This window comes from Muscardinus avellanarius (assembly GCF_963383645.1).
Source record: "Muscardinus avellanarius genome assembly, chromosome: 5".
Classification (NCBI taxonomy): Eukaryota; Metazoa; Chordata; class Mammalia; order Rodentia; family Gliridae; genus Muscardinus; species Muscardinus avellanarius.
Genome location: NC_137790.1, coordinates 130,383,209 through 130,454,278, shown reverse-complemented (window position 1 = coordinate 130,454,278; position 71,070 = coordinate 130,383,209). Strand labels below are relative to the sequence as shown.

Below are 71,070 nucleotides of genomic sequence, written 5' to 3'. Positions count from 1 at the left end.
CTAACCTATATAGAGAGAAGTGTGAGCCAAGAGCTAGAGACGGTAGTGCAGGACAATCAGGAGGAGGAGACTGGAGAGGGAAGGAGGAGAGAGTGCTGGGTACCATGGGTACCATGGCTGGAGAGGCCTTAAGAGCCAGGTGGGAGTTTGGGGTGATGCTTAAAGGAGCTCTGAGAACATTTTTGTAGTCATGGACTGGAGCAGGCTGTCAGTATTCAAGGTAGCAAGACTGAGGACAGCATTGCACCTGGAAATAAATGGGGTGGGAGGGCCGGTACAATTTGGTGTGGGAAGTGCTGATTCCAGGTGGAAAGTTCTAGCAGAAAATTAGAAGTAGAGGGAAGGCCGGGCGTGGTGGCGCACGCTTGTAATCCCAGCATTTGGGAGGCTGAGACCAGAGGATGGCAGTTCAGGGACAGCCTCAGCTACTTAGTGAGGCCCTCTGCAACTCAGTGAGGCCCGGTTTCAAAATAAAGAATAAAAAATAGGGCAGGGGGTGTGGCTTGGAGGTCGAATGTCCCTGGGTTCCATCCCCAGACCCGCAAAAAAAAAAAAAAAAAAAAAAAAAAAAAATGAAGTAGAGGGAAATGTGGGTCAAATATCAGACACAGGCACCATCAATAAGGAAGGAGCGGGTCAGGCCTGGTGGTGCACGATTGTAATCCCAGTTTTCGGGAGGCTGAGATGATTGTGGGTTTTCGGACAGCCTCAGCTACTTAGCGAGGCTCTTCGCAATTCAGTGGGACCCTGTTTCAAAAAATAAAAAGACTGAATAGGGTTGGGGTGTAGCTCGGGGGTGCAATGTCCTTGGTTTCCAGCCCCAGTACCGCAAAATAAATAAATAAATAAACAGACTAAAATATAGGGCTAGGGAAGTAGCTTGGAAATACAAATTCCGTCCTCAATAACGCAAACAAACAAACAAGAAAGGGGCAAAAGAGGTCCAATGATGAGCTATTTCTGAAAGCCACCTTTGGCTTAGGGCCAGCTGTACCGGGTGCTGGGGGGGGGGGTCACTGTAGACCTCACACTTAACAACAAAGGCGGACAAGCAGCTCATCTCCCACTCAGAAATCTTGTAGAAAATCCCCCCAGGGAGAGCCCAACATGGGCAAGAAATGCCCCACAAATACAGATCGAATCAAGTACAACGGTTCGCCTCTGGCGTGTCCAACCCGGCAGCACCGAAACTAGCAAGCGCTTTGCAGCTCCCTGAGCTGTCTCTGCTGGGCTGGGAGGGGAGGGGACCAGAGCGGGCTGCTCGGGCCCGGGCGACCTCTCCAGGGTGCAGGCTAGCCCTTGGAGACCTCCAGGGTGCAGGCTAGCCCTTGGAGACCGCGCAGCGGCGAGCTCTAGAATTGACCCAGGCCGGATGTGGTCGGCGCCGGAAGAGAAGCCCGCGGAGAGGACGGGTAAGGATCCTGACGGTTTGAATCTACGCGGCATCCAAGGACCCCAACAATGCATGCTCTCCCTTGCAATGGGATCGGCGACGCCAGACCAGGCGCACGGTCCCCAAGCGCCCACGGGAGGGCCCGAGGAGGGCAAGTCTGTCCCCAGGCCCGGGCGCCTGCGGATCCCAGATCCAGCGCGGCGAGCCCGCGGCGCGCGGCCGGCAGGGGGCGCTGCACGGCGGCCGGGGGCGCGGGCCTCGCTGGGGTCCGCGGGAGGAGCTGGCGGCGGAGCGGGCCGGGGCGGAGCGCGGTGAGTGCGCGGGCCGGGGGCTGCGGTTGGCGCCGGGCGGTCCCGGGGTGGGAGGCGGAGGGGGCGCCCCCGGCGCGCGGGCGGGGAGGACGGGGGAGGCTGGCGCCGGCTGCAAGCATCAGATCTCAGCCCAGCCACCGAGCCCCTTCCCCGTCCCTGCGCCCTCCCACACGGCAGCCCCCTCCCCCAGCCACTCCCCCGCGCGCCCGGGGTCCCCGCCGTCCAACCTGCCGGCGAGCTCCCGCCCCTCCCGAGCCTCGCCCCCGCCGGTCCTCCCCGGAGCCTCCAGCTTCTGCAGCCCAGCCCCCGGCCCAGCCCCCGGCCCAGCCCCCGGCCCGACCCCGCTGGGCGCCCGCACTCCCGGCGCCCGATTCCAGCTAGAAATCGAGCTCCAGGGATCCCCTGGCCCGGGCAGTCGGGATCCCGCTGGTCTCCAGGTAAGAAGGCGGAGGCAACTTCGCGGCCTTTCCCAGGGCCGGGACCGGCTCCCCCAGGCACCGCCCCGCGGTCCCGGAGCCCGGGCCGCGCAGGTGAACCTCCCCAAAGGCGCAGGTGCGGACCCTGGTCTAGACCCCGCGGCGTTGCGTTTGCCGGCGAACTTGTCTAAGTCGCTATTTTCCAAAAGAAGCCGGCTTTGTCGCCTGCCCCCCTAAAATAATAATAATAATAATAATAATAATAATAATAATAATAATAATAATAAATGAATAAGGATTTGGGTTAAGCAGGTTGCTTTTCTTTGGCCGCGGCGGCCGGGTTTCAAGTTGTACCTGTGTGGGGTAAAGGATTAGCGGCGCAGAAGGACGCGGAGCTGTGTTTTCCTCCCTTGGGCTGCGGAGCAGCGAAGGGGCGCGGTGGGGAACGAGGCGGGCCCCCCTCCTGGGTGGCCAGTGTCTTCCTGGAGAGACAGGGATGGTTTCTAAGCCCGCAACAGGTACACAGTCGGGAGCGATGTGGGATGGGATGCGGGTGTGAAAGGGCAGGTGTGAGGCGGGTGGCCCTGGCGGCCCAGGGAGAGTCCCACAACTTGGGGGCGTCTGTTTGCAATTTGCACAAAGCCCCGGAGTGGACCCCTGAATGTGGCAGTGGGGAGCCCAGCCCACCCTTTCAGAGAGGACGTGACTGCAGTCGGCTCAGAGCGGCTCCTGGCGCTCCGGGGTGTGCCTGCCCACCCAGTCCCACATCTGTGGGAAGAGGGTTTGAAGCAGATGGCTTGGAAAGCTTCCTGGTCCCTAGAGAGAGGCAGAAATGATGGTGACAGCCATGTGTGTGCCTCCGCTCCGTCCCTGCTGGAGGCTTTCATTAAGTCTTGGATTAAATTAATTGCCTATTTCAAAGAAAGGACGTATAGGGGCTACTTCTCTTTTAGGGGCTGGCTCCTGGCCAGTCCACCCTCACTGATACCTTGGGTGTCAGGGACAGGGGCTGCTTGGCCTTGGGAACACAGCACTGCTGAGCATTTGTGAAACTGCCTTATCTCTAATTCTGTTTTCTATTGATCAGCCTGCATAGCAATGAGGTCAATATTCCTTTACCATGGAATAATTAGCCAAGGACACACTGGGGCTCATTAGGGTCTCCCCCGAGTGTGTGCAGATTCCTGTGGACATTGTCTTATCCCTCTCACTGATGATCTGCTGGCTGTCTGGAGCCCCACCGGGCCATTAGGGCCTTTACGGGTGGGAGGGGACCATCACTATGGCCCCAGGGCCCAGCCTGGCACCCCTACCTGCTATTTGACTCAGTGTTGTTGAGAAAGGGAGTGAATTCCCCTCTTGAATCCACACCCCATGTCTGTCCAGTGTGATGCACTGTCTTCAACGTGTTATCCTTAAGTTCAACAGATTTAAATCCACCCGTGCACATATACACGTACACACTATAACCTCCCTATACACAAACATGGGGGCGGAGGACAAGCGCCCCATCTCCATGTCCGGCTCTGATAGCGGGATCTGTGGCCTCGATGGAGACCCCAGAATTTCCAGGAAGGAAATCAGCTGGACCTCTTTCCAGAAGTCAGGGCTGAGAGGGTCATGGGTGCCCCAGGGAGGTAATCAGGCTGCCTGCCTGGAGGCCAGTCTGCCAAGCTTGACCTGCAGGGCCCTGAGCTGTGGCATCAGCCCTCATGGGCCTCCCTCATCCCTGTCTCGTGATGGAGAAAGCTCTCAGGGAGACAGGGTCACTTGCGGGGAGCCCCGCTGGCCACAGGAGGCTGCAGTGCCCTCCACCCATGGGTTGCCCACCTCAAAGTGGCCCCCGGTGGAGGGCTGGGAGTGCCCCTCCCCCCAGTTCTGGCAGAGTTGCTGCTCTGTGCAGGGGTGAGGGGTGCGGGGAGGCTGGTGTTTGGGGACATGCTTTGGTCTGCCAGAGGTGGCTGTGCCCCACTAGTCCGTGGAGCAAAGTCCAGCCCTTCTGCCCATGTGAAAGGCCAGCCAGGGCCTGGAGCTGGGGTGCGCCTGCCCCCTTTGTCCAGGAATCTGGGAAGGCCTGGAATTCAGGGTGCCACTTGGCCATGGAAACCTGTACTGCCTGGCTGCCACGGGCTTATCTTCCTTACCCAGACTGTCTCTGTGTTTAGGTTGGGCTCTTACCCAGAATTCCTGCAGCTGGCGAAAATCTGTTTTCTAGGAGAGGTTTAATTAATGCCTGCAGTTTTACAAGGGAGAGAAAGGGAGGGGGAGGGGAAATGCAAGGGAGTGAATGGGAGAAGAGTTGAGGTCTTTTTAAACATCCTGATTTCAGCCCCAGGACCTTCCTGGGGACAGGGACCCTTGACTGGGGTGTATACCCACTTGCTAGTGTAGGACCCCAGTCATTAAGAAACAGCTCCATGGTGACCTGAAAGAAGATTTGCTGCCCCCCGGGGAGCGGGGAGGGGGCTAGAAAGCCAGCTGAGAGCCGGGCTGGGTAGGATGGGAGTGCCGAGCTGCTTTAGGTTTCTGGATAAGGAGTGTGCCCTTGGGGAAGGTGTGTGTCCCTGCGCTTTGTGGGCAAGGAAGAAGAAATAGCTTTCTAGTTGGACAGAGAGCTTTTGCAAGACACAGGACCCTTGTTCCACCTGCCAGGCAGCCTGGTCCTCCAACCTGGATCTACTTCAAGGCAGCCATGAGGAGGCACCCACATGCCCTGAAGGAATCGCAGAGTCTGCTCTGTGTCCAAAAGGCGGGAGAGCCGCGGTCACCCATCTGAACTGCGGTCACCATCTGTTTTCCTCCACCCTTGAATCTGCGGTTTCTTGGCCCTTCTCTGACTTTGTTTCGGGAAGCCACTGGTTTGGGTAAAACAATCAATCTAACTAAGGGAGGAGCTGTCCCGGGACCATGGCGGAAGTTAATGATTGACAGGCGTGAAAAGAGCACTTGGACAAGCTGATGGAGCGGCTCCGGCCTGCAGTGCTCACCGGGCGGCCATCGTGCGTGCGCCATCCACCTGTCCATCCCTCCCCACCCGTCCACACGTAGGTCTCCAACCAACAAAGCCACTTCCGCTGGGCACTCTGGGCTGCAGGAGAATTTGGGGGAACTCAGGCTTGTAATGAAGACAGTAGAAACTTAAAAATTCTCTTTGGTTCCAGAGTCACCTCCCAACATCCCCATTCCTGGCTCTGTTGGCAAGGTGTCCTTTCTGGGTGCCCCTCCCTTTACCTCTGGAGGCGCCGACTTCCTTGTGGAGAGGTAGGCAATAGCCTAGAAAGCTTTAAAAAACAGACTAAGATTTTTAAAATGATTGCATCTGGCTTCGCCCCGTGGATCCCCTCCCCTCCTCTCCTCCCCTTCTCTGGGTGGAGAGAGCCATCATTTATACCAACTGTACTAATAGTTTGAACACTCTCCTTCCCCGCAATTATTTGGAGACTCGTGTCTTTCCAATTAACAGAACCACAGCTTGCTTTTCTAAGCCCCGCACATTCGTGCATCTAGCACCAACCCGCAGGCCTTTGGAGATACAGCAGTATCATTTCGAGCATGCAGTGCTCGCTAATTATTTTATTTTAAACCATAAAATAAAATCAAACCGTTGCTTGTTAAATTTGTCCTTAGCAAACACAGGAAACCCTGAATTTAAAATAAAAAATTAACTATCTTGTTTAACTCTTTATGCTTCTAAAATGAAAGAGGCGGTTAGATTACAGTAGAGAAAAGGTACCAAGTTATAGCAGAAATGCTGAAAAGCTCAAGTAACAACAGAAGGGCACAGTCTTACAGAAATAAACTACTATGCTTTAAATATCACTGCTAAAGCATGGAGATATATATCTGAACTTCCTTAAAAATACAGACATACAGAAATTTTGACAAATGTAGATTAGCGTAAGTATAGGATAACTTTTGGTATAGTATAGAAATTTGGGTCTCTGTTTTGTTTTGTTTTGTAGTACGAGGGATGGAACCCAGGGACAGTCTACCTCCAAGCTGCACCCCTAGCCCTATTTTTATTCTTTATTTCAAAACAGGGTCTCATTAAGTTGCAGAGGACCTCACTCAGTAGCTGAGGCTGTCTGTGAACCCGAGATCTTCCTGTCTCAGCCTCCCAAGTACTGGGTTTACAGGCGTGTGCCACCACGCCTGGCCCAGTTATTTTACTGAAATCTATTATCATCACGTATTATGTGTATACAGTACTTTACCTCATAAATAGACAACTCTGTTCATCATCTCATTTAACCCTTCTGGCAAGACTGGATCTACCTAGAAACGAGGAAGTGGGCCTTCAGGTGGTTAAAAGGCTTCCCCTAGGCCAGGGCAGGGGGGTGGCGCACGCTTGTAATCCCCGCGCTTGGGAGGCAGAGACAGGAGGATCGCGCAGGTTCGAAGCCAGCCGCGGCTGGCTTAGGAGACCCTGTTTCCAAATAAAAATGTAAAAATAGGTGTGGGAGTGTAGCCCGGAGGTAGAAGGGCTTCCAGGAACCCCAGTACCACCAAAAATAAAAATAATAATAAATAAATAAAAAATAAAAGGCTTCCCCTAGAACTTGACTCTCTCCAGCAGAGGATGATTAAGTAAACTTGACTATTCTCACTCCAATTGCTTGATAACCAAGAGTGGTTACATAGTTATTTGAAAATTACAGGTAGTCCACTCGGGCTAAGTAGGGCTTGGTGTTTGTTAGAATATTCTGCAAGTCAAACAAACAGCGACAGTGTGTGCGGTACAGAAGCTTCCCGAAAGGATTCCTCAGGGTTGACGGATGCCCCAAGTTCTCTGTTGATGAGTTTCTAATACGAGGGTACCAAGGTTTGCTTGCGTATCCGGCACGGTGCCGTGGTTAAGAGGACAGGCTCAGAAGTTGAACTGGCTTTGAATCCTGGACCTATCACCACAGGCCTTGTGCCCGTGAGCAAGTTACCTTCTTGTGCCTCTTCCTTATTTGCAAAAGTGGGGTGATGGTCATACCTACTTCGTGGCATTGTGAAGCTGCAATGGGATCTTATGTGACAGCTTAGGACAGCGCCTGGCACACGGTACATGCTATAAACATATTAGCTGCTCTTATGCACATTCAGTCCCTTAAAGTGCATTTTAGATGCCAGCCAATTGCACTGAGATGATGAAAATGTGATCATGGACAAGAGATACACAAAGGACGTCACACTCGCGCTCACAGTGAGGGGAGGGACGCGTGGGACCCAGCAGAGGGGTTTCCAGGCACACACCTGGCTCTGGGCCACCTGTTATGGCCATGAGCGTCTGGGTGTAGCCTGGAGGGTGTGGGGAGGGGGCTGCTGATCTTCAGCTGGTGCCATGTGACCTCACCAGCTGTCTGAGACAGGTACGCATGCTGATTGGTCCCTGTCTCACACAGGCTGGTAGCTAATGCTTTAAATGTCACTCTTGGCCACAGTGTTCGTAACGCGTGACAGGAGACTATAGAACTCACTGTTTACTCAGCTGGTATATGTACCGGCACTGTTGTTGGTCTTGATTAGCAGAATATTGCCCTGGCCATTGTTTAGACGGGCTCTTTGGTAGCCCGAGAAGCCGCCAATCCATCGGAGACCTGGCTCTCAGAGCCAGGAGTGGCTGCTCCTTGGGGCTGTGGGGGCTAGCCTGCAGCAGGAAGCGGACCTCCAGGTTTCTGCATCGGCCACAGGCAGAACCTTCTTGACCTGGGTGGCTGTACCGAAAGGCTCGCATTTGCTGAGTGGGGCTGGTAAGGGAGGTCCCGCCCCAGCATCTCACAGAGAGGCTGTGGCGTGGCGGCCTGCCCAGCGGGCACCTGCCGTGGCAGAGTTGGCGCAGCGCCTGTAGCATGGGCTGTGGACTCGGGAACCCTTGTGTGGCGGCTGCTTCAAGAACTGGAGCTTCTCTGCCTCTCCTGAGCATCCTTAGCACACCCTCTGCTCTGCACCGGGCACTGCTAATCATTTTTTTATTTTTTTTATTTTTAATGGGCAGCCTACTTATTTTTCTTCAAGGTTCTCTTTTGCCACCGATCTGTCTGTCTCCATCCCAGTTCCTGGTGGAACGCAGAGCTGGAGCCTCTGTGACCAAAGGTCATGGCAGAGGCGGTTGATTTTTTTTGGCTCCTATCTTCTTGAGCAAGAAAGTATATTTTAGGGGATGACTGACATCAGAAGCAGGCAGGAAGAACTAAGTGAGACCAGCTCATCCTGTTCACATCACCTCCAGCACTTCTAAGTTAGCGGGATATGTTTTCTTCTTCAGTACTGGGGATGGAACCCAGGGGCATTCTACACCCCCAGCCCTATTTTTTTTTTATCCTTTATTTTGAAACAGGGTCTCACCGAGTTGCAAAGGGCCTCACTGAATAGCTGAGGCTGTCCACGAACCTGGATCCTCCTGTCTCAGCCTCCCGAATGCTGGGATTGCAAGCGTGCGCCACCACGCCCGGCTGTGGTTTTTGGTTTCTCTCCTTTTGCGCATCTTGCTCTGATGGCTGCTGATTGTCTTGAGCAGTGGCATTTATTGGTGGCGTTTAACTACTCACACTAAGTAGTACTCAGTCGGAATGGCTGAGGAGAGCACCTTCTCTCCGGTTCTCTGTAGCTTGAATGTCTGCTGGGGGTGTGGAATGCTAGACAGGGAGTTGGGAACTCCTCCCCTTGGTGCTGGCCCTGGGACATCGCATGTCAGCTTAGCAGGGGTTCCTGCTACCTTCTCCTCGTCTGCTCAATAACCTGTCTTCCCAGCTGGACTGGGCATCCCTGGAGGGCAGGGACCACACCCAGCGCCCCTCAGAAGCATCAGCCCTTCTTTAGAACGAGAACTGGCTGAAACACTCTCAATCAGGGTTAAGTGAATGGACAGTAATGGGGCAAAGCCTGTGTCAGCTCTGAGTGTGTTTGGCTGCAAGTAACAGGAGGCGCGGCCTCAGAGGCCAGGAGGCAGGCGTATGCTTTTCTCCCGTGACAACATATCTGAAGATAGGAGGTTGCTGGCGTTGGTTTCAGCGGCTGAGTTCCGTATGGACTGACACTTTTGCTATTATCTTGGTCCTTCTTTTGTGACAGCAAAATGTCTGCTCCGGAAAAGAGGTGGTGCTGGCTTTGTCGGTACCTTTTGTCAAGAAAGTAGATATTTTCTCTCAAGACACCCAGAAGATCCCCCCCCAATGCCCCCAACATTTTATGGCTAGAACTATCCACCTTAATGCTCCCAGTTTTAAAAGGGCCAGGTGAATATTTAGCAGGTACATTGAGGGAGGCTCACTGCTGGAACAAATCAAATCGAATGTGGCAGGCATTTACTTTTTGCTCACACAAATTCCAAAATAGCTATCTATGATTGGGGGGGGGGCTCCCTTCCAAGAGTCCAAAAGGTGATTCGGGGACCCAGGCTCCTCAGGTTGCCATACTGGTTTAGACTAATCAGCAGAAGAGGCGGGAAGGCGGAGGTGGATGAGTGGCAAGGCCTAATGGGCCAGGCACAGGTGGCGGACACTGCCCCTGACATTCCATTGGCCAGGGCTCAGCCAATGGAATGTCAGTGCAAGGGAAGCTGGGAAATGTGGTCCAGCCACATGCCTGGGAGGAAAAGGAGCTGGTTTCGTGATTAGCCACTGTCTCTGCTACACTGTCCTCTCAGAATCAGGATCCTCTGCGGAAGGAAGAAGGGATGGATATTGAGAGGCAACTGGGGGCATCTTCCTTAGAAGGAGCACTTATGCTAAGAAGGCTCTAGCCAAAAGAAACGTTATCTCCTGGAGGTCATCAGCCCTGCATCTCTGCTTCTGTCCCTACCTTTAGGAACTGCCCAGAACACTCAGGAGCAAAGAGGGAGGTCTCATGATGCCTCTTTCTTGACCCAGGCCTTGCTTCTTAGTGTCTTTGGGAAAACAAGTCCTAGTGGATTCAGCCCAACAGTTGGAGGTTGACCCCGGGTAACCGAGGCCAGGGGTGCCTGTGACAGCTCCTTTCCTACGAGCCCATCAAGCGCCCCCAGCATTTCATTGTCCCCCTTCCTCTCCAGCCATCACCCCAGCTGACCTCTGGGGAGAGGAGGGGACGCACCAAGAGTGTCTCTGCCTCTCCCTTCAAGTCACGGAGACGTGTCTTTCCACCACTCCTCCTGATGTTCTCAGTTAACGTCGATGAGAAAGCCGTCGATCTACCGAGTTTTAGTGCATTGTTGTTCTTCAGTTGGCTGTAGGTAACCGTGACAGGTACTTCTCCGCCCACAATGTCCTCCTTGGCTTCCTCCCCTTGCGCGCACACACCTGCTGAACTCTGCAGCTCCTCTGCTCTGTGTCCTGGCTGGGCAGGCAAAGTTTCTTGAGCCTGCTGTGTAGATACTGCTGTGGGAGGGCAGGCTGGGGGACCCAGGATTGGAGGACGCCACCCAGCCTTGGGTTCCGGGAAGGCTTCCGAGGAAAATGGCACTTGAGCTGTTTAAGGCTAAGCAGGAATGAAACAGGTCAAGAGACAAACGGGCAGACACGGGGCATGCAGGTGTCTCCTAGCCCAGAGTTCTAGAGTCAGGTGGGCAGTGTGGCCACTCCTCCTGTACCCTAGTGCTAGGGGGCCCTGAGGCTGAGGCCGCAGCAGAGGACAAGAGGATGAGGACCCAGCCCCAGGGAAGCTGAGGTCTGGGCTGGAAGGGCGTGGCTCCTAGGGGGCGTGGCTTCGGGCGGGCCCACTGGGGGCGGGGCCAGTCTGATGAGGGCGGGGCTGCTGTCTGGACCCTGCTCTGAAGGCTGTGACCTGGGGAGCCCGAGTAGGATTCGGGCCAGTCACCTCCGGTGCCCCGGCCCTCGTCTCCTCCGGTTCTTGTCTGGTCTTTTGCCCAGGCATTACTCAGGCTGTAAAAATAGAGCCTGGCACCGGAGCAGCCCGGAGTTCGTGAGGAAAGCTGGAACTGTCATCACGAAGCAGGACGCCTGCCAGGGAGAGTCTAGATGGAGAGCTTTCTTAGAGCCCCCGGGAGCAGGTTGTAAAATGAACTTACGATTTTATTATTTTCTCCCATGGACTCCTACTAGTACTTCCGGCCACTCAGAATGTGTCCTGGAGGGCCTTTGACCCACCAGGCGCGTTCTCTCTCTCTCTCTCTCTCTCTCTCTCTCTCTCTCTCTCTCTCTCTCTCTCTCTCGCTCTTTCTCTCTCTCTCTCTCTCTCTCTCTCTCTCTCTCACACACACACACACACACACACACACACACACACACACACACGGGCACACTTGGCCCCAAAACCCACCATATAGGGCTGGCCTTGCCACAGAGGCAGGGTCCTCTCCCGGGGGCCCATTAGACGCAGCTGCAGCCCCAGCTGCTCAGGTCCTGAGACGGCAGTAGACTGGCCGGGCCTCGGGAGTTAGCGCGTCTCAGGAGCGCTGGGCAGCATGGCTCTGCCTCCCTCTCCCTGGGGGGCCGGCTGAGGGGGGGGTGTAGCAGAGCTGTCAGCTGCCCTCATTGTGATGGATGGTCCCCAGGGTGGTTTCCTTCATCCTCCCTCCCAGTCCTGTTTATTTCAGTGGACTTGACAGTGTGTGTGTGTGTGTGTGTGTGTGTGTGTGTGTGTGTACGCGCGCGCGCACGCACCCGCTATGCTACTCTCAGCCGAGGGCTGAGTAAGCGCTCTTTGCTTCAGGATAGCTTAACCCAAACTAGTCCGCTGTAGGGAACATGAATAATGATGAGGAAGAACACCGCTGCTGTCCTGGTGCTTTCCAGGATTTATGCCGTCGGTCCCCCTCCACACAACCCCACAAGGCAGGTGAGCTCACGTCCACCAGAGCGCCAGGATGCAAGCATTGGGGGCTGTTTGGTCCATTCATCCCCAGCTTCTCTAAGTACTCAAGTACTTAGCTTGGAGCAGATACTCAGTAAATATTTGTCAAGTGAATAAACAAAATTGCCATTGACAGGTGAGGCATCCCATCGCAAGTTACTTTGAGGAAGGCACTAGAAGAGGCCCACGGCCTGCCTGGCCTCCCGGCTTGACTAAACACAGCACAGCCCTGCCAGTTGCATAGCGATGAGCTGTGCGCCCCCAAATGTCAGGGCCCGGCAGGTTGAGGGTGTGTGTCTGTCTTGCTATGACTCAAGGTGAAAAGAAAGAGTATGTGGGGGTGTATCCGTCAGCCCCTGGAGAACAGCATGCACAAAAAAGGGTTGGTGCTCCCTGCTCCTCCTCCACCCTGTTTCTTGATGAATCCTGCCTCTGTGGCACCCTGCCTGCACATCATCCTGGGCACTGCGCACCTAGGCCCACCAATGGCCCCTGGCCTGAGCCCTCAGTCTCTGCCTCTTTCTTTCTTTCTTTCTTTCTTTCTTTCTTTCTTTCTTTCTTTCTTTCTTTTTTTTTTTTCAGGTCTGGGGATGGAACCCAGGGGCATTCGACCTTCAAGCTACACCCCCGTCTCATTTTTTTCCTTTACTTTGAAACAGGGTCTCACTGAGGTGCAAAAGCCTCACTGAGTAGCCGAGGCTGTCTGCAAACCACAAGCGTCCTGTCTCAGGCTCCCAAGCGCAGGGATTACAAGCATGCGCCACCTTGCCCAGCTTATTCTTTATTTTGAAACAGGGTCTCATTGAGTTGCAAAGGGCCTCACTAAGTAGCTGAGGCCATCTCCTGTCTCAGCCTCCCAAGCGCAGGGATTACAAGCGTGCGCCACCACGCCCGGCTCTCCAGCCCTATTTTTTAATTCTTTATTTTGAAACTGGGTCTTACTGAGTTGCAAAGCTGCGCAATCCTCCTGTCTCTGCCTCCCAAGCACCGGGATTACAAGCGTAGGCCACCATGCCTGGCTCAATTGTTACTTTTTAAAGTAACAATTGTTTAAGTTCATTTTTTAAAAGATGGAACCAGATTCAAAGTGCTGTAGAGGATACAAAGTCTGGCTCCCACTTGCTTCAAACGGCTAGCCTGTTCTTTGTAACATATTTTCTTTATAACAAAGTGGTATAGGGATGGGAGAAACCCTTTTTGCTTGAGATCAAGTTGAATCATTGTATTGTCCCTTGCCTTGTTGACTTAGTGTAACATTTCTCCTTGTTACTGCTAAATCTGTTTTTTGTTAGTTGTATACAAGGTATCACACAAGTAAAACATTGAAAATAGTAAACACTGAAAAGCCCTTCCCCTCTCATGATAGCCATGACCACTGTCATTTGGAGGCTGTGTCCTGCCAGACCTTCTTCTGGAAGCTCACCTAGCTCCTGAAAACTTACATAAAACATGTCAAGATACAGAAATGTTAAGCTTTACCCAAGTGAGATGCTACTGTAGTTCTTATTATGCTGATTTTACTCTCTCTCCCTTTGCTCTGACTCTCTTTCACGCTAGCTCTCTCTTTTTTTTTTTTTTTTTTTTTTTTTTTTGGTGGTACTGGGGTTCCTGGAAGCCCTCTACCTCCGGGCTACTCTCCCAGACCTATTTTTCCATTTTTTTTTTTAAATTTGGAAACAGGGTCTCCTTAGCCAGCGCGCGAGGCTGGCTTCGAACCTGCGCAATCCTCCTGTCTCCGCCTCCCAAGCGCGGGGATGACAAGCGTGCCCACCACGCCCGGCTTAGCTCTCATTTTTAACTTTGTCATACTTTTTGGAACACCGTTCATATCCATGCCGGAGCCCACCTCTTTCTTCTTTAAGGCTGAATCGTGTCCATTGCGTAGACAAACTGTGCTTTTCCAACCGTTCCCCAGACGTGAACATTTCAGTTCTTTTCCGAACTTTACAGTGACTCCTAATGTTTTCTGTGCATGAAGGAGCATCTCTGTAGCACAGACACCCCAATTATCAATCCCTGGGGCAAACGGTGTGTGTCCATTGTTATAATGGAGTCTGCCGTTCCTCTCCATAAATGCTGTTTCAGTTAACCTCTCTCAGCAGCAGCAGGTGAAAGAATCCATCCCCCTAGAGACTGGCATTTTTTACTAGAGATGAATGACTTTTTATCACTCTGAAGGGTAAGAAATGCAGTCTCATTTTGAAATGTTTATTTCTCTTTATCCTTTTTTTCCCCAAGCATGGGTATAACATACACACACACACTGGAGAAAAATTTATAGCCATATAGTACTGGGTTCCATATCTTTTCTTCTGTTCAGTTTAGGTCAAGATGGCCAAGCATGGAGGGTCACACCTGTAATCCTAATACCCGGGAGGCTGAAACAGGAGGATCGTAAGTTTGAGGCCAGCCTTCGCAGCTTCAACCCTCAACAACTTAGTGCAACCCTGTTTCAAAACAAAAAATAAACTAGGGCTGGGGGTGTATCTCAGAGGTAGAATGCCCCTGGGTTGTATCCCCAGTATCACATAAAGTAAATATTTTATAACATACTATTTTTTAATTTTGTAACTAAATATTTACGTATTTTTTTTATAAACATGTGTATGTCAGGGTAGGTTTTCCCTAGTCACCATGGTTTTCAATAGCTCAGGTGCTTGGGGTCATCATCCCGCTTACTAGTACAGGTCACCTGGAATATTCTTGGTCTTTGTTTCTGTCCTTATCTCCAAAGATACTGGGAATAACAAGTCACAGAAAAGGGGAGTCCCAGAGCACCCTCAGCAGAGAACTGGCGCAGGGACTGTCCAGTAAATAGCAACCAAAATAAAACCAGAAGTAGGTGTTTGTCGGGCGCGGTGGCGCACGCTTGTCATCCCAGCACTCAGGAGGCTGAGACTGGAAGATCACGGTTTGCAGACAGCCTCAGCTCCTTAGTGAGGCCCTTTGCGACTCAGTGAGACCCGGTTTCAAAATAAGGAATAAATAATAGGGCGGGGGTGTGGCTCGGAGGTCAAATGCCCCTGGGTTCCATCCCCAGACCCGCAAAAAAAAAAAAAAAAAGTAACTGGGTTCCATCCCCAGACCCGCAAAAAAAAAAAAAAAAAAAAAAAAAAAAGTAAGTGTTTGCTGGGGTGGGGAGAGGGCTCACTTACCCAATTGTCAGGGGTATCCCTGAACTGTCACCCTGAGCTCCTAGCATCTTCAGACGTTCTACTCTGGGCTAAATGCTAGGAAGCTGGACCTGTTTCACATGGAGAGGGCCTGGCTCCATTGGCTTTTGTCAGGATGGAGGGATGTGGGCGCGTCGAGGGCATTTAACATTGGTGGGACGTGCAGGAGGCAGTGCCGTGCCTCGGACGCGCCTTAGCCTGGCAAGGTGGAAGAGTTCACACCGTCGCTCTTCCCCTGACTGGCTTCTTGGGTCCCCTGGTGTCTGGGTGGTGCAAAGGTCCTCGGTGTAAGTGGGTCTAGATGGTGTGATGGTCCAGATAGGTGGGCTCATCGTTGGTCAGTTGCAGTTCAGTGGAAGAATTAGTATTTTTTTGTACTGGGTATTGAACCCAGAGCCATTCTACCTCTGAGCTACACTCCCAGCCCTATTTTAGTTTTTACTGGGAAATAGGGTCTTGCTAAGTTGCTGAAAGCCTCACTAAGTTGCTGAGGCTGGCTTTGAACCTGCAAGCCTCCTGTCTCGGCCTCCTAAGGACTGGGATTAGAGGCCTGCTCCACTACACTCAGCTGAAGCACTTTTATTTATTTATTTATTTATTTATTTATTTATTTATTTATTTATTTATTTTCGTGGTATTGGGGATGGAACCCAGGGCGTTCTTCCTTTGAGCTACACCCCTAGCCTATATCTTTTTTTTTTTTTTTTTTTTGGTGGTACTGGGGTTCCTGGAAGCCCTTCTACCTCTGGAATACACTCCCATGGGCTACACTCCCAGACCTATTTTTTTAACTTCTTTTTTTATGTGGAAACAGGGTCTCTTAAGCCAGCGAGGCTGGCTCCGAACCAGCGCGATCCTCCTGTGTCCGCCTCCCAAGCGCGGGGATTACAAGCGTGCACCATCACGCCCGGTTTATTCTTTATTTTTGAAACAAGGTCTCACTACATTGCAAAGGGCCTCACTAAGCAGCTGAGGTTGACAGTGAACCCAGATGCTCCTGTCTCAGCCTCCCATATGCTGGGATTACAAAAGCACTCAAGCACTTTTTAATAAGGAGACTGATGACATGCTAACAGTTTTCAGAAACGCTCTCACCTGCAGTCCGCCAGCTCTGGGCCGGGGGTTGTGCAGCAGTGGAGACAGGCGTGTAAACAGACTGGGACGGTCCCTGCTGCTGCGTGGCTTTGGGTCAGTCCCCAGGCACAGCCTGGCAGTCAGGATTTGCAGAGTGATCATTTGGCCACACTTGAAGTGTGACAGGACGTTGCTCTAGTTCAGGCCAGCTGCCCTGGGAAAGTGACCTTTGAGCTGAGGCTCAGGGAGGATCAGGAGTCAGGAAGGTGGGCAAGATGGAGTCTGGACGAGGGGCAGCCCACTGGCGGAGGGAGGGAGAGCTGGTGGTTGTGGTGAGCCTCTCCTCTGCTGTCAATCACTTCAGTGTTCATTCATTCATTCATTCATTCATTCAACAAATGTTTGTTTGTTTTGTATTGGGGATTGAACCCAGGGGCCCTCTACCTACTCTGTTGATTACATCTGAACTCCCAATTCACCTTTCCTTCATAGGCCTGAGTATATTACTATTATATTCATGTTTATTTAATCCCTGTGTATATGTATGTGTTTGTGTGCATGTGTGTGTGTGTGCAGTACCAGGGACTGAAGCCAGGGATGTTTTACCTCTTGGCTACACCTACAGGCCTATTTTATTTTTTCTTTGAAACAGGGTCTCTTGAGAATGCTGAGTCTTGCTGAATTGCTGAGGCTGGTCTGGAACCTGAGATCCTCCTGTCTTACCCTCGCAAGTATTAGGATCACGGGCATGTGTCACCGCGTCTGGCATTTAACAAATACTGGTCGAGCACCTGCTCTGGGCCATGCACTCTTCTTGGCCCTGGGGACACAAATCTAGAGTGTAAGAATGACAGAGTCCCTGGCCTCCTGGAGCTCGCTATTATGATACAATAAATCATCTCCAAGTGCGACGACTTAAAATAACCATCATTTTACTATTATCCTCATGGTCACAAGGTCAACTGGGTCCCCAGCTGGTTCCTGTCTCACACAGCTATTCAGGCCCTAACTGGCCTGGAGTCATCACTCACATGTGGGTCAGGAAAACTCAAACAGCTGGGGAGAGAACAGCTGGGGGAGAGAACGAGGGCCTCTTGGGCATCCCTGTGTCTAGGTGGCTTCACATATGGTGCTCCAGCATGGTAGCCTCAGAGCTCTAAAGCACATGATGAGAGAGAGAGAGAGAGAGAGAGAGAGAGAGAGAGAGAGAGAGAGAGAGAGAGAGGGAGAGAGAGAGAGAAAAGAAGAAGAAGAAGAAGAAGAAGAAGAAGAAGAAGAAGAAGAAGAAGAGGAAGAAGAAGAAGGAGGAAGAGGAGGAGGAGGAGGAGGAGGAGGAGGAGGAGGGAGGAGAAAGAGGAAGAGGAGGAGGAGAAGGAGAAGGAGAAGGAGGAGGAGGAGGAGGAGAACCAGCCAGGGGTTCCTAAATCCTCAGCGGGCTTAGGAACTACTCCTGCAGGGAGAGGTGACAGTGGATAGACCTGCCTCGATACCACCACGTTCTCATTCTCCTCTGCTCTCTGAGCATGTCCACCCAGGCTCCACACCTGTCCAGAGCCCTCCCGAGAAGGGCATGTAATGGTCTGCATGGTGGCTCCAGCATGGCCCTTGGGGGGATCTCCCCTCCATCCCCTGTCCTCAGCTGCTCCAGAGAGCCACAGGCTTCTCCATCGCAGGCTCTTTCTCCCAAGGGCTGCTGCCCTTAGGTTCTGGCATCCCAGGCACCTGCCCTGAGAACCCACTACCCTCATTGGACATGGATGGATGCAGGGGCTGGACCAGAAGGTGAAGCTCCGGTCAGCGGTTGGTTGCCATCCCTGAAGCATTACAGGAAATGACTACGGGGCCAGGAAAGGTTGTAGAAGACAATTCTTATAGGAAGACTAAGCTTTTGTGCTGTGTTTTTAAATTAATCTGTTAGAATGATTTGTCTTATAAAAGAAGCCTTTTAGGTTTGTTCTTAGCACAAAGAGAAAGCCCAGACCTCCATCCTAATTGAATCACTCACCCTAAGATGGGTGATAAGGCCTGTGGTTGATTATCACTAAGTTAGTGAGCAGAGTCGACTTTTTGTTACCAGCTGGGCACAGTGGCACACACTTGGGAGGCTGAGACAGGCAGGTCATAGGTTCAATGTCAGCCTCAGCAACTTAGTGAGACCCTGTTTCAAAATAAAAAAATAAAAAGGGTTCAGGGGTCGCTTGGAGGTAGATTGCCCCTGGGTTCAGTTGCCAGTGTGGGAAGGAAGAAAAGAGGAAAGTCAGGCAGGAGGAGAAAGAAGAAAGAATGAATAAAAGAAAAACAAGGAAGGAAGGAAGGAAGATGGATGGCCAACAGAGTTCACAGCATTAAGATACAAACACAACTGACACCAAACACTCTTCCTTCAGTAGTTTTATTTGCCACGCAGAGCTCTCTGTCCTCTTTAGTATGAATGCCAAGGAACTCGATGTATATTCATAGCCTAGAATAGATACTTGCTCACTTCGCTGAAGTCTGGGAATCAGCAGGTGCCCAGGGATCAGAGCTGTCTCATCATGTCACACTCTCAAATACTTGTGTCCAGCCAGGCGTGGTGACATACGCTTGAAATCTCAGCCTTTGGGAGGCTGAGACTGGAGGATCGCAGTTCGCAGACAGCCTCAGCTGCTTAGTGAGGCCCTTCGCAACTCAGTGTGACCCTGTTTCAAAATAAAGAATAAAAAAATAGGGCTGGGGGTGTAGCTTGGAGTTAGAATGCCTGCCCCCGGGTTCCATGCCCAGTATCGCAAAAGTGAAAAAATACGAGTGCCCACAGCTCCTTCTCCCAAGTTCGACTGGAGCCTCCTACTTCTCTACAGCTCTAACCTAGGCTGAATCAAGGTGCTGGGGCTTCCAACAGGGTCATTTGCTACTTTAGGACTAGGTAACAATTCAGATTCCTTCCCACAGTAAACGCCCTTGGGGGTCCCTGTCACAGCCCTGGGCTACATCTTAACTCTAGCTGCCCTTTACAAGGGCAAAGTAGCCAAGAGCTTGTTTGGGAAGCTGCATCAGGGATTCTGAGTCCTGGTGCAGGGAGGGCAGCTGGCGGGCCCCAGGCCAGCCCCTCGGCAACCTCTTGCAGGTGGCTCCCCATGCTTGATGGCCTCCGTGGGCAAGAGGGCACATTCCGTCCAACAAAACAGGGCCTCTCTCCCACTGAGCGAGACGGCACTTTGCCAAATGCATTGGAAGGGCGCAGGGTTCCTGCCCGTGGGCACTGCCAGTGATAACGATCGTACGGTGCCCTGGGCTGCTTTCTTCATTGTGATCCAGTGTGGCACAGTCCAGCAGTAAGAAAATGTTTTGCCAGAGTGTGTGCAAAGCCTGAACCCCCTGCCATGGCCAGTTTAAGTGCTCCCATTCATTGTCTGTCTCCAAGCAGGACCCGCCTCTGTCCTATAGGAGCTAACATGGAAAGGGAGGTGTCAGAAAAAGTAGCCTGTAGGCTGGACATGGTGGCACACGCTTATAATCCCAGCATTTGGGAGGCTGAGACAGGAGGATCCCGGTTCGAGGACAGCCTCAGCTACTTAGTGAGGCCCTTTGCAACTCAGTGAGACCCTGTTTCAAAATAAAGAATAAGCCGGGCGTGGTGGTGCACACTTGTAATCCCAGCGCTTGGGAGGCGGTGACAGGAGGATCGCGCAGGTTCAAAGCCAGCCCGGTGCGCTGGTTTAGGAGACCCTGTTTCTAAATTTAAAAAAAAAAAAAAGTATAAAGAATAGGTCTGGGAGTGTAGCCCGGAGGTAGAAGGGCTTCCAGGAACCCCAGTACCACCAAAAAATAAGAAATAAAATAGAATAAAAAATAGGGCTGGGCGTGGTGGCGCATGCCTGTAATCCCCACGCTTGGAAGGCGGAGACAGGAGGATCGCGCAGGTTTGAAGCCAGCCTCGCTGGCTTAAGAGACCCTGTTTCCAAATAAAAATATAAAGATAGGTCTGGGAGGGTAGCCTGGAGGTAGAAGGGCTTCCAGGAACCCCAGTATCACCGAAAATAAAAATAAAAATGGGGTTGGATGTGTAGCTCAGCGCCGCGGGGGTGTGGGGGAGGAGAAAAGGAAAGAAAGAAAAAAGAAAGAAAGAAAAAAGAAAAGAAAAAGTAGCCTGTCATTCCAGTGCTTGGGAGGCAGAGACAGGAAGATCACAGGTTCAGGGCCGGACTCAGCAACTTACAGAGATCCTGTCTCAAAATAAAAAATACAGAGGGATGGGGTGTAGCTAAGTGGTAGAGAGCCCCTGGGTTCCATCTGAAAGAAGGAAAAAGGAAGAGAGAAGGAGGAAAACGTAAGTGGCCCCAGCTACCCGCTTTGGTGTGTATTTCACCCTGTGTGTCTGTGATTCTCGGAATGTTGTGAGCTTTTTTTGTTTTGTTTTTCCCTTGAAGAATGTATCTTTTATCACTCAGACCTTCCTTCTATACAGTTACATTTCCAATTTTACAGCCTGCCTGTTTATTCCTCCTGTGCTTTCCTGATATTTGAAGACACTTTTAATTGACACCGCTTACTTGCAAAATAAATTTAAGAAAGAAACAGCTATATTTTTACAGTGTCTCCGCGGGGACTAGCTCGTGCCAAGTACATGTTCTCTGATTTTGCTGAGGTACTTAGAGTTGCTCCTGACGTTCTAAAATAAGAATGTCAGTTTCAGAGGCAGCTACATGTAAGACAAGAAAGAGTAAAGCGGCAAAGTTGAGTGTAACTCAGATTTCTTCCAAACTGTCAGAAAAAAAAAAATACTGAAGAGTACATAAAACTGCAAATTTCAGCCTGATGGATTAGTTGTTTCAATCGGTTTTGGTCCTGAGAAATTCTCAGCCACCTTGACTGACAAGCTTCTCCTGAAAAAACAAAAAAAGAGTTGTTGGAATGTGTAATTAATTCACAAATGAAGGGGAAAAAATCTTTAATATTTCATGGATTTAAAAATGCTAAATATGTAGATTATCGGCCTCAAATCCTCTTGGGGACAAAATCATAGCTAAATAATTCATGCTGTTTTTTTATTTTTTTATTTTTTGGTGGTACTGGGGTTCCTGGAAGCCCTTCTACCTCCAGGCTACACTCCCAGACCTATTTTTACATTTTTATTTGGAAACAGGGTCTCCTAAGCCATCGCGCACGGCTGGCTTCGAACCTGCGCGATCCTCCTGTCTCTGCCTCCCAAGCACGGGGATCACAAGCATGCGCCACCACACCCGGCTTGCTGTATATTTTTAAAAGGTGTAAAATGTGGAATCGAAAAGTCTCGGTGCTAGAACAGGCGCCAGTTGCAGGGTGCCGCTCGCTGGGTTGCCGCTGCTGAATCACACGTGCGCGAACCTGCACTGCTGTTCTTCAGACGTATCGTTATGACGGCGTGAGCTCTGATTGCTGGATCTGAAGAGGGCTGGTGCCGTCACCCGATGACTGAGTTTCAAAATCATCTTTTAGAATAATTTGTAGCTGGGCGTGGTGGTGCACGCTTCTAATCCCAGCATTCAGGAGGCTGAGACAGGAGGATCACGGTTTGCTGACAGCCTCAGCTACTTAGTGAGGCCCTTTGCAACTCAGTGAGACCGTTTCAAAAATAAAGAATAAAAAAAAAAAATAAGGTTGGGGGTGTAGCTTGGAGGGAGAATGTCCCTGGATTCCATCCCAGTACTGCAAAAAAAGAAAGGAAGAGAGAGAGAGAGAGAGTTGGAGGGAGGGAGGGAGGGAAGGAAGGAAGGAAGGAAGGAAGGAAGGAAGGAAGGAAGGAAAAGAAAAGAAATAGGGCCAGGGGTGTCACTTGGAGCTAAATCCTGGGTTCAGTCCCCAGCATAAACCCCTCCTCGCCCAGTGAAGTTCAAAAAGAACCAAGGTTGTCACGATCACGCCTCATTTGTATCATATCTAGAAGTGACCTCAGCCTGCGGTGACGAGGTTTCTGTTCACACCGTGCATCACACGTGTGTGTACTTATTCACCGTACTGGAGGAAGCCGCTTCAGAGGGGACCAGGGTGCCGTAGTACAGGTACTTTTTTTTTTTTTTTCTGTACTGGGGATTGAACCCAGGAGCACTCTACCTTCAAGCTACATCCCCAGCCCTATTTTATTTTATTCTTTATTTTGAAACAGGTGCTCACTAAGTGGCAGAGGGCCTCACTAAGTAGCTGTCCACCTGATATCGGCCCCTCCTCTTGCTCCAGCCTGTACATCAGTGTCCGGGGGGCTCCTGAGAGGCGAGGCCAAGCAAGAAGAGCAATGGCAGGGCTCTTTGGAGTCAGTAGGTCAGGCGGCCTGGGTTGAGGGGCAGGACCCAGGCAGCCCACCCGTCTCTGGGCACTGGGCACTGGGTCATAGGCAGGCCTTGGCCTTGGAGGAACAGACCTAGATAAGACAGGCTCCCCAAACCAACCTGCAGAGGCCTCTGGACAGCCACTCTCCCCCGGCCAACATGCTTGCCGTTGGGTGGCCCCTGGACTCAATAGTCTTGGTCTCTGACTCTTCTCAACAGCCCAATAGTCCACTGTCATCAGCAATAAATATAGTCTGACTTACTGCTACTCTGCTTCTCTGGCTCATTCCATTTTCCTAAAACACAATCACAGCCAGGCGTAATGACTCATGCTTGTAATCCTAGGACTTGGGAGGCTGAGACAGGAGGATGGCTGGAGGATGGCAGGCCAGCCTTGGCAACTCAGCCAGGCTCTCCGCAACTCAGCCAGACCCTGTTTCCAAATTAGAAATATGTAGACCAGCCGGGTGTGGTGGCGCACACTTGTAATTCCCGCGCTTGGGAGGCTGAGACAGGAGGATCGCACAGGTTCGAAGCCAGCCTCAGCTACTGAGGGAGGCTCTCAGTGACTTAGTGAGACCCTGTTTCCAAATAAAATAGAAAATAGGTCTGGTCTGGGAGTGCAGCTCAGAGGTAGGAAGCCCCTGGGTTCCATTTAAAAAAAAAAAAAGTACCCCCAGTACCATTTTTTTTTTAAAAGCCTTCTAGCCCAGACATGCATAGAAGCAGAGAGGATGACGGACTAATCCTGGTGCTTTCACCACCCAGCTTTAGTAGCTGACAGCACTCTGCTCAATCTTTTTATGCCTTCTAAGCCCTTACCGCCAGACAAGTTTGTTTGTTTGTTTGTTTGTTTATATTTGGCCACACTGAGGATTGAGTCCAGGGCCATTCTACCTCTGAGTTATATTCCCATCCCTGCTTTTTTTTTTTTTTTTCCTTTTTTTTTTTTTTTTTTTTGCAGTACTGGGTATAGAACCCAGGGGGCATTCTATCTCTGAGTGACATCCTCAGCCCTATTTTTTTATTCTTTATTTGAAATAGGATCTCACTGAGTTGCAAAGGGTCTCACTAAGTAGCTGAGGCTGTCCGTGAACTGGGATCCTTGTCTCAACCTCCCGAAAGCTGGGATTACAAGTGTGTACCACCACACCTGGCTGTTTTTGTTTTGTTTGTTTGTTTGTTTGTTTGTTTGTTTTAAAGAAGGTCTCCCTAAGTTGCTGAGTAGCTGGCTAAGTCGCTGAGGCTGGCCTCAAAGACACGATCTGCCCATCTTACCTTTCCAAGTACTGGGATTACAGGCATGCACCACTCCCCCCAGCTTCCAGGATATTTTAAATCAAACCCTAAGTCCTATATCATTTCTCCTATAACTACTTCAGTGCATTTCATCTGTGACCTTCAAGATGGCAAGAAAGAAAGAAAGAAAGAAAGAAAGAAAGAAAGAAAGAAAGAAAATGTCCTCTATCCTGTATCCCATGTTCTTGCCATATACAATGGCGCCTGATACCTGTCAACTCTTGGGGAATGTTATTTTGAATCAAATGAATGAATGAATGAATGAATGAATGAATGAATGAATGAATGAATTGGCTTCGACTTTTTGCACCAGAGCCTACAAAGTCCCTGGAGATCCCCGGGACCTGAATAACAGCTGTGAGCTCACAGTCCTCCCAAGTACCCACAGGCTGCCTGGACTTTCCAGGAGGCTCTGAGATCCATCTGTCTTCATCAGACTTCAGGGCTGGTTTATTCTTAGCCAAGCATCTTTGATTTTGCAATTAAACTCCATCCCGAGGTGACCTTGAGGAAGGAGGACTATTAAGATGAGGCTCTTACCTTCGCTGGGTTTATATTTAGTTTACAATTGCACGAGGGCTTTTTTTCCCCCCCTTAATTATACTACATTTACTCAGGCCAAAAAAAAAAAAAAAGTCAAAGTATAGAATATATCCAAAGCATTTTCCTTCTTTAATGCCATCTTTCTATTCCTGGTAATGGTATTTTAATGGTACCGATGGAAGATAATTAAATGCACATTTCCTTTCAAGCAGTTGTGGTCATGTTTAAAACTCTACATTCTGTATCCTTTGGAGGGCACCTAAGAGCTGGGTCTGTTGCCTGACATGGCATTTCCAGTTCCTACAAGGTATAAATAAATAAATAATAAATAATATTATAGGCCAGGACTTGAGCTCTGGAAACCTCTGGTGATTTTATAGCTGGCAAAAGTGCCTACTATGGTTCCATCGTAGCTGGTAAATGTTCCATTATGTTTTAAATTTAGAAATGGGTGTTTACCATCACATGATGGGAACTGCTTATTAACTTGTACTGTTTCTAAAATTCTGTTCTAAGCCCTTTTCTTCTGCTGCTCAGATTCGTAGGAGGGTTGAGCCAAGTTTTCTCTTTGTTGTTTAATCAGGAATTCAAAAGAATGATTCCATTTCTAGATTTAAGCCGTGTTTACTACCTGGGTGTAGTGGCACATGCCAGTTATCCCAGTACTCGGGAAGATGAGAAAGGAGGATCTCAGGTTCGAGACCAGCTTCAGCTACTAGTGAGGCCCTCTGTGACTTAGTGAAACCCTGTTTCAAAGAGACCCTGTTTCAAAATTTAAAAAAATTTAAAAATAGGTAGAATGAGGTAAAAATAGGTAGAATGCCCCTGGGTTCAATGCCCAGTACCCCCCCAAAAAAGATGTGTTTATTGCGTGGGTTTTGGTACAGAGCTGAAGCTCTGCCCATGACATCTGATGATGAGCATGTTTAGCCAGGACACACAGCAGTTATCGCCATGGGAATATTTATGGGAATTGAGTTTGGCCACAATGTGTATTGATCCAAGAGCATCTTTTCCATGGACGGCCATGGGACCTGAGAGATATTTGGGGATTAGAAGATGTGGGAGTCATAATCGCTCGGAACCAGCTCCAGCCAGCCCAGCGGTGAATTTTAGGTTCTAGGATGTGAGTGAGAAGGCCCTGGGGTTTTGGCCGTGGCTCAGGTCCTGGCTGTGACTGGCATCACTTGTACCAGGGTGTTGGGGATCTGGAAGCACTACTGAAGTAGGCCCCAGGGAGGCAGCGTCTCCTATGCAGAGATATGTGGGTGACATCAGAAGGGAACCCAAGGAGTGTGTGGCTTCTTGTAAGGCCATGTGAGCCTCCCACCTGGCCCAGGAAAAGGGAACGGAGCTCTGGAAAACTGGATATTTCCCTGTGGGCTTTTCCCCAGTACAGAAACACCCACAATAGCAGAATCCTGTGCTCTGGTTCCACTGTAGATATGTACGTGCATGTGTGTGCACGCGCTCGTGCATGTGCAAACACACACACACGTCCTAACTCCAGCTGCCAACACAAACATCTTCAAACCCACGTCAATTTTGGACTCTATCATCATTATTTTGCCATTTTTTAAAACTATGAACAGCCAGGCGTAGTGGTGAATACGTGAAAAGTCAGTATTTGAGAGGCTGAGACTGGAAGATGGCAGATTTGAGGACAGCAACTTGGCAAAACCCTGTCTCAAAATTAAAAACATATATAAATTTAAAATAAAATAGGGATGGCTTGGAAGTAGATTGCCCCTGGGTTCAGCCTCCAGTAACGAAAACAAAAACCAAGGAACAAAGTATGACCTTCCTTGTTAAGTCTTGTAATGAAATGCGCTCCAGAAGACAGTACATGTTTGTCCCAGGGATCTGTACCACTCTATCTAAGTCCTGGGAGCATGCCTGGAGCTATGACCACACCAGGACAGTCTCTGGCACAAGTGGAAATATTGGGGCTCTGACCATGCTGGAAAATGTCAAAGAAAGTCAACAGGGGAGGGCACAGAAACCCACAAAGTAAGGAGGGGAAATGGTGGTTGTTCCCACTGTTCCATCAAACGAAAAGCCACAAGTAGGCAGAGATGACAGCGGTCTAAAGACTAAAAGCAATAAAGCGGTTACATGATTCCAGCCATCTGGTCAACCCACCGTACCCTCACCACTTCACATGTAGAACTAAATACAGCCTCTTTCTCCAAAGACACTCAGTACATTAGAGGAGGTCCACAAACTAGAGATTTGCATACGGTGGCTACAGATGAGCTTATGGAGTTCTAGATCCTGGTGTTGAATTTCTGGGTCAATCTTGCTTTTCTATATTTCAAGGCATCGCCCCTTTATTGTATCAGTTAGATTTTCCTTGGCATCAAGCTTACAAAATTTACTGGTTTAAAACAGCAGTCATAGCCGGGTGTGGTGGCGCACGCTTGTAATCCCCGCGCTTGGGAGGCTGAGACAGGAGAATCGCACAAGTTCAAAGCCAGCCTAAGCTACTGAGTGAGGCTCTCAGCAATTTAGTGAGACCCTGTTTCCAAATAAAATATAAAATAGGTTTGGGAGTCTAGCCCAGAGGTAGAAAGCCCCTGGGTTCCACCCCCAGTACCACCAAAATAAATAAATAAAAACCCCAGCATCCATTATATTTGCTTGTGATTCTGGGGGTTGGCCATGCAGCTCTTCCAGTCTGGGCAGGCTCTAGCGATCTGTTGGTGTCCTCAAGCTGGATGGCCTAGGATGCCCGCACTCACACGTGGGTCGATTGGCAGGCTGGGGTTTAAAGAAAGCCTCGGCTTGTGCCACGTGCCTCCACTCCCTATGGCCTCTCAGCCTCCTGCAGAGGAGCCTGGGCATCCTTGTATGGTGGCCTCAGTGCTCCAGAAGTAGCAAAGGAAGACAGGCCCATTGCATCAGGACGTATCAAGCCTCAGCTCACACCTCTACTATTGTTGATGGCTGATGTGGGAAGAGACGACAGGAGGCCACCGATACAGAAAAGCACAATGGGAAGCCAATCCTGTGTCAGGTCTACCGTGCTGTAAGCCTAAGAGTTAACCCAATAAGTAGCAATTTTTTCCACCCGATGACAACTCTGAACCACATTGGGGTTGACCCCCCTATACAAGGCAGTGCCACTTCACAACCCACCGGAAAGCCACACAGCTGCTTTAGCAGCCTCTCCTGTTATCACGGAGGTGGGAAGTCCCCTAGGGGGTAGAGGCAGCAGTCCCCAAAGGGCCACGTGGGGCCCAGCCACAGAAGAAAGGCCCTCGTCTCTTACACACAAGGCAGAGAGGCCCAGAGGCAGGTCTGGCCTCTGCAGGGATGACGCAAGAGATACCACTCAGGCTCGGAAGGCAGGTGGCCGTGTGCCCTGTAGCTTCACAGTGACTTCCCAGGCCCAGCCACAGCATCTGAGCCCCAGCTGCAGAGGGAGGGAGGTGGCCAAGAGCACCTGAATGTTGAGTCCTCATGAGGAAGCCATAGCTAATGGAGCTGAGGACAGAGAAGAGAGCTGGCCACTGCCCTTGTCTCCGGAATGTCTCCTGTATGCTGGGGATTGAACTTGACCTTGAATTTAGATCTCACAGCCTGAGGTAATTAGTTCAGATTTCCAGATGAGCCAAGAGCCCCAGAGAGGTTAAGTGATTGCCCTGAGTCCCTGGGCTTGCCTTTTCTCTGCACCTAGCTGCGGATTTGGCCCCACGGGACAGGGCACCATTAGGCAGCAAGGCCTGCAGGACCCTGCTAATGGTACAACTTGGAAAGACACAAAGACCAGCTCCCAGGCAGGAACTCTGGCTGATACTGTAAAGAAGGAGAAGGCCCAAAGATGGAGGAAGCTGTGGAGAAAAGCCCAGCATATTTATGGTGGTTCAGAAACACCAAAAAGAAGGTTAGATTTGCTATGAACCGCTTCTCTGTTCCATGATCTTCTACCTATCCTTCTAATTTAAAAGATCAAGCAAGGAGGTGTGTGTGTGTGTGTGTGTGTGTGTGTGTGTGTGTGTGTAAATGGGGATTGAACTCAGGGGCATTCTACCTTTATATTTTATTTATTTATTTATTTATTTTGAAGCAGGGTCTTGCTAAGTTTCTGAGCACCTCACTAAGTTGCTGATACCTGAGACTATCCTCAAATCTGCGATCCTCCTGTCTCAGCCTCCCAAGCCCTGGGATTTTAGGCATGTGCTACCATGTCCAGCTAAGGAGGTCTCTGATAGAATAAATCCAATCAGGAATAACAGAAGTGCAGAGAAGCTCCAAAACCCAGGGCATCTGCAGGAGCTCAGGCTCAGGAAGAAGGAGGAGCTGCCGACCCTGGAGGAGCTGAGGTGAGGCACAGCAGAGTGCGCCTCAGTCTGGGCGTGGCGGCGCACGCTTGTCATCCCAGCATTCGGGAGGCTGAGACAGGAGGATCATGGTTCGCGGCCAGCCTCAGCTACTTAGTGAGGCCCTCTGCAACTCAGTGAGATCCTGTTTCAAAATAAAGAATAAAAAAATAGGGCTGGGGTGAAGTTCGGAGATAGAATGTCCCTGGGTTCCATCTCTAGTACCGCAAAAAAAAAAAAAAAAAAAGTGTGCAGCGACTTGTGTGTTGATCAACAGGTTGTAATCAGACCCCATGGTGCGGGAGGGTGTGTGAGGAGTCACATCCACGTTTACCCTCTGGAAGTGGGTGCCAGGACAGAGGACAGGGAGACTTGGATGTAACTTACGTTGTTTACCTTTGGTTTTTCCATTGAACCATCAGGCAAGAAACCGGCTGGGTTGGCCTGGGGGCCGGAGCCTCCTGGGTTTGACACTTCCTATCTGGGATTGGGGTCCGTCTGCAGCAAGCTCTTTGTTGCCACAGGAGGAAACTGTGGTCAGAGAAGCTCACGTGCTGAGTGTTCCCTGTGTCCTCAGCCCCACACCTGGCCTTCATCTGGCCGAGTCACCTTCGGGATCCGCGCGTGTCCTCTCTAATACCCTCAGGAGGTGCCGGGGGAGTTCAAATATCAGAATTAGAGAACATTTATTCAGAGTACCAAGGACAGCGAACCATGGGCAGAATAGCCAGCCTCGTACTTTATTTTTTTAAGCCAGAGTGCATGAGGCTAGGTGGAATGTCCCCAGGAGCAGTCCAGACCAGCTGACCATGATGCCTCAAAGGTGGTGACCAGAGGGATCAAAGCCGTTCACACTGTCACTAAAGGGACAGAAGCTGCCCAGTCTGGGTCTGTTGGTTAGCGGAGGTACCTGCTGACCTTCCAGGCTCCATTATGAGGTGCATTCTGTCCACTGTCTAGCAAATGTTCTCTTAGGGTAGTAGGCTTGGCAGGTCCCTTTTTAAAATTAAGAGTGCTCTTTAGTTTGGGCATATTAGAGGAAACATATGTACCTTCTCCTTCTGTGCTTGGCTGGTCTCACTTAACATAATGCTCTCCAGGACTTTCCATCTTCTTGCAAATGGTATGATTTTGTTCCTCTTTATGGCTAAGTAGAATTCCGTTGTGTGTATTTCCCAGAGTTTTGCAATCCATTCATCTGTTGATGGGGACCTGGGTTGGTTCCATATTTTGGCTATTACGAATTGTGCTGCTATGAACATAGGTATGCATATGTTGCTATAGTTCTCTGAATTCAACCTTTTGGGAAAACACCCAGGAGTGGTAGAGCTAGATCGTATGGTGGATCTATTCCTAGCTTTCTTAGGAATCTCCACACAGATCTCCATATACCAGTGGGACCCCAGATAATGGAGGGGAAATACCAGCAAAGCTTGAATGGAAAGATAGAGGAGGAGGAAGGCTGAACTTGATTAACGAGGGTCCACATCCGAATATGTGTAAAATTATGAATATGGCATGGTTACCTGGGACAATCATTGTTGGGAGGGGGGAAGGGAAAACGGGGGGGGGGAGAGGGCATCAAATATAGTTTAAATGTATACCATTTATGTTCAATAAAAATTTTTTTTAAAAAAGAGTGCTCTTTAAACTCCCGTGCAGGGCCCAAGCAGAGAGGGTATGAAGCAAAGGCTGCGGGGATGTACTTTTTCATACAGCAGCTTTTTGAAGTAGAATGCGTATGCCATGTGGTTCTCCCTGGGTGTACAACGCGGTGGCCTTCAGTATATGGAGGTTTCTGTGATCAGTGCCGCAGTACAGTAGCAGAGGAGGTTTTATCTGACGTTGTCTATCAGGACTCTGAAGGAGATTGCATTTGAAGGGGGAAAAGATTCAGGTTTGAAATAGCTGTTATAATCTGACATTTGAGAAGCTTTTCGAAAGAGACTGTGGTTTTCAAGTACCACTTAAAACCCCAATAAGAAACAGGAAATAAACTTGATAGGTAAGACTGAAAGGGTAAAAACCTATACGGCCCTTCACTACTTTTTCGTAGATGGGACTCATAGGGTCTTATTCAACTCTTTTTCCCCCAGTTCTTTTGGCCTGGTTCTAATGGACTCAGAGGAAATGAGATTGGTGGAGTGGAGCTGCCCGAGGACCCCCCACTTCAAGGTGCCCTAGGGCCCAGGAGAACGGTCTCTAATTAGTAGGCCGGAAGTAGCGAGTGCCTCATCACCCTGCCATCCTTAAAAGCATTACTGAGGGACACTTTGCAATGCTGGTGTTCCGATGCATGAGCGCAAAGTCCAAGACCATCTTAGCAAAATGTTCCTGTAAAAAGGCCAAAGGTCCAAAGGTTGGAGTTTGTAATGGGGTGAGCGGTGCCATCCCGAGGACTTCATCATCCTGCACGTTGTAAACGCTCAAGACATTGTAAACAGCCCTTGACGGTTTTCTTTGGAAATGTTGTGTCTCCAAAATACCTCTCGTTCCCCACTGATGTCAGATAAAGGAAGCTTCTAGGCACTGGTTTCTTCTTATGGGCTTCATGAGGCATCCTCACTTGGGCCCACCCGAGGGCAGAGATGGGTCACCGAGCGCGTGACTGTCCTCCGGCTAAGGATTCAGGCCTCCCTGCCAGGGGCCGGGGCTCCCCGGGGCGATGTGCAGCTGGTAGACTTGGTTGGTTGGCCTGAACATCTGCTGTTACCTCTGCTTCGTTCACAGGACAGGTGCCCCGTTTGAGGTGAAGCCATGAAGAGGAAATAGAACGAGGAATAATGCTTTTCCGCAATCGCTTCTTGCTGCTACTGGCCCTGGCTGCGCTGCTGGCCTTCCTGAGTCTCAGCCTGCAGTTCTGTGAGTACAGCTGAAGCCCAGCGTGCAAGGGGGTGCGGGCTTCACTGCGGAATTGAGGACCGAGGGTGTAGGAAGGGAGGCCAGAAGCCTTTGCTTTTTCAATGAACAATGAGGTTTAGAACCAAGGGGTCTTTCTTTTCTTTCTTTGTTTCTTTTCCTTCCTTCCTTCCTTCCTTCCTTCCTTCCTTCTTATGTACCTCCCTACCTCCCTACCTAATTATTTTGTGGTATGAGGTTTAGAACAATAAGATTATTATATTTAGTCAGTCATTTGTTTATTCATTTATTCATTTGTTTGTTTGTGGTGCTGGGGATTGAGTCCAGGGTACTCTTACCTCTCAGCTACATATACCCCCAGCCCTGTTTTTTTATATTTATTTATTTATTTATTTATTGCGGTACTGGGCATGGAACCCAGGAGCCTTCTACCTCCGAGATACACCCCCAGCCCTATTTTTTATTCTTTATTTGTTTTTGTTTGTTTGTTTTTGTTTTGTTTTGTTTTGTTTTTGGTGGTACTGGGGTTCCTGGAAGCCCTTCTACCCCCTGGCTACACTCCCAGACCTATTTTATATTTTTTATTTATTTGGAAACAGGGTCTCTTAAGCCAGCGAGGCTGACTATGAACCTGCACGATCCTCCTGTCTCTGCCTCCCAAGCGCAGGGATTACAAGCGTGCGCCACCACGCCCGGCGATCTTTTATTCTTTATTTGAAACAGGGTCTCACTAAGTTACTCAGCCTTCCAAGTATGGGGATCACAAGTGTGCACCACCATACCTGGCGCAATCAGGTCTTTTTATTATTGGTGCCCAGGTAGATGGCTGCCAGCAGGAGTCCTAAACCACAGAGCGGCATTCTGGGGCGCTCTTTAGGCTGTGAGGAGCGAGGGTGCTCGTGGTGAGCACCTGTGGCCCAGTTCTGTCATCCACATGGATTCCTAAACTGCCTGGGGATTCCAAGACTACTAGTTCAGGTGGTCGAGGAAGAGACATTGAATGACCCAGGTTGACCCCTCCTGCTGCGACGCACGGAACAGAGATACTTGGCCCGAGGTTGGCTCCTTGAGGGAGGTGTCCAGTTCACGTTGGGTAAAATGTCCAGACAGAGTTATTGGGGCGGACCGTGAGGTTAGGTCACTGGTGTCAAACTTGTTGGCCAAGGCACTCTGCCTGCCTCTCCCGTGCTCTGGCATCTCTGTGCTCAGATTGTGCCCTGAACATGTCTACACCACAGCTCCCTGCAAGTAGCAGTCCTCAAGCCCAGACCCGGCGCACACAACTCCTCAGTTGCACCCTTTGGTGGAGACCCTTCAGTGGAAATCTTCTGGAAGTTTCCATCCCCACTGTGACCTCACTCCGCTTGGCTTCTCCACAAGCACCAGCCTCGCTGCGTGCCCAGCACCTGCTGTGCTCTGCCAGGAGCGCCCTCCCTGCACCTCCCTCTGGTCCATGCACCCCTCTCCTCTTCCCCTCCAGGAACCTTCCATGGGTCCCAAGGGTCTGGTCCTTCTGTGATGAACATCAGGGCGCCCCGCACCCGCTCCCTCCTTTCACTAACCATGAAGTATCAACATCTTCTGTTTGGGGGACATTTTCTTCCACAAGACTATCTGTTTTTTGAGAGCAGAAACTGTGTCCTGTTTCTGTCTCTATCCCAGGAATCAGCACTGCCGGCAGATAGTAGGTATCTTGTAAAAGTGTGTGGATTGACCGACTGAATGAATGAATGAATGAATGAATCTGTGCAGGCTGTGCAAAGCCTTCCCTTTCCTCCCCTGCCATGTTCTTGAAGCTGAGAGCGCATCCGGATGACGCGGGATCGCGATTTCGCTGCGAGCTGACTTCTGTCTTACAATTTTGCCCTGGGAGACGAGCGTTTGGCTCTCACTGCCACCCAGCACAGCTCTGCAGGAAGATGGTGTCTCTGTCTCGGTTTGAGTGACAGGGAGAGGAGCAGGTGGCTCAGTGATAGCGATGTGGTGGGCACAGAGGAGCGCGGCGGGGACTGGGCACCAGGCATAGGTGATTGAAAAAGAAGGGGCTGAGAGCAAGTTTGCGGGTTCTCCTCCAGGACGGCATGGTGCCGGCCGCCTGCACTGCACGTGACCAGCCCGTTCTACTAGTAAAGAGAACCCCAAAGCCTCTTTCCCTCCTCCCAGCATTAGCAAGGAGGTCCAGAGAAGGTGGGCGGAAGAAGTTTGAAAATAACCCCAGATGTTAATGAGCTGCAAAGTGTGGGTCCTTTCCAAAAAGTGGGGATTGCCTTTGGGTAGTTTAATTTTTTATAACTTTTCATTAAGCTTCTCCAGCTTAATAGTCCCAGAGCCGCGAGATATGGCGGTCCACCCGGAGTTTTCTCCGGAGACCCAGACAGGTTCTGGGAGGTGAATGTGGGCTACTTGTTCCTGCATCTCCCTCACATGAGCTGGTCTCTGCGTCACTGAATAGGCCTGTGTGTCTTGCTTATATAACGCTTCTGAAAGTCCCACTGTTTTTAGGAGAGGGGATTTTTGAGCCACACTTTTTTTTTTTTTAAGGAAAGTTTTGCAGGATAAATTAGCCTGGCTGGGTCTGAGCACTTTTTTTCCGGGATACATCGGAGCTCAGAAGCATCTTAAGAAATGGACGCTCTTACTGTTCTTCTACTTCTAGGTAAAGCTAACTTTGAAATTTCCTCACTTTGGTAGATTGGTTGCTTTATTCACTTAAATTGTTTATTGATTGCTTATGATTATGGTATGAGATACTATACTGCTTCCTAATACAAAGATTTATACTTAAGGAACCCGGTGCTTTATTCTTACCCTAAAATATGTGAACTTTATATCTTTATCATTTCTTTTAACTAACTTTCGAATACCAAGTTAGTCCACATAATGATTCTAAGTAATGTATTTGAAGTTATCACATATAACTTGTTTTTTTCCAGCTCTAAACAACCAGTCTGGCCTTATTTTCTGAACTAATTATATGTTTTACTTTGTCTTGTTGGTAGTTTTCTTTCCCCCGGTGTTTTGAATATAAAAGAGTTGAAACCCAGGTGACGATGCAGAAATTAGGTTGTTTAAATAAGCGTTTCTTCCTCTGGGTACAGAAAGTATGCGGTGAACCCACATGAATTTATTAACTGTTTTTTGCATGTTTGACAGTGTGGGGGTAGGGAAGGGAATACCAAAAAGATTAAGCAACTTTTTTATAGTTTCTCAAACTATGTCCGTTTTTAAATGCTACTAATGACTTGATATATGCTAATAGTCCTTAGTAAAAAAAATTCATTTTGTATTTTCAAGTCTTTGATGTTATTGTTGTTAAAATACAACACAGGAGTGGAAAAATTACTTCTCAAAATGAAGGACTCCTGGGTTGAAACAAGGAAAGACTGTCAAAGTGTGAAGACTTAGGCATCATTAGTTATGTTTCTGCGTTTTCTGCTCATTTGTAAGCACCCAGTTTCCTGCCCTCCTCAGAATTTCCTTAATGATTATTTTGAGCTGTTTCTCCACGTTTCAACTGGGGCTCCCAAGATGGCGGGCCAGCTGCCTGCAATGGAGCCTTAGCTTTGGGTTTCACTGTCTGTTTCCCCATCGAGCAGCTGGCCACCCTGTTTCTTCTGCAAAACAGAGTTAATTATTGCTGTTTTGCAAGGTTGGTGTGGGAACAAGGACTTTTTGGGAAAACCCTTGGCTCATGGAAGCCTGTTTCTTCTGTACAATAGAGTTAATTGTTGCTGTTCTGCAAAGTTGGTGCGAGAACAGAGACTTTGTGGGAAAGCCCTTGGCGGGTAGAATCATAACCAACATAAATCTTTTAAGTACCACCATAATGCACTATCATTAGAAACCAGGGCCCGGTGTGGTGGCACATGCTTGTAATCCCAGTACTTGGGACACTGAGACAGGAGAATCACAGGTTCGAGGACAGCCTCGGCAACTAGTGACACTCTCATCAACTTAGTGAGATCCCAGTACTTGGGAGACTGAGACAGGAGAATCGCAGGTTCGAGTACAGCCTCAACAACTAGTAAGACTCTCATCAACCTAATGAGACCCTGCTTCAAACTAAAAATAAAATAGAGCTGGGGCTGTAGCTCAGAGGTAGAATGCCGCTGGGCTGGGAAGAAGAATTGAAATATGTCATTTATTTATTAGCTTTTAATCAGAGCACATTGGCTGTGATGGAGGTTAATCTATACCAAGCACTTGGCACCCATATCTGGGGGTCACTCCCTTGAGCAGGACCCTGACTGGCCAGAGCATGTTCCAAGGGAAATGTCGAGGGTAGACTAGAGCCCTGGATCCCCAGGTGGAGGGGGGAGGGTAACCTGCAGGAGCAGAAGCCACATTTGCCTTCGGTGTCTAAAGAGCCCTCTGCCAGAGGAGCTGGGGCTGTTCTGTGTGGTCCAGGTGAACATGGAGATTCATTTCCTTTAAGCATAAGGTAGAACTTTCTAGATGCGAATGGCCCACGGAGGTGGCCTGGGCGCTGCGCTCTCCATCAGTGGAGTCCGTGAACTCTGGAGGCTTGCTGTCCAGAGCGTACAGTCATTGCACCCAGTCCCATTTACAGCGTCTTTAAACTCTGAGGGTGATGAAGTTGATCCTTGTGGCTCCAGGGCCACGGGTATATGCACCTCTGTTCTTTAGTGAACGTTCTTTGAGTTTTCACCTGGGCTTGGGGCTTGCTCTCTCAGGGGCACAGGGGACTCTGTGTCCAGTGGAGAGGCATCAGGAGCAGATGCCAGAGAAAAACCAACAGAACACTCCAGCAGGCCACAGGCGCAACAGCCTGTGCGGATTCTAGCCAGATGGTGGCAATAAAACCCCTGTCCTGTCTTCTACCAGCCATGGACCGCAGCCAAGTTATTTACTCTTCCACACCTGGTTTCCTTTGTCTTTTGTTTTTGTTTTTGTCCTAGGGACTGAACCCAGGGGCATTCTACCTCTGAGCTACACCCCCCAGCCCTATTTTAGTTTTAATTTAATTAAATTAATTAATCTATTTATTTATTTTTGGTGGTACTGGGGGTAGAACCCAGAGGTTTTCTACTTCCGGGCTATACTCCCAGACCCATTTTATATTTTATTTGGAAACAGGGTCTCACTAAGTTGCTGAGAGCCTCACTAAGTAGCTGAGGCTGGCTTCGAACCTGCGCGATCCTCCTGTCTCAGCCTCCCAAGCGCGGGGATGACAAGCGTGCGCCACCACGCCTGGCTTAGTTTTTATTTTAAAACAGGGTCTCACTACGTTTCTGAGAGTCTCACTAAGTTGATGAGGCTGGCCACAAATTCATGATCCTCCTGTCTCAGCTTCTCAAGTACTGGGATGCCACCACGCCTAGCCAGTTCCCTCCTCTTTAAAATGGGGGCAGAGACCGTTCCTACCTCACAGGGCTGGTCAAGGATTCCATGAGCCGATGTCTATAGAAAATCTGCACTGGGCCTGACACATAGCAATCACCACCAATATGTTCATTAAATCAAAAGGATTGGAAATTAGTTATGGCAGGGAGGTTTGGGTGGGTGGAGGACAAGACTCCCAGTCCAGGCTGGGAGTCTGGTGACATCTCAATTTATCCTTGGAGAGAGTGAAGAAGCAGGGAAGGGCACCCTCCCCAGCAGGTGCCAAGTCAGAGAAAAGGAAGAGCAAGACCAGGTTAGTTGCTGTGTGTAGCTGTGACGTTGGGCCAAGGGCCCACCCCCTCCCACCACCGCATTCCATTCAGAAGGCTGCAGGGAGCCCCGGCCGCAGGGAAGACCTGGTCCCGTCTCCCATCATTGTCTTGAGACGCCCACATCCAGCCCGTATCTCCCAGAGCCAGGCCCTTGAGCTCCTAGATCCAAGCCTCCTGGGGAGCATATTTCTTAAGATGCTGGCTCCAAAACTAAGAACGAACAGCTTGCGCCCCCACTACAGAGTCAGAATGTTGATGGAGTGGACCTGGGAATCTTCCTGTGAGCTGGCCTCCTGGCTGGGCGTCATGTGCCTGTCACGCGGAGTCTGAGAACACCCTGTCCGGAGGCAGCTGGAGGAGGCCCAAAGGCTGTCCCGCTCACACAGGAAGTGGCCGACGGTAGCCCTGGTGGAGGTGTTGGCCCAGAAAGGAAGAAGCAGAACCTCAAAATGGGGCTTCTTAGCTGATCAGAGGGCGCAGGAGAACCAGGACGACCCTGGGACACTGTGACACGGGGGATCTGTAGACGCTTCATTTACCTACATGGTCACTCTCGACACTGTCCGGTCACCTTCTCATCCCACCCCAGGAGAAGCATGCAGGAGGCTGGAGGAAACCCTGAGAAGAGGCAGGGAGGTCCGCCGTGTTGAGCTGGGGGCTGCTGGGGCTGGCGTGGAGGGCAGTGTTCAGATCCTGGAGAGGAGGGCAGCGCAGGGAGGGGAGAGGCTTGGGGTGTCAGCGAGCCACACGGGTAGGTTCGCAGGTCTTTGGAGAGGCCTAAAGGCAGAATGGGGGCAGTGTCCCGCCTGGCGTGGGTCGCAAGTCAGGTCTAGGAGTCTCTGTCAGAAAGCATCTCTGGGAGCCGGGCGTGATGGTGCACACTTGTAATTCCAGTACTTGGGAGGCTGAGACAGGAGGATTGCACAAATTTGAAGCCAGCCTCAGCTACTTGGTGAGGCTTTCAGCAACCTAGTGAGACCCTGTTCCCAAATAAAACATAAAATAGATCTGTGAGGATAGCCCGGGGGTAGAAAGCCCCTTGGGTTCCATCTCCAGTACCAAAAAACAAAACAAACAAACAAAAAGAACATCTCTGGGGACTTGGTGTTCACCGTTCATGGCAGCCGGGCTGGAGGGAGACCAGGTCTCCCTTGAGCCTGTGGAAGCCACTGCAGACCAACAGCCCGTGAAATTGTTTGGTTTGGCCCAACCGTGTTTTCAGATTTTAAAATGTAGTTACCAATTTCACATAAACTTCCAAGCCATCTTTTAAAAAACTCCAGCAAGCTGAGGCCCTGCCCCTGGCAGGACAGCCGGGGCGTCAGGCTGCTGGGGAAGAGCAGCCTTCCTGTCCCCACAGTCCTGCTCAGACCCTTTTAGCCTCTCACCTGGTGTCCTGCAGGACAGACAGAGGGACAGAGAAGACAGAGGGAGAGAGGTCACCAAGGAGACAGCAGTGGCCAGGCAGGGACCATCGATAGACAAGGGCGGACTAGAAGGCAGGCAACCTTCCAGAAGTTCTCCCAGGGACAGGTGAGGAGCTCCGGCCCAGCCTGCAGGCTCAACTCGGTGGGGACCCCTCGAAGTCCATGGCATCGCGTGGTAGTGACTTTGCTGTGGCACAAATTTGGAGAAAGATAGCTGAGAATAGGCTGAGCTGAGATGCTCGGCTGCAGAGTGGGCCAGGCAGCGGCTGCTCCCCAGCCAGGGGACTCTGTTAGCCTCTGCTTTTTGCCCTGTGTACATTCTTATGGAGGGAAGAATGGGCCAGAGCGGTGGGTGTGAATTAGGAGGTTCACGAAGGTCTCTGGGTTTGCACAGCAGAGGTCTGAAGATGTAAGCCTTCCAAATGCCGGGCTCCGATGTGCTGGGTGCAGGTGGAGTACCCCGGAGTACCCCTCATCCAGAAGGCCTGGGACTGGTAGTGTTTGGGATTTGGGAATATTTGTGTGTATAGAATGAGATGCCTGAAGGATGAGACCCAAGTCTAAACATAAAATTTATTTATGTTGCATTATACCTTTTGCACATAGCCTGGTAGTTTTATCAAATTTTTAAAATCAATTTTGGGCATGAAGCAGCATTTCGTGGCATCAAATTTTTAACTCTTGGCATCATGTCAGTACTTTGGATTACTGGATCATTTATTTATTTACTTATTTGCGGTACTGGGGATGGAACCTAGGGGGATTCTACCTCCAAACTACACCCCCAGACCTATTTTTATTCTTTATTTCACCCTTTTTGAAACAGAGTCTCACTGAGTTGCAAAGGGCCTCACTAAGTAGCTGAGGCTGGCCTCGAACCGCGATCTCAGTCTCCCGAATGCTGGGATTACAAGGGTGCGTCACCATGCCCAGCTTGGATTAGTAGATTTTAAGATGAGAGATGTTTCACTTTTACTCTAAAAGCCAGTGTAAAGTAAGTGTGTGTGTGTGTGTGTGTGTGTGTGTGTGTGTGTGCCCTCTCTCCAAAATGAATGAGGCATTGATAGTGAAAGTTTACATTTCTAACCTCAGAGTTCTGTCAGATCTTATCATTATCACTAAAATTTATAATTCTGTAACTTTGATCACTTTTGATCCTTTTCTTGAAGATCTGTTTTCTGTTTGATTTCTGGGGGCTTAGCCTTTGCTTCCCCACCTCTTCCCTCCCGTCACTTCCCCTCCCTCCTCTCACTCTTAGAGTTTCTGATCTTGGGGAATTTCTCATAATTAGACGGCGGGGGTGGAGATGTGTGTTTAAGGATGTTAACTACTGCATGGTGCATAGCAGGGGGCGGGGGGGGGGCGCCTGCGTGTCCTACGCCTTTCCTGCACCCCGACTGTTTAGACCGTCTGCAACCTGTTATATAAAGGACCCGTGGCCCTTTTACATGCATGGGGGTGGGGTTCAGAGTCAGCAGTGGTGAATCTTCACTTTAGGGAAGAGGAAACGATCAGGGCTAGGGAATAAAAATCAAAAGCATCTGTCAAAGTAGCGAGTGAGCTGGGCATGGCGGCGCACACTTGTAATCCCAGCCTTCGGGAGGCCGAGACAGGAGGATTGTGGTGCACTGAGAGCCTCAACTACTTAGTAAGGCCCTCCACAATTTAGTGAGACCTTGTTTCAAAATAAAGAATAAAAAATATGGCTGGGGGTGCGGCTTGGAGGTAGAATGCCCCTGGGTTCCATCCCCAGCACCATAAACAAACAAACAAACAAACAAATAAATGAAGTAGTGAGTGAATCCAGGGAGATGCCAAGACCCAGTAGAGAGAGAGACAGAGTAGAAGACTGGACGTCTGGGGTTGGACCAGATGGGTGTACCCCACAGAGCCGAAGCAGGTGCCGCTCCCTGCTGCCTCTGAGGCTCCTGACCCTGCTAACAACCCCGCAGACAAGGTGGTGGTTGTCCAAGGGGTCCCTGATCCTCATTGCAGCCCCCCCCCAGCCTTTGGAGAAGATGCTGGAGAAGTACAAAAAGAGGAGTGGATGCCCCACATGCAGACATCAGACAGGCACAGGCTGTCCTACTGGCCCGTCTGCCCAACTTAGCAGATGACCCCTCCACTTCACTGAGCCCGGGGAGGAAGAGGACCCGGGTCAGTAGAGCGGCCCCTCCCTGTGAATCACTGCTGCAGGTCCCAGCATGACTGAGCAGCTGGGTCCCAGCCAGGACTCGCCTCTCCCCAGCCCCTGGTATCTGCCAGAGGGTGGAGCAGCGTGCAGGGGCGTCCCCACTGACTGTGTGGAAGGCGCCACCCTGAGCACCCAGGGCCACCCACCTGTCCCTTCACACAGCCAGCAGCTGCACCCGCCTTCTTGTACACCACACCAGTGGCCCTGGCCCTCAGGGTCCATTGAGACACCTCCAAGACAAAAGAAACTTACCTGCTGCTCTTGGGGGAATGGGGAGCCATGTCCTCGGGCCTCAGTGGGTCTGTTACTTTTCCCACCAGGCCAGGGACATTAGCACACGTGTAGGCCCAGCCAGGACACCCAGCCACGCAGAGCCACTAAAAGGCGCAGCGTGGGTTCCTCTGGATGGCAGGATTATGGGTGATTTTCCTTTCTTTTTATACCTTGGTGTCGAATGCCTATTTTTGGCATGAACTCGTGTTTAAATGAAGTGTCAAGATCCCTTTTTTTATTTGGGAAGAAAAAAAAAGAAAAACTTGTTAACGTCTGTCCCCAAAGCTGCTGGAATTGGAAACCTATTTCCAAGCACGTCTGTTCTTAGGCCTGGCCCCATGGACCTCTGTATTGTCCCTTGTAGCTAAGGGTCTTGTGAATCCCTAGAAAGCAAGTTCAAAAATCTGATATGCAGTCCTCTTTCAGGGGTAAGGAGCCATTGATTTTATCTGATTCTCAAAGGTGAGGCCAAGGGGCACCTAGGACCCAAGAAGAGGGTGACAGGTTTGGGGTTTTTTTTTCTAGTTCTTTTTGAAGGCCGGTTCCCGATAGCTCCACCATTCCTAGCTTTCCTTATGACTTGGAGTCTTTGGTGTTTATCAAATCCAGGAGGTCTGTTAGTCCAGGCCAGTTCCCAGGGGCCTCTGAAGAGGTTGGGGCTTTCTGACCCCTCCAGGAGGCTCAGGTTCGGGCCACAGTGGAGACCCCCATGCTTTGGCAACAGGTGGGCCAGCAGGGGATGTTGGGAGGCGGGGTCAGGCAGGGAGAGCCTTCGAGGCGGAATTCCTGGTAGGGTGTGCCCAGCCCCAGCCCCGGGGTTGCCAGCAGTGCACAGAGGCTACTTGCTGTCTAAACACTGCCAGACTTTGCAGACATGTAGTAAATTCTTGCCTAACGTGGTTCACCCTGAGGCAACACTAAAAATGAGGAAGACACCAGGCACTGTGGCGCACACCTATAAACCCGGTTTAGGGAGAGGCTGAGACGGGAGGATTGTAGGAGGATCATCATAAGTTCAGGACCAGCCTCGACTATTTAGTGAGACTCTGTTTAAAAAAAAAAATGGGGAAAACAGGAAAGGTCGGTGGTGGTATCATAGCATGACTCCAAGTGAATACACTAAAAAGAGAATCGTGGGTTCAGCTGTTTCATCAGTCTCTAGTCTGCGCAAAGCCACGCATCTTGACGTGTTCAGGTGTGAAGCTGGCTTTTCACACTTCACCTGGCTGGTGAGACTCCACCCTCATCCTTAAAAGTAAATAGCCAAAAGAGAGCCGGGCGTGGTGGCGCACGCTTGTCATCCCAGCATCGGGAGGCTGAGACAGGAGGGTCGTGGTTCGAGGACAGCCTCAGCTACTTAGTGAGGTCCTCCTTTGCAACTCAGTGAGACTCTGTTTCAAAATAAAGAATTTAAAAAAATAGGACTGGGGGTGTAGCTTGAAGGTAGGATGCCCCTGAGTTCCATCCCCAGCATCACACACACACACACACACACACACACACACACACACACATTTTTTTTTTTTAATAGGCAAAAGAGATAACAGGACTGTGGGCTCTTTGTGGTGGCTCTGGTTTCCACGCAGCAATTACAACAGGCATTTTTAGATTCCGATAATTTAGTGGGCTGAGGAGCACCGAGGGGATTGTGGGAATTGACTGGAGAGCAAATCATTATTCCTCGGTCTGACCGATGAGGGAGAGAGAATTCCAGAGGCTTTTCGGATTATCAGGGGAAGGAATCAGAGAAATGAGGTGGCGGGCTGGGGGCGCTTTAGTGATGAGAAGGCACGATCGCAGATAAACCGCTGTAATTAGGGGAGCAAGCACAGCTGCTACCGGCTCAGAAGCGGAGGGAAGCTGGCTTTCTGTGTCTCCATGAAGTGCGTGGACACAGCCCGGCAGCCCTTCCAGACCCCGAGTTAAAGGGAGCGCCTTCCAAGAGCCTGTTAAAAATGGAGACAGTCACATCCGGGGGCGGGGGGATGTGCAAATGTCATTTCTTTATCCCTTTGCCAAGGTCCAGTCACAGGTGACCTTTCAGGGCATCCTCCCCACCCCCAGCCCCCAGGGGACCATCTTCCTTCATCTTGCAGATAAAGGAAATGGGGCAGAGAGGGGTGGCAAAGATTATACAGCCGGGGAGCCACAGAGACAGGACTGGACCCCACACCTCTGCGGTGCCTCGTGAACCCACATGCCTCCGGCCCCAGGTCACCTCCCCGCAGCCCAAACTGTGGACAAGCCAAGCGTGGCAGTGGGATGGCCGAGGACAGGTGTCGGTGGAGTCCCAAGGAGAGGGTGAATACAGCCCCTGAGGATGTGCCGAGCCTGGGGCTGAGGGCCAGGCCAGAGCAAGCCGGGCCCTGGAGCAGATGGTGGCCCCAATAGGTTCTTTGTAGCCTGTGGTGAAACTTGTGGAAGCAGCTGAGCCCAGGGACAAACTGAGCCCACACGGTCGTCCCATCACGTCACTGCACCGGGACTCCTGTGGACCCCGATGGCTAGCATTGTCCTTTTTTTATGTAATAGAGATTGAACCCAGGGAGATTCTACCACTGAGCTATACCCCCAACCCTTTTCATTTAAAGTTGTTTTTTTTTTTTTTTTTGTGGTACTGGGGTTCCTGGAAACCCTTATACCTCCGGGCTACACTCCCAGACCTATTTTTATATTATTTGGAAACAGAGTCTCTTAAGCCAGCGAGGCTGGCTTCAAACCTGTGCGATCCTCCTGTCTCCACCTCTCAAGTGTGGAGATTACAAGCGTGCGCCACCACGCCCAGCTAAAGTTTTTACATTTTTGAAACAAGGTCTCACTAAGTTGCTGAGGCTGGCCTTGAGCCTGCAATTCTCCTGTCTCAGCCTCCTAAGTACTGGAATAACAGACATGCAGTTATTCCAGTTTCTGCTTTTTTATTTATTATTATTATTATTATTATTATTATTATTATTATTATTACAGTACTGGGGATGGAACAACTCAGGGGCATTCTACCTCCAAGCTACAACCCCAGCCCTATTTTTTATTTTTTATTTTGAAACAGGATCTCTCTGAGTTGCTAGGGCCTCACAAAGTGGCTGAGGCGGGCCTGAAACCGCAATCCTCCTGTCTCAGCCTCCCAGGTACTAGGATTACAAGTATGTGCCACCACGCCTGGCTCCAGCTTTCTGCTTTCTAGATCTAATCTTCCAGGTGCCTGTATCATAGAGGAAGGGCTGACAGCCAAGTCACACAAGCATAGGGATGGTAGAGGTAACACTTTGCAAGCCACCTGGCTCCTCCTACAAAGCTGTGTCCTGCAGGGGACACCTGCTGTCTTTTCTGTCAGTCTGGCTGGCGCCCTCGTCACGGCCATGGGAACCTCTGCCCGTGGTGCCCGCAGATGCACCCTCTGTATTTAGTGGCTGAGGTGGCCAGCAGGGGACCAACATGGGGCAGCATCTGTGGTTATATCCGTGATTCTAAGAAGTTTCCTGGCTACTTCTGGGAGGGAGGGGACCCGAGGAGACGCCTTGGACATAATGCTCTGACATTTCTTGAGAACTGAGACCTTGTCAGCATTTTTATACAAAAGTGTGTTAGATGCACAGACAGGATGAACGTGGTCTTAGAGGAGACGTGGTGGTGGCTGGGGGAAATCTTTCCTCCTATCTGGCAGCCGCACTGCAGAGAAAGCAGGTGGTTATCAACTTACCCTGCTATTCCTGGAGTCATGGTGGTGCCGTGGCCCAGGCTACTCAGAGATTCAGGTGTTTTGTTTCTACATAAACAAAAAGGAACTTCTGATACCCTCCCATCTGTTTTCTGTCCCCTCTTGCTTTTTTCTTTTCTTTCTTTCTCTCTTTCTTTCTTTTTTCTTTTCCTACTGGAGATTGAACCCAGGGGCCTTCTATACTCTCAGCCCTATTTTTTTTACATTTATTTATTTATTTATTTATTTATTGTGGTATTGGGGATTGGACACAGGGGCATTCTATCTCCAAGCTACATCCCCCAGACCTAGTTTTTATTCTTTATTTTGAAACAGGGTCTCAGTAAGTTACAGAGGGCCTCACTAAGTAGCTGAGGTTGTTCGTGAACCCAGATTTTCCTGTCTCAGCCTCCTAAGTACTGGGATTATAAGCGTGTGCTACCACAACCAGCTATTTTTTACTTTGAAACGGGGTCTAAGTTGCTGAGGCTGGCCTTGAACCTGCAATCCTTCTGCCTCAGCCTCCCCAGTACTGGGATTACAGACATATGCCTCTGTGCCCTGCTTTATCTTTACCCCAACACCCCCACAGTCCCTTTCTCTTGCCTAATGACACCTGAACTGCTGTCATCTGCTTGGAGAGTTACAGCAGAGTTTCAAATTGTCCTCTGGGGTGACTGGAGGAGCTGGGTCCTGGGCAAGGCCTGCTGGCACAAGCACAGCCTCAGAATCACAGGCCCCAGCCACCACCGCTCCCAGAGCCTCCGAGTCTGTCCCTTGGCCTCCTCTGTGCAGCTAATCAAGGCCAGCCCTGGAAAGCACATGTGGCCGGTGGCACAGAGCCAGGACAATGGCGGCCTCCACCTGCTTGTGACCTGCTCCTTCCCACTCAGAGGCCCACTGGACCAGATCTCCTAAGGACCTGTGGTCTCCATCCGCCACCACCATGTTGACCCTGGCCGCACAGCCTGGCCTTCTCTCCCCGATAGACCGGCTGCTCCCAGCCTTCCAGGCCCAGCCTGGGCGCTTTCTCTGGGAGGCCTGTCTTGGACCAGCCCACATCCCAGGCTGCGTAAGCAGCCCCTACACAAGAGGAGTCCCTGAGATACTTTGCACGGTGCCTGGCTTGAGGCCGGCCTTCCATCCAGCAGGCAGTCTTGAAAGGCCAGTGGGTGAGGGAGATAACCATAAACCGCCCTCATCTCCACCCTCTGGAGGTTGGGGACACGGGGTGACAAACTGGGGCACACCCCTGCTTCCATGAGCCTAACGGCTGCAGGGACTTATAGAAGGTTGTGAGAACCTCCTGGGCATGCAGGGTGGGCTTCCTGGAGGAGGGGACTCAGGGGATCAGTCGTGGAACTGGTCAGATTTGGGGAGCAGTGGTGTAGAGGGGTAGACCTGCAAGCAAACAGAGGCATGAGCTGGGGAGGGGACAGCTCTGAGCAGCTGAGAACTAGGAGAACCCAGTAGGGTGTAGAGGTCGAGAGAGAGCTGGGGAGCCGTCTCAGAATCTACTGAGACGTACAGTTCAAAGCAGTCTCAACACTCATAGACAAGGCCAGTGAACCCTGGGAAGCAGCAGATAAGTTTCTGGACAGGAGTTCTTCTGATTATTCTCTGTGGCTTCTAAACCATGACTTCCCTGAGTCTGACACGACTCATTTGGACCCAGACAGCCATAATAGCCCTCACCCCGTGGGGTGACAGCTGAGCCAGGGTCCCCAGGAGCCCACTCCCTCCATCCTCATCTTCTAGGGTCTCCTTAGCTGTACCAGGCACAGAGGGAGCAAGCCGCATTCCCTGCAAGCCGTCAAGGACTGAGGGCGCCGCCCAGGGAGAAGGGCCGGCCATCAAGACGTCATCTGCAGCTAGCATCCCTTGTATCAGCAACAATCCCCCGGTATCAAATTAGCTCCAGACACTTGAGCTGTGTGTTAGCTTTTCTAGCGCCTTCTAGTTATGGGGGGGGGAAAAAGTAGCTTCAGGAGTAGCAATAGATCTAGTTTTGAACTGATGAGAAGCCAACTCTGCAGCTGATTGTGATTTTAGTAACAATTAATGCATGTTAAGATATACATGTATTATCCAGACGTTATAAAATATATGTATGTCCATACATATAGACTACATGTAGCCGGGTGTGGTGGCGCACGCTTGTAATCCCAGCATTTGGGAGTCTGAGACAGGAGGATCGCGGTTCGCAGCCACCCTCAGCTACTTAGTGAGGCCCTTTGCAACTCAGTGAGACCCTGTTTCAAAATAAACAAGGAAAAAATAGGGCTGGGGGTGTAGCTCAGAGGTAGAACGCCCCTGGGTTCTATCCTCAGACCTGCAAAAAAAAAAAATAGACTACATGTAAAATGTGCCTACTATAAATACATAACACAGATATACATGGTGGGGGGTATGTAAAATAACATAGACATTTATAGAAAAACAAATGCCAATACTTTTTCACAACCCATTCCAGCCATTTCCCAGCGGAAACCACTTCGGTGTCACGGTAGACATCCTTTTAGACGTTTTCCATGCATTTACGTACCAAAGAAATGTCTGAAAATTCATTCGTTCGTAGTTTGTGTTTTCTCTGCACAAAGAGGATCATTTCGGTGCCCGATGACTTGGCGCACTCACCTCATCTTTGGTTCTTTTTCATTCTTTTTAACGGAGGTAGAATATCGCATAATACAGATACCACATTCTGTTTCTCTGATGGTAGAAATCTAGGTTGTTGCCCTTTTCTGATATGACTGACTGCAGTGAGTCTCTTTGGCCGCACATCTTTGAACATGGGAATTGCTATCTTTTTAGAATGGATTCTGAGGCATGAAGAAAACGAGACCAGGAATAAAACACATATGAAACACTTGCCTAACTGACCCTGGAAGGTTGTCCTGAAAGGTTCCTCACACCTTCGCCAATATCCGATGTTATCATTAAAACATGATTTTCCCCTCTGATCAGAAAAACATCGCATCCCATTGGTGGTTTGATTTTGTATTTTTTTTAACTTTAAAATAAATGTGAACATCTTTCCGCATACTGATTGGCCATTGGTATTTAATTTTCTGTAATTCGCTTGTTCACATCCTTTAATGAATTTTCAGCTCTGGAAGCTCTTATGTCCTGTGGGTCTTAAGCATTTTCTGTTATGTATGTTGCAAATATTTTTCTCTCGGTGCATTGTTTGTCTTTTATCTCTGTTTATGTGGTTGCTAAAGGGAACTTTTAAATATTTATGTAGAAGAAATTAGGGAATTTAAACTGATTTTAGGCTAGCGGCTGGTCCCTGTTTTAGCTATTGTTCAGATGTCTGTATTACGTATCATGGCGATGAAAGTTAAGTAGATTCATGGACACGCTTATTTGCATCGATTTCCTTCAGTGGGTAGATGTTAGAAGGAAGAGTTCATGTGAAGGTGTTTTAGAAAATCTGTGATTCTGCGAAGTCTTTCCTCAGCACGGAGAGATGGGAAACCCCCTCTCTCTCTGTCTCATGAGACAGAGGCCATCCATGGGGACCCAGATCACCATTCTTATAGACCAGCATCGGGAGGGAAGGAGCCTCCCCGGGTCTGCACACAGCCCTCCCAAGGACAGGCCACAGCCAGCCACTCTGTTACTACCCTCTTTGGCTCTGGTCACCTGTCACCCTGCCAGGGGGCGGAGGCACTGTGATTGACAGTTCACCCAGACCACACTGAAGCCAGGAGGCTCATGACAGACCTGCTAGCTGCTCAAACATAACAGATGCCAGGTGCCTCCCCAACACCAGAAGACAGCGGCAGGAGAGCTGGTCTAGAGACAGAGGAGCGAGCGGGAGTCGGGGCTCCATCTACCACATACCTATGCTCGGTCCTTGGCATTTTCTGTAAAGTGATCTCGAGATCAACCAAGCCAGGTGCGGTAGTGCACGCCTGTAATCCGATTTATTGCTTGGGAGGCTGAGACGGGAGGATCACAGGTTCAATGATAGCCTCAGCAACTTAGCAAGACCCTCACCAACTTAGACCCTACTTCAAGCTAATATTTTTTTTAAGCGATAGAGGTGCCGTTAGGAGGAAGAATACTCTGGGTTCAATCCCCAGTACCAAAAAAAAAAAAAAAAATCAATGAGCAGACATCTGCCTATGATCTGGCTCTGGGAGGCCCCCAAAGCACAATTAGATGCTCCTGACTCCACACAGACCATTTCTGGTGAGGACCTGTGACTGAGTGGCGTAGAAGAAGAGACGGGTACTTCTCCAGTGGGAAGCTGACTCCCTGCTGCTACACTACAGCTCACCATTATTATTATTATTATTATTATTATTATTATTATTATTATTATTATTATTTTACTGGGGATTGAAGTCAGGGGCATTCTATCTCTGAGCTATACCCCTAGCCCAATTATTTTATTTTATTTATTTAATTTTTTTGTACTGGGGATGGAACCCAGGGGCCATTCTACCCCCAGCCCCATTTTTTATTCTTTATTTGAAACAGGGTCTCACTGAGTTACAAAGGGCCTCACTAAGTAGCTGAGGCTGTTTGTGAACCGTAATCCTCCTGTCTCAGCCTCCCAAATGTTGGGATTACAAGCGTGCACCACCACGCCCAGCTATTTGTTTATTTGGGTACCAGGACTAGACCCAGGAATATTCTACATCCAAGCTACAATGCTAGACCTGTTGTTTTTTTTTATTTTGAAACAGTGTCTTGCTGAGTTGCTGAAGTTGGCTTCAAACCTGTGATCCTTCTGACTCTCCCAAGTTCTGGGATTACAGGCAGGTGCCACCATGCCTGGCTTATTTTATTTTACGGTTGTACTGGGGACTGAACCCAGAGGAATTCTACCTGCAAGCTACGACCCCCACCCATCCCTTTTTATTTCTTTTGTTTTGAAACTGGGTCTTGCTGAGTTGCGGAGAGTCTTGCTAAGCTGCTGAGGCTGGTCTCGAACTTGTGATCCTTCTGTCTCAGCCTCCCAAGTACTAGAATTACAGGCATGCACCACCTTACCTGGCTTGTTTTATTTTATTCTATTTCATTTCATTTTTATGATGGCATTGGAGATTGAACCCAGAGGCATTCTACCTACAAGCTGTACCCCCCCCAGCCCTTTTTATTTATTTCTTTATTTTTGTTTTGAAATGGGGGTCTGGCTAAGTTGCTGAGAGTCCCACTAAATTGCTGAAGCTGTCCTCAAACCTGCAACCCTCCCGTCTCAGCCTCCAAAGTACTGGGCTAACAGGCTTGCACCACCACGCCCAGAAGCCCCACCCTGATTCTGAGGAGAGAAATCCAGCCCCACCTCGAGACCCTCAGGGACCCCGATGTCACAACCTGCTCTGTTCTCCCCGCAGTCCACCTGATCCCGCTGTCGCCGGCCAAGAATGGAATGAGTGGGAAGAGTCGCAAGAGAATCATGCCCGACCCGGTGACGGAGCCCCCCGTGACGGACCCCGTGTACGAGGCTCTTCTATACTGCAACATCCCGAGTGTGGCTGAGCACAGCATGGAAGGTAAGCGCGGCCAGGGACCCAGTACCTGCTGGACACCCCTGTGGGGACGGGTTCTCCAAGCAGCATAGCAGTGGTAGGGGACTGAGCGGCCTGGGTGCTCCTCCATATCAAAGGGGAGCTCGGGGCCCCGCCCTGTACACTACTGGACTACGTTATTGCTTTTTTTTTTTTTTTTTTTTTTTGGTGGTACTGGGGTTCCTGGAAGCAAGCATTTCAACCTTCAGGCTACCCTCCCAGACCTATTTTTACATTTTTATTTGGAAACGGGGTCTCCTAAGCCAGCGCGCGCAGCTGGCTTCGAACCTGCGCGGTCCTCCTGTCTCTGCCTCCCAAGTGCAGGGATTACAAGCCCGGCTTACGTTATTGCTTTTGATGGCAAGGGCTCGCTAGCAGCCTTCCACAAACGTGTGCCCATCACCACTCCCCAAGAGAGACTTCGGCACAATGGGCGAGCAGCCTTGACCAGACTCCAAGGCTGGACTCACCTTTGGCCACCTTGCGTTCCAGGGTAGACCCACGCTAGACCCGGGGTGTCCTGGTGTCTTGCCATAAGCTGTGAGCAAACACACTTCCTCACGCAAGTTTTGCCTTCCTGGGTGTGTATCAAAAATGGTGTGGTGCCGGGCGTGGTGGCGCACCGCTTGTCATCCCAGCATTCGGGAGGCGGAGACCGGAGGATTGCGCTTCATGGACAGCCTCAGCTCCTTAGTGAGGCCCTTTGCAACTCAGTGAGACCCTGTTTCCAAAAAATAAAGAATAAGAACTAGGGCTGGTGGAGTAACTAAGAGGCAGAATGACCCCAGGGTTCCATCCTTAGTACCGCAAAAAAAAAAAAAAAAAAAAAAAAAAAAAAAAACACCGGTGTGGTTATTTCTCTATTTATGTCCTGCCATGTTTCATAAATGTTAAAGCAGAAGGCATTGCTTCCAATTCCTTCCTTTCTTCCTTCTTTCCTTCCTTCCTGAGATTGAACCCAGGGCATCTTCTGTGTTACTCCCCCAACCTATTTATTTAATTAGTTGTTTATTCATTCATTCATTCATTCATTTAGAAATAGGGTCTTGCCAAGTTACTGAGGGTCTCACTAAATTGCCAAGGCCAGCTTTGAACCTGCAATCCTCCCGTCCCAGCCACCCAAGTACTGGGATCACAGGTGTGCACCGCCACGCCCAAAGCTTTTAGTATTTTCCAGGGCCTCCCCTGTCTGTGCCTGTGAGCGAGCCCACGCTAGTAGTCAAACCCACAACTCACTGGCCTTCATCTCCAATCAATCACACCCCAGAGCCCCCTGTCGTTTCTGGGGGATCTGGGGACTTATCTAGGCCTCTCACCTGCCTCTGTCTCCCTGATGGGGCTCTTCAGCCCCCCCACCCAGCACAGCAGCCCCTCCCACGGCTCAGGCCCCTTGATGGTGGCCCCGCTGCTCCTCAGATCCCCAACACAGGCACGACAAGTGCTTCCCCACCCCTTTCTAAAGGGAAGGACAGCCGCCAAGTGGTGACCAGACAACATGCTTCTCTCGCAGGTCACGCCCCGCACCACTTCAAGCTGGTCTCAGTGCACACGTTCATCCGCCACGGGGACAGGTACCCGCTGTACATTATCCCCAAGACCAAGCGGCCAGAGATCGACTGCACTCTGGTGGCCAACAGGTAAATTGTCCTCGCTCCAAAAAGCCATGCTCAAGAATCTTCTGCCTCCTGTACAGGAGGAAACTGCAAGATGGAAGCAGCCCTGCGTGGAATGCCACGGGATAGCCCAGGCGGGGACAGCGGAGGCGGCCCCGCAGACAGCTGAGGTTCAAGCTCAGGCCAGTCCTGAAGCCTGCCTTCGCACTTCAATTGGAGAAATCTAAAGCAGGGTACTGAGAGCACTGGGCCAGGAGTCCTCGGATCCCGCTCAGCTGTTCCGATGGGGCAGCAGGCAAGACCCTTGGCCTCTCTGGGCTCGGCCTCCCACCTCTGCCGTGGGGATGCCGATGCTGGGTTGGGGTGGGGAGGAAGAGAGGCACCCGAGGAAAGGAATTAGCCGCTGCAACGCCGCGTCCCTGTGACATGGTATTTCCACCATTTTATTTCTCGCAGGAGGAGAGGCAGCCTGGGCTCAGTTGAAAACCCTTAGGACACCGGGCGTGGTGGCGCCCGCTTGTAATCCCAGCTTTGGGGAGGCTGAGACAGGAGGATCGCGGTTCGCAGACAGCCTCAGCAACTTAGTGAGGCCCTCTGCAACTCAGTGAGAACCTGTTTCAAAATAAAGAAGAAAAAATGTCTTTCAGAGGTAGAATGGCCCTGGGTTCCATCCCCAGTACCGCCAAAAAAAGAAGAAAGAAAGAAAGAAAGAAACCTTTGGAGTGAAAAAGAGCTGAGCAGAAAGTGGAAATTGCATGTTTGGTAATGGCACAGCCCTAAAATTAGAAGCAGGGTTAGCACTGAGATGCTGGGCTGTGCCTCCGCAGATGCGGCTGGTGCACGGTGCAGCCCGGCAGAGTTTCCTGAGTGAGGTCAGGAGATGGAGGCGGCGCTCAGTGGGGAAGGCGTTGTTCCGATGGAATGCTGCCGGGGTGCCAGCCTGGCCTGGGCAGGGCCAGCCCAGTGGAGTCATGGCCGCCTCTCTGCAGCCAGGGCTTCGGGTTAACCCCTTGCCCCTCGAACCTTCTCCCTGGCCAATAACACGGGGAAGATTAAGTGGCCCGTGTCGTGTAAAAACATCACGGGGATCTTATGCACTCTTCTTGTTTTTGCTGGAGGACGTGGTCCTGGCAGCCTGGGTATCTGCGTCTTCTTTCTTCCGCTCAGCAAAAGGGCTGAGTGATCTTGTGTCTTCAGGTTGGAAAACATCCTGGGTGCGGAGCCCAGGCCATGGGCTTCCCCCACGCTCTGGAGTCCTTATTTCAAACTCTCTATGGCACCCCCTCCTGTAGCACCCAACTTTGTGCCTTCTGGGCTTCCCAGTCCCCCATCCCTGCACAGCCCACTCCTATTCCTCCTTCAAGGCCCCTTAAGATGCCCCCTCCTCCGGGAGGCCCCCCAGTACGTGTGGGCGGCCCTGATGCTGTGGCAGGCTCTAAATATGCCTGGCTCACCAAAAAGTGGGGTGCACGGCAGGACTGTCCAGACAAGTAAGGTTAGAGTAAAAAGCTTAGAAACCATCAAGCCGGGCGTGGTGGCACATGCTTGTAATCCCAGCATTGAGGAAACCGAGACAGGAGGATCGCAGTTTGAGGACAGCTTCAGCTACTTAGTGAGGCCCTCTATAATTTAGTGATACCCTGTTTCAAAAACAAGAATAAAAAATAGGGCTGGGGTTGTAGCTCAGAGGTAGAACGCCCCTGGGTTCCATCCCCAGTACTGAAAAAAAAAGAAGAGGAAGAAGAAGATCCCTTGCCTGGCACAGTGGCATATGCCTGTTGTCCCAACTACTCAGAATCTGTCCCTCAGGGATGGGGCAAGGGTGGAGGCCACTTGTGTGGGGCATTAACCCTTCAGCTTCTGGACCCCAGAGTCAGAAGAGGGCAGCTCAAGTGGCCCAGAGCAGGTTCACTGCACTGGGCCTCTTTTAAGAATGTATTTACAGCTGGATGTGCTAGCACACACTTGTAATCCTAGTACTTGGGAGGCCGAGGCAGGAGGATCGCAGATTTGAAGCCAGCCTCAGCAACCGAGCAAGACCCTCGACAACATAGTGAGACCCTGTGTCTAAATAAGTAAATAAGAAGCCTTGGAAGTGTAGTTCGGAGGTAGAATGACCCAGTGCAAAAAAAAAAAGTACTCACCATAACAAACCAACTTATTACTTATGTGTATGTGTGCTTAAAGAGAGAACTAATCAAGAAGTTCAGTAGAAAGAATGAATGAAGTACAATAGTTCCCCTTTTCTGCAAGAAATATGTTCCAAAATCTCCAGTGCACGCCCCAAACTGCAGATCCCAAACCCTTCCTCTGCTGTGTTTTTCCTCTGTCTACGTACCTATAATTAGGTTTAATTTATACGAGGCACAGATTAACAACACTTACCAACAATAAAATAGACAGTTATAAATAAATTAAAAGTTATGTGAAACTCAGTACTTGGGAGGCTGAGACAGGAAGATTGCAACCTTGAGACCAGCCTCAGCAACTTAGTGAGACTCTCAGGAACCTATCAAGACCCTGTTTCAAAACAAAAGTTAAAAAAAGCTGGGCATATAGCTCGGAGGTAGAATGCCCCTGGATTCAATTCCTCATGCCTCAAAAACATCAAAACAAAAGTTACGTGAATGTAATCTCCAGGCTTATTTCTAGAGCTTCCCAGTTACCATTTGAGCACAGGTAACTGGAACTGTGGGAAGAGGGACAGCAGGAGCAGGGGAGAGTACTGTAATTAAATATGCGTGCCCCACCTTCTTCCACAAAGGTCTGGAAGTAGCTCCTACACGTACAGAATGGTCAGCTGATAAAACCAGGCCAAGGGAAATGAGGTCAGAGTCAGACAGCAGGGGAACTGGGTCCCTCAAATGGGAGCTGCAGAAACAGCCCCACAGAAGATCCAGCAGAAGGGACCAGGGGGCCCAACCTGGTTTCGTGACCCTGTCAACTGCAGAAAGGGAAAGAGATCAGGCCTTGGAAAGGTTCAGATGCTGCAGGCAGTGATGTGCCGTGCTTGCTGATTGGCCGTCGCGTGGACCAACCCGCAGGCCTTTCTCATCAGACATCAGAAAGGGGAAATATGCTCATCCCCACGTTCCAGAATGGAGAGCGGAGGCGCAGAGAGGGGAATGAGTCACCCAGTGCCAAGCAGGCTATTATAAAGCTTTGGGGCATCCCAGGGCCGAGGGCTCAGCCTGTCACGGGCACGGGACCGGAAAGCACAGCAGGCAATTAGGTCCTGCAATTCTCCCTGAGGTCCCGAATTCATTCTGCAACCCACTCAGTCCAACAACTGTTCTCCGTCCAGGGACAGTCAGGTCCCAGAGGAGCCCAGGGCCCCACTGGGGCAGAGACCAGTGCACTGGGACACAGGAGAGGAGGAGCAGCCAAGGCCCTTCTCTGTGAATAGTCAGAGCGGCCCCCAGGGACCTAGCGACCGCTAGCTGGGCTGGGAGCAAACTCATGGTCTAGACAGAGGGCGGCAGATGCTGAGAGTTGCCGGGCCCCAAGCAGGCTATTGTCCAGAAAGCCCTTGAAGCCGCCCCCATCCGCCCACATTAAGGCCGAGTGGTCTACCTCTTAGGATTATATCCTCCTAGGAAGAATCATGTCTTTGCTAATCAAGATAAGTTGTAACAAAGAGACTCAAGAATGGATGCCTTAAATAACAAAGAAGTTGGTCTCTTCTATGGATGAAGATCAAATAGGATGATGTGGGCCTTGGCTCCACCCACTCATTCAGGGCTCCAGGTTCCTTCCGGGTCGTGGCTCCCAACATTGTCCAGGGAGATCTGCACAGCTGATCACGGTGCTACCAGGTCTGAATGGCAGCCAGAGAGAAGGAAGAGAATGTGGAGGGGGTCTAAGCCCAGAACTGGCATACAGCCTTCCCTCCCAGCAGTAATACTCAGTCACATGGCTCTGCGTCACCTCAAGGACCTCAGAAATGGGAGTCAACCAGGTTCTCTGCTCCCAAGAAGGAAACAGACTTTTTAGCATACAGCTAGTAGCCTCACCCACAATGACTGTTGTCTTTAATATTTCCACCAAAATCTGTTTTGTTTTGTTTTGTGGTACTGGGGTATTCTACCTCCCAGCTACACCCCTAGCCCTATTTTTTATTCTTTATTTTGAATCAGAGTCTCACTGAGTTGCAGAGGGGCTCACTAAGTAGCTGAGGCTGACCTCAAACCGCGATCCTCCTCTCTCAGCCTCCCGAATGCTGGGATTACAAGTGTGCGTACCACCACGCCCAGTGCAAAATCCATATACTTTAATAAACAATATGGGAACTCATCGTATTTGTTGCTATGGAGTTTCTATGGAACCTCTAAGGATAAGACGCGTCCCTGGTGAATTCAGCCTCATGTACTTTTGAACATCTCTCGTGCTAGGACCCCTCTGGGTTGCAGGGATAAAGCAGTAGGAGACCAGACAGGCCAAGGCCTGTGTAGTCAGATCCAGGATACACCCAAGGACTCCAGTTTCCTAGTCTTCTTCCCATTAAAAACGTATAGCCATTTTTTTTAGCCGGGCATGGTGGCGCATGCTTGTAATCCCAGTACTTGAGAGACTGAGACAGGAGGATTGCAGGTTTGCCAGCAGCCTCCGCTACCTAGTGAGATCATCTGCAACTCAGTGAGACCCTTTTCAAAATAAAGACCAAAAATAGGGCAGGGGGTGCAGCTCAGAGGTAGAATGCCCCTGGGTTCTATCCCCAGTACACACACACACACACACACACACACACACACACACACACACAGTATAGCCATTTTTTAATCTATTAAGAAAGCACAGCCATTTGATATCTATTCCGTAAGTGAAGTTTTTCCTCAAAGAGTCTTCATCTTTCTATGCCATAAAAAAAAGAAGCTATGATGGATCCAATTAGACATGAAAGCACACGTCAGACGCCCTGAACACCTGAGATATCACGGCAAGCACAATTTCCTAATGAAATTTCACTGCTAAAATTGACAGCAAAGCTTTCTCAGATCCCCCAAAATTGCCAGCCTGAAGCAGCGTACTTGACTCCTATCGACGGATAGCCTCTGTTTGTTTGTTTGTTTGTTTGTTTGTTTGTTTGTTTGAGTACAAGATGGTAGAGGCATACATGCACGCATCGCTCACTTAGCCCCCATTACCTCCCCACTCCCTCCTCTGTTTCTGTGGATTCATAGGGGCGCCCTCCGTGTCAGGCCGCACATTTTATTTTCTAGTTTGCAAAAATTTGTGTGCCTTAGCCTCAGGCAAAATAATACACTCTGTTGTGTTTTTTTTTAATGGAAAGACACAGTTCCCCTGCAGCCATCCAGGGTGATTTACTAGACACGACTGCATGTCAGAATTAACATTCTCTAATTTCAAAACATATTGTTTAAGAGATGGCTTTTTTTCCCCCAGCTTTATGTTTTTGAAAGATAATAAACTCATCTTGGCAGCAATTTTTTAAAAACATTGCCAGAGTTAATTGGGTTTTCAGACAGCAGGGGTTTGCCTGAGAACAATTTATCTTTGCCCCTTTTCATGCTGATTCCTACGCAGCTTGGTTGTGAGCTCTGTTCATTTCTGTTCTTCTATAAAATGTATACACTTTCACGGGCCATTTCATTATGCAAAGAAAACATGTATATACTCATGGGTCATTTCATTATTCAGGGAAATTGCATAATAGTGACTAGAAAAATAAACTACATTTGGATAAACCATGTACATATCTCATGGCAGAAATATAGAGTTAATCTCAGAATCTCATAAATAAATGATTTTTTAGCCGGGTGTGGTGGTACGTGCCTATCATCCCAGTACTTAGGCGACAAGACAGGTGGATCATAGGTTCAAGGCCAGCGTCAGACATTTAGCAAGATCCTGTTTCATATTTTAAAAATAAATAAATAAAAAGGGCTGAGGGTGTAGCTCATTGGTGGAGTGACCCTACTGTCTAGTCTCAGTACCATAAATAAATAAATAAATAAATAAATAACTTTTTAAACTATTTATTATCACCCCACATTAAATGCATGTGAATAATGCTTTACAAGCTTTAAAAAAGACATAGAGATCTTGGTTACCTCATTCAGTTAACAGTGTTTTCTAAAGGGAGATTTTCCAGAGGTCAAAAAAAAGAAAGGACTCAGGGTTAGCTAGGTAAAGGTTGTGGTAGGTCATCTAGGAAGAAAAAAAACAACACCAAGGAAGGGATGGGAAAAAATGAGAGACGTGTTGTATGCTGGGAGCAAGGAAGATGGTTGGCTCAGGTGACCAGAGCACAGTGTTGGAGCAGCAAGAGCTGGGTGAGTGAGGCTCAGTGTGGTGGGGCCAGAACAGAGCAATGGGCTGAGCATGGCTTTTTCTAGAATGTGGCAGTGTAAAAGGGCAGTGATCTATCAGAGTTCACTTTGAAGTTGTTGATCCCTTTGGCTGTGGAGAAGGCAAGACTGGAGAGGTACAATTAAACTGCAGGAAGGCCTGTGAAGGCCCGTTGCTTTCCAGATTAAAGCACCTGAGGCCAGAACCCAGTCCTGGCTGTGATGATGGAGAAGCCCCAGGTGGGAAAATTTGCAAGACTTAGGGCAGGAGGCACAGTGAGAGGGAAATCAGGGTGACTCCCTGCCTAGGGCATGGCTGCTAGGTAAGTGTCAGTTCCTTCCAGAGAAGCCATGAGGTGGCAGGGTGGGGAACAGGCTGGCAGAAGGCAGGCTGAATCCCACAGGGTCATGTTCAGGGTAGCTGGGGACTTGGGCTGACCTTACAGATGGGGTGCTTTTTTGTTTTTAGTTTGTTTTTTGGGTTTTGTTGTGGTACTGGGGATGGAAGCCAGAAACATTCTACCTCCAAGCTATACCCCAGCCCTAGTTTTTTCTTCTTTATCTTGAAACAGGGTCTCACTGAGTTGCAAAGGGCCTCACTAAGTAGCTGAGGCTATCCTCGAACCATGACCCTCCTGTCTCAGCCTGCCAAATGCTGGGATTACAAGTGTGCGCCACCACTTTTTTTTTTTCTTCAGTACTGGGGATGGAAAACAGGGGCATTCTACCTCCAAGCTACACCCCCAGCCCTATTTTTCATTCTTTTATTTTGAAACACAGTCTCACTAAGTTGCAGAGGGCCTCACTAAGTAGCTGAGGCTGTCTGCAAACCCGCACGCCTCCTGTCTCAGCCTCGCAAGTACTAGGATTACAAGCGTTAAGTTGGAATTCTAAAGTAATTGCACCAGAGCCTGTCAACATGGGTGAGGAAGGCCATGACACAGAGTTTTGCTTGCTGAAGTCTGGACTGTTTTGAAGCACCCTGACCTCTAATTAATTCTCTGCCTCGTTCCTTTAGGAAACCGTATCACCCTAAGCTGGAAGCTTTTGTAAGGCACATGTCAAAAGGACCTGGAGCCTCTTTCGAAAGCCCCTTAAACTCCCTGCCTCTTTACCCCAACCATGCCCTGTGTGAGATGGGAGAGCTCACACAGACAGGTAAGTGTGACCCCCGCGCCCACCAACCCTCACACCCACCTCTCTATCTGCCAACATTAGAAGCCAGTGCTCCGGGTAAGGTCCTGTGGGGCTCCGAGGGAGCACCAGACAGGCACCTCAAGGAGCTCGAGGCTCCAAGGTACCTAAGTAAACATCTGCTTTTTAAAAATTAATCTTCCCTCTTTCTAAAAAAGTCATCTCTATTCATGAAGAGACATCACAATAGGCAAGACGGCACCCATAATCTCTCCAGAAAAATAGACCCTTGCCAGTCATCTCTCTCCCTGTGCTGAGGCACGTGTGAGCGCACGCCACTCAGTCGTGTCTCACTAAGCATGCTCTTTTAGACCCGCTCCGTCACATGAGGATGGCCATCTCCCTGTCGGTGACTATTCACCCACAGTATCACTCTGACGGCTGCCTGTGAGTCCACTCAAGATGGGCCATCACTTAACCAACGCCACACTCTTAGGATTTTCAAACAACACTTCTCCTGCTTTAATGGACAAGAGCTCAGGGGGGCGAACGTGTGGCTGACGCCTGCTGTACGTGGAGGAACATTTCCTCGGTCCCTCGCCTTCATGGAGGAATGGGGAGGACCGAGCGCCATGGTCTCCGCTTTCATGTTCTAGCAGCAACTTAGGGTCTCAGTTTAGATGGAAGGAGGGTCTCTGCCCTATAGATGGCCCTGCTGGGGTTTGCCAGGGTTAGCTGAGCATGGTGGTGCATTCCTATAATCCCAGTACTTCTGAGGTTGAGACAGGAGGACCCGCAGGTTCAAGGACAGCCTCAGCAAGTAGTGAGACTCTCATCAACCTAGTGAGACTCTGTTGCAAACTAAAACCATAAAATAGGGCTGGGAGTTTAGCTCAGAGGTAGAATGCCCTTGGGCTTAATCCCGAGTACCACACACAAAATACTACTAATAATAATAATGATAATAATAGCCATTATTTGGAGGGAGTGATGCTAGGAGATGGTGGGGCAAGCAGAAGGTCCAGAAGACTGGGCTTGGCTAAGGAGTTGTGTTTAAAGCCCCTGGCCAAGCCAGGTATGATGGCGCATGCTTGTAATCCCAGCATTTGGGAGGCTGAGACATGAGGATCGCGGTTCACAGACAGCCTCAGCTACTACTTAGTGAGGCCCTTTGCAACTCAGTGAAACCCCTGTTTCAAAAAACAAAGAATAAAAAATAGTGTGTTGCTCGGAGGTAGAGTGCCTCTGGGTTCCATCCCCAATACTACAAAAAAAAAAAAAAAAAAAAAAAGGGCTGGCTTTCTAGAAACACCCAGAGATGAGCTCGCAAGTCCAGGGTCTGGAGAGAGGGACTCCGTTGAGGTCCCCGGGGGTGCATCAGTTCAGGCCAAGGGGTCAGAATGCCCGTGCAGGGAGCAGAGGGCGACGGGGGACCAGCCTCTGGATTCCCAGCTGTCCCTGAGAAGGGGCGGGAGGGAATTCACACACTTAGAGGTGATCACTCATGGGTCCTCAAAATGATTGATTATCATCTTCATTTTCTAAATTGGTATGACTCTGGAAATCTTTTTCCTGGTATCGTGTCGTCCCATCCTCTCATTTTCGGTTAATAGTCACTTTTATCTTCCACTTTGGCTGTCGTTAAAATACAGAGCTGTTATAATGCTCATTTATAACAGGCATACTTAGGGTACCCTAACTGGAGAAGAAAGGATTGGCCATTTGTGCCTACTCTGCTCAAGAGGCCCTGGCAGTAGCTGTATGTGGCAGTAAGACCCTCTCAGCCGAGCCAGTGGCACACACCATTAGTCCCATCGACTCGGGAGGCTGAGACAGGAGGATTGCAAGTTCGAGACCAGCCTGTGCAACTTGTAAAACCCTGTCTCAAAATAAAATAAAAAAGGCTGGGATGTAGCTCTGTGGTAGAGCGCCCCTGGGTTCAATTCCCAATGCTATTAGTAAAAACAAAACAAAAAAAAAGACCCTCTCTGTGCCCCTAAAAGGGGCTGAGGGTTGCAATGAATCAGCATGCATCGGCAATAAATCAGCGTCATAGAAAATCAACACAGGCCCCTTCACAAGTCGCTCAGAAGCCATACCTGCCATTTCCTTCCTGTAGAGAAACGGGCTCGCTCATATTCTCTTACACCAACCTGAAACATTCCAGGGCGATGGGTCCTGACTCAACTTCCCCTCTCCGCTGCTCCTGTGCTGAGCTGGTGGTAAGGAAAGCCCTGTGTCGCCCTGTGTTTCAGGAGTCGTTCAACACTTGCAGAACGGCCAGCTGCTGAGGGACATCTATCTCAAGAAACACAAACTCCTGCCGAGTGACTGGGCCGCCGACCAGCTGTACCTGGAGACCACCGGCAAGAGCCGCACGCTGCAGAGCGGGCTGGCCCTGCTCTACGGCTTCCTCCCCGACTTTGACTGGGAGAAGATTTATTTCCGGCACCAGCCGAGCGCCCTGTTCTGCTCTGGGAATTGCTACTGCCCGGCGAGGAACCAGTACCTGGAAAAGGAGCAGCGGCGTCAGTACCTCCTGCGGCTCAAGAACAGCCAGCTGGAGAGGACGTACGGGGAGATGGCCAGGATCGTGGACGTCCCCGCCAAGCAGCTGCGGGCCTCCAACCCCATCGACTCCCTGCTGTGCCATCTCTGCCACAACGTCAGCTTCCCCTGCACCCAGAGCGGCTGCATCGGCCTGGAGCACTTCAGGGTGATCAAGACGCACCAGATTGAGGACGAGAGGGAGAGGCGGGAGAAGAAGCTGTACCTCGGCTACTCGCTGCTGGGCGCCCACCCGCTCCTCAACCAGACCAGCAGCCGGATGCAGCGCATCGCCGAGGGTCGAAGAGATGAGGTGTTTGCTCTCTACTCCGCGCACGATGTCACCCTGTCGCCTGTCCTGAGCGCGTTGGGCCTTTCGGAAGCCAGGTTTCCCAGGTTCGCCGCCCGGCTCATCTTTGAGCTCTGGCAAGACAGAGAGAAGCCCAGCGAGCATTCGGTCCGGATCCTCTACAACGGGGTTGACGTCACATTCCACACGTCCTTCTGCCAGGACCACCACAAGCGTTCCCCCAAGCCCATGTGTCCTCTGGAGAACTTGGTTCGCTTTGTCAAGAGGGACATGTTCGTGGCCCTAGATAGCAGCATCACCAATTACTACGACGCATGTCACAGGGAAGGGCCGTAGAAGACGCACGCTGCAGCACTGTGGGGCCCATGCCCGCACCCAGGGCAGGGAAGGGGCTGCTTTTAGTTTGATCAGTTATTAAGGATGTGAGAGTAATTGATATTTAAGGGCTCAGAATGACATGTGGGAGACACACAGGTGGCTTGGGCGGGACGGCAAGCACATTGCTGGAATCCGGTACATAAGTTATTCGGTACAAAATGGCCAGTCGGGTACATAAGTTATTTGGTACAAAACGGCCAGTCGGCCAGTCCACAGAGAAAAAAAAAAAACAGTACTTTTTCATTGCCAGACCTGGCTTAAAATGCCAGAGTAATATCCGGTACCCAACGTTGCCAATGAGAGTTCTCCTGCATTTGGCCTGCCGTGGAACCAGCAAACCTCAGCCAAAATTTTCTTAATCTTGGACACTTTTCTTTAAACCTCGTCCTTGTTCTGTAAAAATTTTCCAGAGGCGATTTATCTGATTTTTTTTTTAATCTGCAAAGGGCCAGATAGTAAATATTTTAGTCTGTGTAGAACCAGTGTCTGTCCCAACCTCACAACTCCGCAGTCGTGGCAGAAAAGCAACCCTAGGCAAAGAGATAAGCATGGTTGTGTTCAAGGTCCGTACAAAAGAGGAGTTGGGAGCCGGCTTTGGCTCCCTGGCTGCAGTTTGCAGGCTCCTGATTTTAAAAACGGGCTCTACCCTAACCGCACTTCCAGCACTTTTGAGAACTAGTCAAATACCAAGAATGATTGAGAGGTTCCTCCAGCCACTTCTGCTAAAAACACAGAATTGGCTCCAACACTATAACCAAGCTCGAGGGAAGATAAAACATCGAATCGTAGACGGATGCTTAGAAGAATACTTGACGTTCATGATGATTGTGGTACAAGATAGTTTTAAATCTGTCCTAAATATTTGTCTGCTGTGGTCTACTACGCTGACATTTTTGTATTTCATTTAGTATTTTTATAGTCTAGGGAGATATTTTCTAAGAGCAGTTTTAGCTGTGCACTTATTCCTATGGTAATATTCAATATTACTGTGACCGCCTGGTGGTTGGAAGAAGGTCAGAAGCTGAATTCAGGCACTTTTTTTTCCCCCCGTTTCCCACAAAGACTCCGGATGGCTCATTCCTTTTGACAAGCCGTAGAGCCAGATCCATTTTTAAGCCATTTTCGTCAGTTTCAAATGGCAAACTCCAACTGATTTTTAAAGACGTTTTTAGAAGTTTGTTACTAGATAGTTAAAGAATCTTTCTAAGGTATTTGATACATCCAAAGCAATTGATATTGAATCTGTGATTTCTGAACTAATGGTGCTAATTCTCTTCAAAGATGCAGAAAGCGCAAGTGGGAGTCTCCTGTGGCGTTAGCATTCCAACCCCTTCTTGTTCTCGTTCGGTGTTGTATTTGAACACGTCTCTTTCTAGAAATAAATTTTGGAAGCACACTTACCCTGTACAATTGATGCTGTATACCCATACGCCACTCAAAATCTCTTCAAATAAGAAACATTTTGTTTTTTTCCGGGTCTGGGACTGGAACCCAGGGGCATTCGACCTCCGAGCTATAACCCCTGCCCTATTTTTTATTCTTTATTTTGAAACAGGGTCTCACTAAGTTGCAGAGAGCCTCACTAAGTAGCTGAGGCTGTCCGCGAACCACGATCCTCTGGTCTCAGCCTCCCGAATGCTGGGGTTACAAGAGTGCGCCACCACGCCCGGCTTAACATTTTATTTTTAATTTGTCTTACCTGCTCTGTTTAGTGCTAAAAATTAGATTCTCTCTCAAGTGTTCAACGCCTACTCAATTTTCTTACTCCCACTCACAGCATATCTCAGAACTGCTAAACACAGCTGGAAGATTCAACAATAAAAGCAAGCCGGGCGTGGTGGTACAAGCTTATAATCCCAGGATTTGGGAGGCTGAGACAGGAGGTCTGCAGGTTCAAGGATAGCCTCTGTAAGTAATGTAACTCTCATCAACCTAGTGAGACCCTGTTTCAAAATAAAATTAAAATAGGATTGGGGGGTATAGCTCAGAGGTAGAATGCCCCTGAGTTCAATCCTTGGTACCAACATAAATAATTTAAAAAAAAAAAAACATAAGAGCAGCCAGGCGTGGTGGCGCACGCTTGTAATCCCAGCGCTTGGGAGGCTGAGACAGGAGGATCGCATAGGTTCGAAGCCAGCCTCAGCTACTTAGTGAGGCTCTCGGCAACTTAGTGAGACCCTGTTTCCAAATAAAGTATAAAAATAGGTCTAGGAGTATAGCCCGGAAGGTAGAAAAGCCCCTGGGTTCCAACCCCAGTACCACACACACACACAAAAGAGCAAATCAGCATTTCTTTTTTCATACTAGGGATTGACACCAGAGGCATTCTACCTTCAGGCTATACCCTCAGCCTTTTTAAATATTTAATTTTGAAATAGGGTCTCATTATATTGCTGTGGGTGTCATTAGATTGCAAAGACTAAGAGCCGGGCCTGGTGGCACACACTTGTAATCCCAGCATTCGGGAGGCTGAGACAGGAGGCTCACGGTTCAAGGACAGCCTCAGCTACTTAATGAGGCCCATGGCAACCAGTGAGACTTGGTTTCAAAATAAAGAATAAAAAATAGGGCTGGGGGTGTAACTCGGAGGTAAAATGGCCCTGGGTTCCCAGTACCATAAATAAATAAATAAATAAATAAATAAATAAATAAAAATTGCTAAGGCCAGCCTTGAACCTGTCGTTCTTCTGTCTCAACCTCCCAAGTACCAGGATTATAGACATGAGCCACTGTGCCCAGCTAAGACTTTTTTGTGTGTGTGTGTGGTACTGAGGGTGGGACCCAGGAGCTTTTCCTACCTCCGGGCTATACTCCCAGACCTATTTTTTTTTTTTTTTTTGGTGGTGGTACTGGGGTTCCTGGAAGCCCTTCTACCTCCGGGCTACACTCCCAGACCTATTTTTACATTTTTATTTGGAAACAGGGTCTCCTAAGCCAGCGCGCGCGGCTGGCTTCGAACCTGCGCGATCCTCCTGTCTCTGCCTCCCAAGCGCGGGGATTACAAGCGTGCGCCACCATGCCCGGTTCTCCCAGACCTATTTTTTACTTAATTTAGAAACAGGGTCTCACTAAGTTGCTGAGAGCCTCACTAAGTAGCTGAGGCTGGCTTCGAACCTGTGCGATCCTCCTGTCTCAGCCTCCCAAGCACTGGGATTACAAGTGTGCGCCACCACGCCCGGCTTTCCAGCTAAGACTTTAAAATCTATTCATGCCTGTGAGCAAACATCAAAAGTGTAGATCGAAAGTGGGTTGGTGGCTCACGCTTGTAATCCCAGTACTTGGAAGGCTGAGACAGGAGGATCTGGGTTCACACCCAGCCTCAGCTACTGAGTGAGGCCCTTTGCAACTTGGTGAGACCCTCTTTCAAAATAAAGAATAAAAGAAATAGGGCTGGTGGGGGAGGTGGCTCAGAGATAGAATGCCCTGGGCTCCATCCCCAATACCAAAAGAAAAAGAAAAAAGAAAAAAATGCCAGTTGTAAACCTTGGGTTGCTTTACTGAATTTCTGACCCACTATACACTGGGGTGCCCGGCACCCCCTACTTGGGTTCAATAATACACTCAAGCGCCGCACGGAGCCCAGGGAGACGCACTGGCTGGTTTGTTGTAAAGGACTTGGGGAAGAGCCGTGCAAGGTGAGGAGAAGGGCCGGGGGCTTCCATGCCCTGTCTGGCACCCCACTTTCAGGGCCCCCCTCCCTGTGTGCAGCTCCCCAGCCGTTCTCTGAACTCTGTCCTCCACTGGGGTTTATGGAGACTTCACGGCCTGGGCATGATCGATTCAATCATTGGCCATTGGTCACCAATTGGACATTCTGTCCCTCTTTGTTCCTGGGGGTTGGGGAATGGGGCTGAAAGTTCCGGCTCTCTAATCCTGCCTTGGTCTTTCTGCTGACCACTCCCCATCCTGAGGCTACCTCGGGACTGCCCGCTGTCTTCAACTCACTGAAGCAAACCGAAAGAAAGACACAGTTACTGCAGGGAGTCCACTGAGGAGATGGGGACACAGACCAAGTGTATTTCACAATATCACCCCCTCTGAGCCCACCTCCAGAGGCGACGCTATGAATTGACAGCTATTCTTCTGGAAATGTCCCATGGAGACACAGAAACCTATCTAAGTTTCTAATTGAAACAGGATCATTTTATTCTGTGACTTGTTAAAAATATGTTTCACTGCCGGGCATGGAGGTGCATGCCTGTAATCTCAGTATTTAGGAGGCAGAGATAGGAGGATCGCAGGCTCGAGGCCAGCCCCAGCAACTTAGTGAAGCTCTCAGCAACTTAGTGAGACTCTATTTAAGAATAAAAACTAAAAAGAGATGGGGGTATAACTTGAAGGCAGAGCATCTCTGCATTCAATCTCTAGTACACACACACACACACACACACACACACACACACACACACACCTTAGAGATATTTCCATATTGAGCTAGCTAGCCAGAGAAAGCTCTTTTTATAGCCCCTGGCAAATATTTTATGATATAGATTAGACATATTTTAAAATCTAATTAAAAATGCATGAACTGGAAACTTAAAGCCAATGCACTGAAGCAGGACAAAGGCTTATACAACAGAGTCCTGCAAGCGTGTCAATTTTCTAACCCTTTTTCAGTGTAGCCGCAGGTACTTACTAAACCCGTGTCTTCTTTTTTTTTTTTTTTTTTTTTTTGTGGTACTGGGGTTCCTGGAAGCCCTTCTATCTCCAGGCTACACTCCCAGACCTATTTTTACATTTTTATTTGGAAACAGGGTCTCCTAAGCCAGCGCACTCGGCTGGCTTTGAACCTGCGCGATCCTCCTGTCTCTGCCTCCCAAGCGCGGGGATTACAAGTGTGCACCACCACGCCCGGCAAACCCGTGTCTTCTTTATCTAACTTCACTTTGAACAGAAGGACTTAGTTACAGGCTATCAGTAAGGATAGCTAATCATGGTATAATAGAATAATAATTTGAGGGTCTTTATGCCACAGCAGAATTTGACTTTCTGGAAGGATTGGGTGATTTCTTGGAACTCAGAGACATGCAGGAGAGGCAGGATGAAGGACTCTGTTCCTCTCATCTTCTGGCAGCCTTCTGAACAGATTCAGCAGCCCTGGCTGGGCTGGGCGGGGTGGGCGTGTCCAGTGGTGTTAAAACACAACCGCAAACAGAAAGCAGAACACAGCTGGGCCTCGCATGGCCGTGCTGGCTTCCCTAGTAGCGGGTACAGACGCTGGCCCGGATACCAGATCCCTCCCATTGCTCAAGGCTACCGAACTGAATAGTCAGATTATACAGCTATACTGGTGCCTGCCCAGACGCCAGCTCCGATGAGTAATAAGCCCTTCTGCTTAAGAGGAACCAGCTGAATTCTTCAGCCTGCCTGGCCTCTGAAGCCCCTGCCCGCTGCGACTGGGCTTGAGGCCTCTCCCTCAGCAGAGGGACGGCCTGGGGCCCGGCGTCTGCTCCTCTCCATGGGCTCTGCAGACATCACAACACTCCAAGGAAGGAACGTCCTGTTCAAAGGCACATAAGGGGGCCAGGCTGAGGGTGGTGGCACTTTTCCTAAGGAAGGGTCAGAGCTCAGCATCTAACCCAACTTGACGTGATATCAGTAAATTGTGTGTGTGTGTGTGTGTGTGTGTGTGTGTGTGTGTGTGTGTGGTACTGGGGATGGAACCCAGGGGCATTCTACCTCCGAGCTACACCCCCAGCCCTATTTTTTATTCTTTATTTGGAAACAGGGTCTCACTGTGTTGCAAAGGGCCTCACTAAGTAGCTGAGGCTGTCCGCAAACCGTGATCCTCCTGTCTCAGCCTCCCGAATGCTGGCATTATAAGTGTGCGCCACCACACCTGGCTAGACACCAGTGAATTTTAAAGAGCAATTGCCATGAGATACCACAAAATGGTTGAGACACCAAGCAAAAGGGCTTTGCCTGCAGGATTCCATCTCATCTTCTCACTATTTCTACCAGGTAGCAGATTTGATGGTATCAATGAACACTAAAACACAGAGGGGTCCGGGCATGGTGGCACACACCTGGGTCTTGGAAGGCTGAGACTGGAGAATCATAGGTTCAAGGTCAGCCTCAGCAATTTAGCAGGGCTCTCAGCAACTTAGACCCTGACTCCAAATAAAAAATAAAATAGGGCTGAGGAAGTATCTCAGTGGTAGAATGCCCCAGATTTCAATGCCTAGCACCAAAAGAAAGAAAGAAAGCAAGAAAGCAAGGAAGCAAGGAAGCAAGGAAGGAAGGAAGGAAGAAAAGAGGGAGGGACTGAAAAAAACTATGTAATGAAAAACTTCTTTGCAATGATGCTATATTTTCCTCGGCCACTAGGAGGCAACATCAAATAGCACTTTAGTCTTCAGAACCAAGTCTCTCCTCAAGAAAGTAGGGCAGTTTAGGGGTGTGCTTTAATAGGTTGACCAGCTGGCCCAGTTTGCCTGGCGCTAAGGAGTTTCCACAGAATGCAAGATTTTCAGTACTGAGAACTGAGAAAGTCTCAGGTAAGCCGGGAGAGTTGGTGGCCCTCCTGTCGGATGGCTGAGTGTGAGGTACTGAAGTCATTTCTACTTTACAGAAAAAGGAAGGGTGGAAGGAGCTGTCAGAGTGTCTCACAGCCATTGGTATGCAGCAGACAGAACTGAGATTCAAGCCGCATCCACTAAACTGAAGCCTGTGTTCTTAGGCATAACATAGAGATGATAAAACCTCTCTGCACCGTTTAGGTCCGTTTGATTACATGCAACAGACACCTGCTTGCAGTGACTTAGTCCATAAATAAAAGCTTTCATTTTCTCCAGTGGCTCCACGACGCCATCAGGAACCCAGATTCCTATTGGCATCTCATGGGCCACAGTGGGGGTCCCTTGGCCCCCCTCCATTACCTAGGAGTTCCGGAAAGTATTCCATTCAGCACTCTGCAGTTCCAAGCAAAATCAGGCTCTGCTTACTCAGGAAGAAAGGAAAAGCAAATGCTGGGGAGAGAAATGGCAAGAATGCTCCTCCCCGAAGCCCCCCACGAGAGCTCGAGTATTGGGACGCACCCCTGCCAGACTTCTCGCTGCAGTTGCTGGTACGCCTGGTTGCCAGCCCTTGCAGGGAATGGCTCTGAAGAGCACCCTGGCCCGAAGGACATGCCTCCTTCCTAGGCAGCCATGTTCACTAACTGCTCAGAGCAGGGATCTGAGCCTTCCCCGCATCAAAGCAGAGTCCCTCTGCCCTGCATACGTTCCCTCCATCCTACGCACGAACCTGTCTCAGAGGCAGCTTCCTGCCGACTGACCCGCAAAAATGCAAGCAGATTCTAGGGACTAAGGTCTGTCTGATCACCTGGGCGGGAAAGCTGGAGTCCTGTAGAAGAAAGGGATAATGTTGGCAGGGCACGGTGGCTCTGGCTTTTAATCCCAGCTTTCAGGAGGCGGAGACCAGAGGATCGTGGTTCATGGACAGCCTCAGCTACTTAGTGAGACCCTCCACAACTCAGTGAGACCCTGTTTCAGAAATGAAAAGACTGAAAAATAGGTCTGCGGGTGTAGATCGGAGGTACAATGCCCCTGGGTTCTATCCCTGGTACCGCAAAAGAAAAAAAAAAAAAAGAAAAGAAAGGTATAACACATCTCTTGATCCCAAATCCCTCTTTTTGTCACTGCCTTTGAGACTCTCATTTTATTGTGGAAGCTAAGTACCTCTGGCCTTCTATACCCAAACGTTCTGCCAACTCAGGTTTCATCAATTGTGGATCGAAAATATTAAGAAAAAATGTGTCTGACCTGAGCATATGCAGACCTTTTGTTGTCATTATTCCCTAAACAATACAGTATTGCAACTATTCACATGCTGCTTAATTGCATTAGGTATGATAAAGCAATCGAAGGATTATTTAAGGTATATAGGAGGATATACATCCATTATATGCAAATATGAGACCGTTTTATATAAAAGACTTGAGCATCCGCAGGTGTTGGTATCTGGAGTGGAAAGGGTCCTAGCGCCCAACTCCACGGATACTGAGAGATGACTGTACGCACATATAAAAGGAAATGTTGAAGCCGGGTGTGGTGGCGCATGCTTGTAATCCCAGTATTCGGGAGGCTGAAACTGGAGGATCGTGGTTTGCAGACAGCCTCAGCTACTTAGTGAAGCCCTCAGCTACTTAGTGAGACCCTATTTCAAAAAAAGAATAGCCGGGCGCGTGGTGGCGCACGCTAGTAATCCCCTCGCTTGGGAGGCGGAGACAGGAGGATCGCGGGGAGGCGGAGACAGGAGGATCGCGTAGGTTCAAGCCAGCCACACTGGTTTAGGAGACCCTGTTTCCAAATAAAAATATAAAAAAATAGGTATGGGAGTGTAGCCCGGAGATGGGTTTCCAGGAACCCCAGTACCACCAAAAAAGAAAGAAAGAAGAAAGAAAAGAAAGAAAGAAAGAAAGAAAGAAAGAAAAAAGAAAGAAAGAAAATAGGGCAGGGGATGTGGCTCGGAGGTCAAATGCCCCTGGGTTCCATCCCCAGACCCGCAAAAATTAAAAAAAGGTTTGGGAGGCTGAGACAGGAG

The 71,070-nt window shown here is 49.8% G+C and overlaps 1 protein-coding gene across 1 annotated transcript; it reads left to right on the top strand.

Annotated features, from left to right (window-relative positions):
- Nucleotides 1-31,372: 31,372 nt before the first annotated feature.
- On the top strand, nt 31,373-62,484 carry PXYLP1 (2-phosphoxylose phosphatase 1; the record flags this gene model as incomplete). Its single annotated transcript, XM_080696604.1, has 5 exons — nt 31,373-31,451; nt 50,063-50,221; nt 51,747-51,873; nt 59,176-59,315; nt 61,547-62,484. 5 exons carry the CDS (start codon nt 31,373-31,375, stop codon nt 62,482-62,484), a joined length of 1,443 nt encoding a protein of 480 aa, XP_080552730.1.
- Nucleotides 62,485-71,070: the final 8,586 nt, after the last annotated feature.